The 72,089-nt window shown below is 40.6% G+C and overlaps 1 protein-coding gene across 1 annotated transcript; it reads right to left on the bottom strand.

The window, feature by feature from the left end:
* Positions 1-11,867: 11,867 nt before the first annotated feature.
* LOC136859856 (uncharacterized) lies at positions 11,868-70,579 on the bottom strand. Its single transcript, XM_068225837.1, has 3 exons — positions 69,923-70,579; positions 46,773-47,048; positions 11,868-12,026 (listed from the first exon to the last, which is right to left on the bottom strand). The coding sequence occupies exons 1-3, from the start codon at positions 70,577-70,579 to the stop codon at positions 11,868-11,870; spliced, it is 1,092 nt and encodes a 363-aa protein (XP_068081938.1).
* Between the last annotated feature and the right edge of the window lie 1,510 nt (positions 70,580-72,089).

Raw genomic sequence — 72,089 nt, 5'->3', positions numbered from 1 at the left:
AAAACTGAAGTGGGTCCACGTGAAATTGCTCAAATTTTATTCTTAAATTGACTTCCTCCCCAATTAATTTCAAAGTGTATTCTTTTGTAAGTTGCTATAGCAAGTTGCTTTACCTCGCACCGACAGAGATAGATCTTATGGCGACGGTGGGATAGAAAACGGTTAAGATTAGGAAGGAAGTGGCCGTGGCCTTAATTAAGGTACAGCGGTTCCTATGTGAAAATGGGAAACCACGGAAAACTATCTTCAGTGCTGCCGATAATAGGATTCGAACCCACTATCCCCCGAAAGCAAGCTCACAGCTGCGCATCCCTTGCCGCACGGCGAACTCGCTCGGTAATTTCAAGGTGTATTTGAAAATTTCGGTCTACCTGTAAGAATCACAAGGATCATACACACACACACTGCGTGTAAAAGTGAGGACAGATTATCGCTGGAGGTGTAATGAATTCAGCTGTGAATAAAATATAATTGGCGGTATACTGCACGCGTAAGATGGTAGGTGGATTTTGTAGAGAATGATTTCGAGTTAAGGGATGAATGCGCGGAAGAGGAACTGCAATGCAATTCAACTAATAGAGAAACGTTTTATTTCACTGTTGTTGTTGTTATCGGTGTAAGTTCGTGCGTTCTTCTGGGTTTCTTTTCAGAACCTCAGGAAGAGACGTTAGACGTAACTAGAATGAATTTAGTTCGTCTCCTGGGGGGAACAGGGTACAAGAATATTCAAAAACAGATCTGTTTCTTCAAATAACACATTAGAGTGTTTTAACTAAATGTCCCGAATCCTCTGAGAATGAACTCAGTCATCTTATTTCTCAATTTTTGTCGCAATATAAGCAGAAATTGTCCGAATCACATAGAATGTACGATGAAAGATGGCTTCAGATATCACTGTGCTTTCCTATATATGAAGACAGTGGAGAAAAGAAAAGAGGTCTCCCGTCAGTGCCTTTTTCTGAAGTTTCTGACTGCACTAAACATAAGAAGACCTAAGAACTGCGGCCGACGTATTCATCAGCAAAAATAGCATATGCCACTCAGATGAGTTTGCGAGCTATTGGTGGCATATAGGCTTCAAAGTTAGTGACGGAAATCACTGTTAATGCATCTCGCCCCAGCCCCGACCAAGGCAATATAGAAAAGATATTCGGGATTCGGAACAACATAAGATCTCTACCTTGACTGGGGAGTTTTCCTTTATTATAGAAGCCAAACTTTTAAGACATCAGTATGAAGTTGTGAGATCTAAAGACAGAAATAATAGATTTCCTTAATACAAAGTGATCCATGGTGCAAAGAAATTATGCTACCCTAAAGGGAACGCATTTCTGTAAGTGCTTGGTGTGTACATGTAATTAACCATTGATGGTTAAGATTCCCGGCCCAGCCGGGATTTGAACCCGGGGCCCCAGTGACCAAAGGCCAGCACGCTAACCATTTACCTATGGAGCTAACCTATGTTACGAAAAACAACTATCTTTTGCAAATTATTATTATTATTATTATTATTATTATTATTATTATTATTATTATTATTATTATTATTATTAATATTATTATTATTATACCCACCCCTCCACAGAAAACATGGGTAGTAACGGTGCACGGGATGCAATATATGCCTTAAAATAATTAAAGTATTTGCACATTATAATACAAGCATTGATGCACAGGTATGTACAAAACTCTACCTCACGGGATCTTCATTCTTGCGAGAGGAACGATCGCACAATGTTGCATGTTGACAGGAGGACAGAATGTTGCATAATTTTGTAGATGTTCGGTGGAAGACCCAGTTCTTGCAGACTCTTGCGAAGTGTATGTGGAATGAGGCCGTTGACTGACAGAATCACAGGGACTATCCGTACCAGTTTCTTCTTCCAGATCCTATTATTATTATTATTATTATTATTATTATTATTATTATTATTATTATTATTATTATTATTATTATTTACAATTGGCTCTGCGTCGCACCGGCACAGATCTAAAGGCGACTATGGGACAGGAAACGGCTAGGAGTTGAACGGAAGCGGCCGTGGCCTTAAAGTAGAGCCGCAGCAGTTGCCTGGTGTGGAAATAGGAAACCACGAAAAAGCATCTTCAGGGATGCCGATTGTGGTGTTCCAAGCCACTATCTCCCGAATGCAAGCTCACTGCTGCGCGCCCCTGTCCTCGCTCGATATTTCCCATTTACATTGGTAATACTAGTTTACCTTCAGCTGATATAAGCTTGATAACAGATGGCTTACCATGCACGAGTCTTAGTAGTTAGTTCTTTGAGAGAAATCAATGAAATTCCACAGCCTGTTTCCAGTCATTCGACCGGGTCAGGAATGGAATGAATTAAGCCCCCATCTAGCGGCGAGGATAGGAGTTGTGCCGGCTGCCGAAGCCTGTCGCACTCCTCTGGGGAAATGATTGCTGAATGAAAAATGAAATGAAATGATATTGGAGAGTGTTGCTGGAATGAAAGATGACAGGGATAACCCAGAGAAATATCTGTCCTGCCTCCGCTTTGTCCAGCACAAATCTCACATGGAGTGACCGGGATTTGAACCACGGAACCCAGCAGTGAGAGTCCGGCGCGCTGCCGCCTGAGCCACGGAGGTTCAGAAAGAAATCACTATCGCCCTTAATATTGAATTGCTTGCCTTCTTTTCCACACATGTTCGCTTACCGTCCTTGCCGTTGGCCTGAGCAGATCAACAGTCTATAATCAAATAATTATGGCATCCGGCATTACATTATGGCCGGCGATTACAATATTATTTCGTAACATATTAAATCCTCGCTTCCTAATAGTCCTACAGGAGGTCGGCAGATGCAGAGTGGGTCTCAGCCTACAAGTAGCCATGCCTGATCCGTGGTCCGACAGCTCTACACTCCAACCGGCCAACCGAGCAGAGGACGGGTGGCCACGGCTCTACTGTGGCTCTACGCCTCTGCATTTGAGAGACGGAGAGGGGTTGGTCCCAACCGTCCTGAGAATGGTTCTCCGTAGTTTTAAATTCTCCCGTACTAAAGCGAATGCTGGTACACTTCCTAGTATAGGCCATGACCGCCAACCCTATCACCTTCTCCGCACATTTCTTTCTCCGACACAAATCTCCCGGCCTGAGAGGCGGCGTCAACGTCTAAGATGCCCGCCTCCCCCTTTAGGGGAGAAATGAAAACAGTTAGTAGTGTTAGTAGTAGTAATCCTAAATAGAGTAACCCGTAGATACATCAAACAGACATGAAAAATGTGTGAAAGAATTTTCTCTTCCTGGCTTTTCTCACTTTCTAGGGGTTAGCATTTTGTGTGGATTTGGTCCATTTTTATGGCAGGGCGCACTTCCTGACGTCACTCCCACGAGACAGAATGTACAACTGTTACGTGTTTCTGTGGGGGTTGATAGTGTGAAAGGTTTTCCGTTGATTTCCGTTGATGGAGATGTGTATTATGATTATGACTTACACAAATACCTCGCCCCCGAGCTAGAGAAATTAACCGTACTCAGTTAAAATCCATGTCTCGATCGAGAATCGAACCTTAGGCCCTCTCAGTCGAAAGCCAATACTTTGAACACTTAGCCAAAGTGCTGGACAGTAAATTGTGAAAGTGACATGAAATGAAAATGAACCACCCCCCATGGTGCAACAGCCCCGAGGGAACATGGCCTACCAAGCGACCGCTGCTCAGCCTGAAGGCCTGCAGATTATGAGGTGCCGTGTGGTCAGCACGACCAATCCTCTCGGTCGTTATTCTCGGCTTTCTCGACTGGGTCCGCCATCTCACCGTCAGATAGCTCCTCAATTGTAATCACGTAGGCTGAATGGACCTCGAACCAGCCCTCAGATTCAGGTAAAAATCCCTGACCTGACCGGGAATCGAAACCGGGGCCTCCGGATAAGAGGCAGGCACGCTACCCCTACACCACAGGAATGGCGAGGACCGTGTTACGTAATGATATTTGGGTACTCACATAGGAGAATACTCGAAGTGAGACATGAACTCCATAGATGCACTACAGTACGTATAAACCGGCTTCGGAGGTGGGGTCATGTGACGTGAATGAGACGTTACATAGGATAATAAAGGTCTTCTTGGAAGGTAAAAGAAGTAGAGGAGGCATGGCGACGATGGTTAGATTCGACTTTTAGTTATTTAATGGCAAGAGGTGTAGTACCAAACGAGGTTGCAGAGCTAGTTACAAATGGAGAAGGTTTTTTGTTAGCTTGCATACTAACCGCTGGAGAACGTAACAGTCTATAAGGAAGATGGACTGACGGACGAATGGGCGGATGGACCCGACAATCGCCTTCTCTAATTGAATACGTCAAAATACTAAATTTTTATATATGTATACTACTTCATTCTGATATAGATTTATTTCACATTTGTATTACTTGAAGCGTCAATGCACTTTTTACGTTACAAAACGTATGATTCTCAGAGTATCCTACATCTCTGTGAAATAGGTTTCACTCTGGGAGACCAAAAGTTGTTTTCGCTTGTGTACTTATGTTGCGTTGCTTCTGAGCCGTAATTGCGATTCCTCTAGCTCGGCTCCTTCGGGATTTTAATTTTTTCTAAGGACAGTAGGGGCATCAGGTTTTCTGGTATCAAGTTCTACTGTAAATTCCTAGAATGCCTGGAATTGCCATTTAATTTACATTTGCACTATTTTTGTACGTACAATAAGTACTTTGCAACAGAACGATTTCCAGCGTATCTCCTTACCTCCTTAATAGCTCTAAAATTTCCCTCAACACTTTAGGCAATTTACACGAAAAGTACAGGCCATCAGTTTTTAGAAAGAAGTTTTTCATCGGATTAAGTAATAATTTCTGTTAAGTATTTACGTCGCGTTCATCTGAGCCCTAATTTTGAATCACCTCCCCCCCCCCCCTCCCAGATTGGACCCTATACGGTGGTTCGACATTTAAAAAAATTCTAGGGATCTTGGGAGAATTAGTTTTCTGTTCCAAGTTGTAGGTTTCTATCATATTACGCGCACGATTATCTAGGTTGTCGTATATTATTGATGTTAATTAATGCTTTTTACGTAAGTAAATATGGAGGCAATCATGAAATTAGTATGTCAAAATTAATTGCTAGTATTGTAATGTACTTATCTGGATTACTATAATTAAATTAGGCGAGTATTTATTCGTTAAAATGATATATATTAGTGGTAAGAACCAGGTAGTCTCGTCTGGGAAATTTCAACTTAGCCTACGTGTGTAATCTCTGGTAAAACCATGGACATGAATATCCAGGTAAAAACTGCTATTTTTTACAATTGGCTTTACGTTACACTGCAGGTTAAATAAACCAGCCACGTGTATGTGATGCATACAGAACGGAAAACTCGGCAGGCTAGGCTTATCCAAGCACCAGATTATGAAAACGTGGAGTGATGGAACGGAACATCGTTTTGAGGGAAGTAGAAAAGATTAATAGCGAGAATATAAGTACGTAGAAACTGTAAGTCTGGTGAGGATTGCTTATTCGGATTCAGAGTACTCTGTTAACACTCGTTCTATAGTGACTATCGGTCTATGCTCATTGCTAGTAGACCGTGACTGTTTTCAGTGTATGGTGTTACTTGTCCGATATTTATAACGCTTGAGCGAGTGTATTTGTATGCCAGTGTTGTGGACAGCCGCACACGAACTATCGTCAGTCTATCGAGCTATGTGGGAGCAGTTTGATAACTTTCACCAAGTGCATCCAGTTAGGTGGCACTTTATTTCACCGGTAACTAGGAGTATCCTGTACGAGAGAGGATAATACGGCGCGAGTTTAGTGACGGATATTCGCCGGAATCGAACTGAGGACGGCTCTGGAGTTCCGGAACATGGCGCTTCAAATCCAGGCATGGAATCAGAAAGGTATGGGAGTGAGTAACAATCTATTCTAAAGGTGGTAAGAAAGAAGAGGATTATATGTGGGATTAGGGTTTGACTGATATTTTCTGTTACAGAAATTGTCAATAGTAATTTGCAAAGTTCTTCATGATCTTATTTCATGAAACAAAGCACTTTGAATGCATTAAATTTCTTTTTCATGTTCATGGACAGGAAAACAAAGCCATACTTCATACTGCAGTACTACAATGGCCTCAATGAAAACAAAAACTGCTGACAATTCCCTTATTAAATGCGAGTGTTTGAAACAATAACCTTTTCTATTCCTATGGAATGAATTTTCGCGCATGGAAAACGTTCAGATCTCATATAACAAATACAAACACATACAATGTACATACCTCACAATCGTATACAGCTAAGTACAATAAGTCACATATTTACTACGCGTGGAGTTTATGCATGCATACTGCATAGTGCACCAGGAAATAATTTTATGCCCGACTAGTTCGTTTCGGTGAGTTCATGATATCTATCACAGGGCAAACTGGGTGTTGACTTGGAGCTAGGTACAGTAAGAGGTCCTAACTACAATGAATTCAAAAACTTAACTTTAGAATGCTTTCTAAATGTTCCAAAATTTGTAATGAAATTGAATATCTCTTGATACCTACCAAAGACACTTGTGAGGAAATATCACTAGTAATTACTGCATTCTACACGAAGCACTTGATAATAATAATAATAATAATAATAATAATAATAATAATAATAATAATAATAATAATAATAATAATAATAAAAAAAATGTCTGTTAGCAAATTAAAATTTACTTGAACATATCACTTGTAACTACTGCATTCTACACAATGTCTCAAGTGAACTATTAGAACGCTTGTAGTATGCAAATTCCACTGACAAAATATCTTAATATTTTATCATTCAATTCGCAACGATAATGTTTTAAATTTAATTCGCTTTGAAATTGTTCTGTCATATGTCACACACGTATATTTTGGTTATACTGCGTTTAACAAGTCCTGGAGTCGAACTCCTTAATATTTACGAGTTCCTCAACGAGGTTCTACTTACCGAAAACAAGTAAGTTCCCTAAAACCGGTATTATTCTATGTCGAAACGTTCACACTTCATTCGGACATGTCTCATCTTGTAGGACTTCGTAGCATGCAGCGAGCCAACATCGCTGAGCTCTACTACTACTACTACTACTACTACTAAAATGTTTTCATTCCTCCCCTGAAGGGCGAGGCGGTCCTCTTAGATGGTGACTCCGTATCTCATGCCGGGAGATTTGCTACGGCGAAGGAGATGCTCGGAGAAGGTGAGGGGGTTGGTGGACGTGGCCTATACTAGGAACTGTCCCGGCATTGACCTTTGTGCAGAAGAATTCAAAACCATGAAAACCATTCTCAGGACAATCGACGGTTGGGGTTAGTCGTGAGGTCCAGTCCCGTCCTGCCTCCCGAATGCAGACGCGTAAAGCTGTGGCCACCCCTCCTCTGCTCGGTTGGCCGGTCAGAGTGCAGAGCTGTCGGACCACGGACCAGCCGTGGCCACTTATGGGCGGTGACCCACTCTGAATCAACCGACCTACCTAGCTGTGGACCCTTCGCCTTTTATACAAATTTAGCTCTGTCGTAATATTTTCTATTACACTGAATGTCTTCGTATTCCCCGGGGTGATTTCAATGAAATGAATATGAGGAGACTTGAGAAGACCTCAACGTAATGCCGTTGTTTTCATGCCGATATCTCAATCGGTTCGAAGAATAGAACATTTTAATTTGTGGAAGCTTCCAGACTGCATGACAGAACTTCTTGTAGATCACGTGCTTGCTTCGCAATGAACATGCTGAGCTACAGTGGGTTGCCTACTCACTCTTGTGAGTCAGTCATCCTGAGCGCTGTTACTACACTGGCTGATACTTAGAAATTATTCGCAATGTATTTTACTTGATAAATATTTTATGTCCGGTCAATCCTTGTACAATAGTTACATAACTTCACATCATTCCGCACATAAAAGCACATCCATAATCTATTAATAACCGGCTATAAGATCATTACACTTAGCCTACATAAAGGAGCTTAAGGTTTATTTTATCTTTGATATTTTATTGCAGTATATGCAATACGCTATATTTTGATGTTGTAAACGAATATTTTTGATGACAAATATATGATTCTTAGAATAGAATAAATTCCCTTTAATGAAATATATGAAATAAAAATCCACAACCTCTTTCCAGTCATTTGAACGGGTCAGGAATGGAATGAATGAAGCCCCCATCTAGCGGCGAGGGTAGGAATTTTGCCGGCTGCCGAAGCCTGTCGCACTCCTCTGAGGCATTTATTATTGAATGACAGATGAAATGAAATGATATTGGAGAGAGTTGCTGGAATGAAAGATGACAGAGAAAGCTCGAGTACCTGGAGAAAATTCGAACCCACCTCCGTTTTGTCCAGCACAAATCTCAGATAGAGTGACCGGGATTTGAACCACGGAACCCAGCGGTGAAAGGCCGGCGTGCTGCCACCTGAGCCACGGAGGCTAACTATATATGAAGCAATGTTAGAATGAGTTTCTTGTCAATGGGTCATAATGACAGTGATAATGATGATGATGATGATGACTAGAGCCCGGATTTCCGTGCAAATGCATGTTTTTCAATAAGCTAGCTACACTTCTCAAACTTTCCAAATATTCGTTTTACGACTTAACAATTCCAAATAACCGTCCTTTTTCCGTGCATGTTTTGGCCATTTTAGGAGAAAATTCGTGTATAATGCATATTTGGAAGATCTTGGATTTAACGAATATTTGGACGTTTAATATTGCATAATATGACTTTTATTCTGATTTTGAAGCATACAAATTCTTAACATGCATGATAGTGCCATCTCTGAATGTTAGTGTGCAGAATGTGTGACAATTTTTCCACGTTATAGGCTATAGTATGTCTATTACTGAGAGACGGAGAGAATGTATTCCTGGCATCCTATGTGACAATCAAAGTTAGTAGCCTACATACGGCACAAGTCCTATAATCCAATTAACGAAACACTTCCTTATCTGTTGCTTGAGTACATAATGACGTTTTTCGGAAGTCCCCACGTCGATATCTAATTCTTAGGAATAAGGTGTCCCAGTTTTACAGTTGTACATTGGTATAAATTGAACCGTAAATTGTGCATTAATCATTGACGGTTCATTTTTCGTCTGTTAGACGAACAAAAGGAAACTTGTATCGCACTTCTGTGGCACCGCGTTACTGAGATAGCAGCTTACAAACTCTGGTTTTTCATTGACCCCTTTACCGCTGTTATCCTGGAATGTCCTACCCGGAACTCTCACTCGTTACACGTCTTTGTTATCGCAGCAGGCAATCGTTACCAGTTATTGAGGGCATTCAAATGTGCCTGCAATCAACGCATGGAGAAGTAGCTGCCGCAGCTAGGGATAAGTTGAACAAATTAATTAGTTCTAATCCTGATTTTGAATTCGTCAAGCTTATAGAAGAGGTATTGTGGTGAAAATGCAAAACATGTACAATTTGACCTCATTTTGTCCAAATGTCTTCATTGAAGTATGCATGTATCACTTCCTGTGATGTAAAAAGATAATTTTCTGTGCTTAAGAATGTGCTGACAGATAAATGAATGGGCTTAAATCAAGACAATTTGGAGAAATTAGGGTAGTTTCTGTACAATGTTTCGAAAGGAACTGAATTTTGATGGTGCATATTCCAGTTTATTGTGCATGTTTTGCCATATGATAGTGTATGAATGCATGCATTTTTTGAGATTTGATAATGCATGGAAATCCGGGCTCTGAAAATGACGATGATGGTGATGACGGGGTATGCGCTCCGAGATGCCTGGTGCAGGCCTTTCTAGTTTATGCCGAAAAGTGACCTGAGCGACTGGATATGAGTGATGATGATGATGATGATGATAATGGTAATGATAATGATGATCATGATGATGAGGTAGGGAAAGCGCATAACCCGGTGGCAGCACATAGCCTACCCCTGTAAATAACACTAAAGGGCCTGTTCAAGGCTTAACGTCTCCATCAGACCGATGAATCATCGTCGTCGTCATCATCATAATTATCATCAGCTACGTCATATGCCCTCTCTCCATATGAACACTGCGGATAGGTTTGTAATTGATTTCTGGTTACTGGCACGCAATACAGCAATTAGAAATTGTATACCACCACCGCTTCTACCCTGCTGGCCAACATCCCAATTTTTCCACCTACGAGACTCGAACCAGCGAACCACGGCCCCAGACCATGAGACGTGACGCATTAACGAGCAAGACCACCAGGCGAATTTGACACGGAGTAATTGAATAGGACAACACATCTTATAATTGGCCACGAATGAAAGGAGCTCAACGGTGTACAAGAAATAAAAAAAATCTAGCCAAAACCTGTTGTACATAAGGTCACTGAGGGCTTTGCCTTGCCGAAGTGACTGCTGCCTAGATGGCAAGCAGATCCTGGAGTGTCACGTAGTCATTAACCTTGGACCCTAAAACAGACATGCTGAGCTAATATTTAATAGAAATAGAGCAGTCACTTTATCCTCCCCACTTCTCTAGCCAACAGCACGCGATAAAACTATTCAAACACTTACCACGTCCAATACTGCCTTACTTTAAGTTTCTCACAGGATCCACTTTTTCAGTGCAGGTTTTGGCGAAGGAGCTAACTTATAGAGTTCGTAAGACATTAAGGAATTGAGTTTACGGAAACTGTGAATGGCACGATCCACTACATCGGGAATTAATATGCACACAGTGTTCGGTGAAACAGTTTCAAAATTTTGAAACTCATTAAGGAAATTATTATTAATCCTGTTGTTATAATTAATAATAATAATATTAATCTATATTATGGCGTGTGACCTGCAGATCTTTGAGTTGACACCGTAATAAGTGACAGGCGCTTCTGTGAGGATGGGGCCCTACCAATGATTATGAATTATAATGCTGAAGATGGCACACACACACCCAGCCCTCGAGGCACTGAAATTAGACAATGAAAGTTAAAATCTCCAACACAGTCAGAAATTGAACCCGGGATCCTCTTGACCAAAGGCCAGCACACTAACCATTTAGCCATTGAGCCGGGCATAATAATGATGTTAAACGTTTGTTCAATGTGTTAACGGTCATATCAGACTTCGCGGAATCCCACAGCAGTTCATCAATATGTCAGAAGTCAACGATCCGAAGCTGTCGCATATACATTCCATGAAATTCAACTAACCAAAGCTGTTATCGAATTCGCTGTCTTAGGAACAAGAGGATAATGACTAACCAACAGTGCAACTAAGATCGGTTAAATTTGTATCCCAGTAGAAATACTATATATGATGACAAAACTTGAAGCAATTGTTGCCTGTATAGCCTAAGATGGCCCTTAATAGGAAGGAAGGTAAACACCAAATGGGATCAAGTGGTTAGCGTTATGACCCAAAGCACCTAGTGTTCATATGCGGTGTATGTCGAGTGAACTCCAGGGCCGTGTGCCTTGCCAGAACTGTTTCTAAAGCTGCGGTTACGGAACAACTCGCTTCTACCAGCATTTTAACGGCTAGTAGCTAGTAGACGCTTTCACGCTTCTTCTCGAAGTTGCTGAATGACAGTTCGTGCGAGTTCTTTACAAGCGATAGAGTTCTCTGCAGGCGAAGAGTTTTTTTATATGAAAATATTTTAAATATAGATATTTACAGAGACGAAACTCAGTGCACACATTGTACGAAAATCGACGTAAACTCTGATTTCCATCATTTGCATAGAATGCTTAAAGACGATGAACACAAATAATCTCAAATATTATCGAATGAGGCCAGTTATATTTTACTATATCTTAGATAATATAAAGAATCTTACTACAATGCACAGAAAAAACTTTCCATCAGCAGAAGAGAAACTTGCAGTAACACTGGGGTAAGGGAACTGATGAAATAAAGCTAATTAGGAATATCTGAGTTGAGGTGGGATGGGAATGTAGACAAGTTTGAATTGAGTAAGTTAGGATATGTATAAGGTTTAGGTAGGATAGCACGAGGAATGTAGTGGACTGTAGGTTTAGGACACGAGGTAGGTAGCCGGTTCATATCACTGGATTCCTGTGGAATTATTAAAATATATATTTACACACTTAAATTCACACGTGATACACAATTCAAGAACACTCGCTACAACATATTTACATTCAATAAACTCCGAATGTGCTAGTTGCATTGACTACTATGTCATCGTCCTCACTTCACGCGACAGACTGTCCGTATCCGCTTCATCACACTGGCTCCCACCGAGTGTCGTCGCCGGATGTAGCAGGTAGTGTACCGCATCCAAGTGGCAATACAAAATAGCACTGTCCAAATCTGACCTCTGGTGTGGGCTTGCTAAATTAGGGCTAAATTAGAGTGGAAGCAAAGAGGCAAATTTAAGTCTGGTGATCAAACAATATAATATAATCATATTTTATTTTCTGTATTTTCTTTCACATAATTCTTTTAAAATGTTAAAATTTGAGTGGAAAGGAATGAAATAAAATTATTTTTTTACAAGTTGTTTTACGTCGCACCGACACAGATAGGTCTTATGGCGACGATAGGACAGGAAAGGGTTAGAAGTGGGAAGGAATCGGCCGTAGCCTTAATAAGGTACAGCCCCAGCATTTGCCTGCTGTGAAAATGGGAAACCACGGAAAACCCTCTTTAGGGCTGCCTACAATGGAGTTCGAACCCACTATCTCCCGAATTCTGGCTACTGGCTGCATATAAGCGACTGCAGCTATCGAGCTCGGTGAAATAAAATTGTCTCCGTTTATCAATTTTTCGCAATCCGTGATTATCACGCCGCTAACAAGCTTCAACTGGCGCGAAGAAACCGTCAGCGGATGTTTAATTCGCTTCACTGGCGCAAAATAGCGCAACTTACGCATGATAATACTAGAACACTGAACAATGTTTATGAAGTATACAGCGCTAGCTGGCGCTAGCTCACGCGGGATTTGCTCCGTAGCTGCAGCCTAGACCTCATCCTCCTAACGGGGAATCAAACTTAAATCCATCTAGGTGAACCGAGCACGATTATATTACCTCGGATAGGCAGCGCGCGGCTGTGAGCTTGCATCCGGGAGATAGTGTGTTCGAATCCCACTGTCGGCAGCCCTGAAATGGTTTTCCGTGTTTTCCCATTTTCACACCAGGCCAATGCTGGGGCTATACCTTAATTAAGGCCACGGCTGCTTCCTTCCAACTCCTAGCCCTTTCGTACCCCATCGTTGCCACAAGATCTGTGTCGGTGCGACGTAAAGCCACTACCAAAAAAAAAAAAAAAGATCACCGTTATATTTATACCAACTTAGCCAGACTAGATCCACACACTCTTTTCTGGTATATTTAGACATAACTAGAGACGAGAATTATAGGCACTAAAAACAGATAACATAGGCAGGCATATAGGCTCTTAAATTAGCCAAAATACGCATGTAAATAGGCACTAGCGTGTAAAATAGGCAACAAAATAGGCATGAAAAATACTTATAATTTAATAGCGTACTCAATTACTATAAAAGGAATTTACAACAAGCAACTTTTCAATGTTTTCCGGTAACAATCATATTCTCCCCTACTCTACTAAGGTATCGTTTCACGTAATTTTTAATATATTTTCACCCGGTGAACTCGACAGGAAACTGCTAGATTTTAACTGAACAATTTTGAGGACATATTTCCGTGTAAGTTACGAATTCTCTTGTCCCTACTTTAAAGTTCCTAGAAACATCACCTCTAATAGTCTATTTCTTTTTTTATGAAACAAATGCGTGTTTATACTTATACTTTAAGCTTGCCAGGGACTCACCAAGCTGCCCCTAACAGCATTCTTACTTGTATAGAATTAAAACGGAGGCACTTTAAATCTCAGATTTGTGAACATTTTATATGTTGCTATTCGCTGGCTTTGTAAGCCGGGTCAGCTGCCATGAAGACTATTTTCTGTTGCCTGCAATAGATCCTGCATCATGAGTGCTCACAAGGCTGCCATCCTCGTTGAAAATTAGAAAACCGCGTGATATGAAATTGACGTGGCATGCGCCCATAACCTTACTTTCTGTCACAGTTTAGCAAGACTCTAGATGGGATGCTAGAGCTTACGCACGCCAGATTCTTATCGCTTGCTCCTCCCCAGCACAACGGCTACTAACTGGACCTCACCAATCCAGACCAACGGTCTTTACACTGGCCTGGTCTTGTAAAGGTAGTCTTTGCAGCCTTGTAAAACACGCTGTGACATCGTCCTAGCCGTGCCATCTTGTATGTCTAGCTTTCGTGACATCGTCCTAGCTGCACCACATTGGATCTTCAACCTATGTTTCGCGAAGGCTTAGCGGAAGTGTAATAGAGTTACTCACGACTTTTAAAAATTTCAGTTGTAGTGCGCTTCTGTGGTGTGGTAGCTAGCGTAATTAACCGCCACACACGGAGGCCCAGGTTCGATTCCCGACTCTGCCGCGAAACTTGAAAATAGGCACGAGGGCTTGGAACTGGGTTCACTCAGCCTTGCGAGGTCAACTGAGTAGATTCAGGTTCGATTCCCACCTCAGCCACCGTCGAAGTGATTTTCCGTGGTTTCCCACTTCTCCTCCACGAAAATGCCGGGATGGTACCTTAAGGGCGCGGCCACTTCCTTCCCTCTTCTTTGCCTGTACCTTCCAATCTTCCCATAACTTCACGAGGTCCCTGTTCAGCATAGAAGGCTGTCTGGGCGAGATACTTGTCATCCCCCCAGTTGTATCGCCCGACCCAAAGTCTCACGCTCCAGGACGTTGCCCTTGAGACGGTAGAGGTGGGATCCTTCGCTGAGTCCGAGGGGAAAATCTATCCTGGAGTGTAAACAGATTAAGAAAGAAAGAAAGAAAATATTTCAGCTGCAAATCTCTATTTTCACAGGAAGTGAATCAGAGTTCAAAATCCCGATTTTCAATTTTCACCCACACTGTGACAAGAGGCCACCGGTGTTCTAAATGCTCGTTCAGTAATTAAATGATTATTTAAATTTTAGCAATATAAACTATTGAATGTTGACGGCTAATACAGCATTACAACAGAACAACTTTCCACAATACGTAAATTAAATGCGATCGGCGATCGCAGTCCAGTCACAAAAAAAAAAGAAAAAGAACAAACGAACTTACCTCCTTACAGCAAGCTTGGAAGAAGACTACCGTTCCATCCGTAGTGAAAATGGGATCCCCTGTGATCCACCGCTTCAGCCAGTAGGACTTAGACGATTTTTCTTTGCAATTACTTCTTTACGTCACGCCGACACAGATAGGTCTTATAGTGACGATGGGACGGGAAAGGCCTAGCAGTGGGAATGAAGCAACCGTGGCCTTAATTAAGGTACAGCCCCAGCATTTTCTTGGTGTGAAGATGGGAAACCACGGGAAACCATCTTCAGGGCTGCCGGCAGTGGGGCTCAAACTCACTATCTCCCGGATGCAAGCTCACAGCTGCGCGCCCCTGAGCGCACAGCCAACTCGCCCGGTGATATTTCTTTGGGCATTGCCACAGACACACTTCTTCTTCACACTAAATCACAACACATTCTGAAGATAAAGAGTAAGTGAACAACAGTTCACATCGAGAAGGAGGTATAAGGGATATGGGTTGTGTAACGTAGTTCGACGTTGATTGGTTTTCGCATATGTCTTAGAAGGATGGAGGGGTTGTAGGCTTTGAGGTCAAATTGTTCCTTGTTTCTCCGGACGAAATTTCTCAAGAACTATTTCTGGTGACTTCCGAGAATTCCCATTTTTTCGTGGGGTAAACAGATCTTGAGAAATGAGAAGATAATTCTGTCGAGCACATCAGTTTATAATGCACTAGAAGAAAATCGGCTTCTTTAAAATAGATTCAAAAGGCTGAACCATGCTCCTTTTGCATGTTTCTCATATGTTATGTTTACTACTCATACAAGTTTTGTTGACCTCAGTTCGAGGAAAAACCTGAGTATATCCCTTGATAGGCCACAGAGCGCAGCACTCTGCGTGGTGTGTATTGACGATCTTTTGCCGTACTAGACTACTGTTTTCATCTTTTGACGCATATCTTTGCCTTCCTCACTCGTGATTTTTTTTAACAATGGAGGCTAGACGATGTGAAATCGCCTTCCTTTGCTTTAGGTGGATTTTTACCTTATTTAAACGTGGGTTTACCACCATTCATGCCATAATTAATGTCTTGATTTAACAGGTATGTGCTTTCTGTTGTCTCTTTATTATTACTACGTTTGCATTACCTTTTTACGATCCCTGATGGGCCGGTCGATGTGCATCTTCTATTTCGGTTCGTGTAAATGGCGTGTGTGACTGTGAGAGGTTAATATTATGATTACTGCTAATTTGGGAATTTGGTCTCGAATCCATCACGTTTTTGGTGCACTTGTTCGGGTGCATTTGTTTTGTTTGTACCTGGCCGCCTTCGAAGCAACGACTTTCGTGTCGACAAAGTTTTATTTGAAGTCGTACGAAACTCAAACTTAATGTGATTTGGTGCACGATCCTGCCTGTTTTGCCCGATTATACAAAATACGTATAATCTTATATTGTGCTCCCATAGTGCACGTTATTAGTTCAATATGCGAGATCTGGAACTGTGTTAAGGTGAGTCATGTGGCGTGTATTTGTACCTCATGTGAATGTTATGAGTGAATGCTGGTGTCTGAAGCAAGTTGTTAGGTTCACCAATTAAAAATCAGAAAACACCCCGCCGAAGTCATATATTTTTACTTTTTATTCAGAAGAAAAAAACAAGCACTTCTCTATGTCAGCCATTCACATTTTTTTCAACACCCACACACACTCTCCAACCCAGACATCTCTCTCTACTGCCAACCCCATCATATTACATTTAATTTCAAATATGTTACAAACTCAACATCCTCCCACCTTGAGTTGTGGGAACAACTCAACACATCATTTATCCACATAACAATACAAAACTGAATTTACTATACACAATACAAAACAGCAAGATCACCTCTCCCCTTTTCTTGTCTCTTTTGGAACTCAAAATAAATAAAAACACTTGAGATAAATATCACATAGAATAAATGAACACTTGTGAAAAAATATCACTCAATCCTCAAATCTTTTGGGTTTAATCACCAGTCTCCCACTACTAGTTTTCAGTTTGGAGCTATCGGTCGATGATTTAATTGTCCTTCGGTCACTTTCTTTCTTTTCACACAGCTTAAATTGTCTGAAGACATGGTCTTCTGCAGATGTCACTTCGAGTGGGTATACCTTCTGCACCGGTCTCACGAGTACCCCTCTTTCAGTCTTCAGACGAACAAGTCTCACAACACCACCTTTGCCAGGGATAACTTCCATCACTCTTGCCAACGGCCAATTCAGTCTCTTGGGGTTGTCATTGTCTACTAGTACTACTTCATCCACGAAGGGTTTGTACTGACTTTTTGTATGGTGGTTCTTCTGAATTAGTTGTCCAAGATACTCATTCCTAAACCTCAACCTTAAAGTTTCTTTTATTTTCTGTCTATATCTGTATCTTTTGTCGAATCTTACATTTTCTATCATGTCGATATCGGGCATTCCAACCTCCTTGACCTCTTGCAGAAACATTGCAGGGGTTATTGCCATCAGGTCACTTCCATCATTGGACAGGTAGGTAAGCGGCCGAGAATTCATCACAGCTTCGATGTCACACAAGACTGTCATCATTTCTTGGTACGACAAGCACGAATTTCCCAGAACTTTCCTGAGCATTTGTTTGAGAACACCAATCAATCTCTCCCACCAACCTCCCCACCATGGTGCAGCGGGTGGATTAAATTTCCATTCAATTTCATTTGCAGAACTATATTCAATAATTTTATCCCACTGAATCGTCTCCAAGGCATTACAGACGCCATGAAAATTCGTGCCATTATCACTGTAGACTATCGCTGGCCTTCCACGTCTGGATACAAAGCGTCGAAAGGCTTCTAGGAATGTTGAGGTAGCCAAAGATGTCACAAGCTCCAGATGGACCGCACGAAAAACAGCACACGTGAACAAACAGACCCAGGCTTTCTCTCCTCCTCTCAAAATCAAAGGTCCTGCAAAGTCTACCCCTGATATCTCAAAAACCGAAGCCTCTCTCACTCTGTCAACGGGTAGATGAGCCTGTTCCGCTTCAAGATGTTTTCCATGGTATCTTCGGCAGACAACACATGATGCAATTGCACTCTTCACAGTTCTTCTTCCACCGAGGATCCAGTATTTCTGTCGGAGCCCGCTGAGCAGAATCTGTGTACCAGCATGACATAACTCTTTGTGTTTTTCCCTAATGAGAGCACGAACTAAAGCATGTTTTGCAGGAAGGATAATAGGACAGCGGAAAGCGTAATCATCCCGACGTGCTATTATCTTTGTTTTCAGTCTCATCACTCCCTCGTCATCAGTGAAAACACAGAGTGTGCTAAATCTCTCGTCCTTTACATCTACAAAACACTCCTTTTGTATGAACTTCATCACAATTTTCTCCGCTCTGGTCGTCTCCTCAACTGATAGTTCTGCGTATATCCTAGTTAATTTTTGTTGTCGACAATTGTGCAGAAATCTCAAGATCCACCCCATCATGCGAACTGTTTTCCGAAAACTCGAGAAATAGTCGAGGTGCCACTCTTGCGTATTTGACTTATTTTCTATTGCGGTCATAGTGTTGACTTTTCTTCTTTTTTCTTCGAACACTTCTTCATCGTTTCTTGTAACTTCGGAGCAGGGCCATTGAGTAGGGGATTGTTTCAGCCATTTCGGACCCTCCCACCATCTCTGTTCCAGTAAATGCTTTGGATCACATCCTCTTGATGCCAGGTCAGCTGGATTCATGGTTCCAGGAACATGTCGCCACTGTTCAGTTCTGGATAATCTTCGGATTTCTTGAACTCTATTCCATACGAATGTTCCCCAAGGTTCGTCTAATTTTATCCAGGATAACACTGTCGATGAGTCACTCCAATAATGAACAATAATTTCCTTTGACCTTAATGATGGTAACACTGATGTGGCAAGTCTAACACCTATGGTAGCTGCTAATAATTCCAGACGTGGTATGGTGATCTTCTTCTTGGGTGCCACTCGTGCCTTTGCTTGTACAAGCCGTAGATCCACGTTATCAATCCTCTGTACTCGCAAGAATATAACTGCTGCATATGCGGTTTGACTAGCATCGCAGAATATATGTATAGAGATATCTTCAACCGATTGCAGCCTTCCAATCAGACATCTGTGAATCTTAATCTCAGCCAGGAGAGGTAGTTCTGCCAACCATTTCAGAAACCTTTTCTTTGTCGATTCATTTACCTCAGTGTCCCAGTCCAGCTCAGAAGCCCAAAGTTCCTGCAGAATTAATTTAGGGCAGAGAGATACAGGACATGAAAAACCAATAGGATCAAATAATCTATGAGCAGCTCTTAGTATTGTCCTCTTTGTTATTACATCAGGTATGATATCAATGACATGTGCCAGATTCAACTCCATAGTATCGTTTTCTTTATTCCAAACGAGTCCCAACACTTGTGATAGGTTTTCAGTTGTTTTGTCGTGAGAATACTCCCACCCTCGCAGGTTGAAAGATGCCTTCTCCATAATTATTTTTGCCTCTTTCATGAATGAATTGAGCTCAGCTTCATTGTTAACACTTGTAGTACAATTATCTACGTAGAAACATTCTTTCAGTCTTTCTATTGTCGGAACCAAGTAGGGATTGTTATCAACTGCTTCTCTCTTCATCTTGTTCAAATGGAATTCTATTGTTGCCGACAGCAAGAAAGGAGAACATGCAAGACCGAAAACAACTCTATTATGACGAAACACTTTCATCTTTTCTGTACTTTCCTTATCCCACCAAAAAAATCTTAGAAAGTCACGGTCTCTAGGATGGACGCTTATTTGGAGAAATGCCTTTTCTATGTCTGCGATGACTCCAATATCATTTTCTCTGAACTTGAGTAATGAACTAGGAATCAACTCTATAAGGTTAGGTCCTTTTTCAATACAATCATTTAGAGAAGGAGCGTTCCTCTGTTTCGCAGAGGCGTCAAATACAGGTCTTATCTTGGTGGTGCTGTTCTCTTTCAAGACAGGTCGATGTGGTAAATAGTGTCCGCCATTCGCCAGCTCTTCTTCGGATACCATTGCAATAATTCCTTGCCCCATCCAATCTCGTAAGACACCATCGTATCCTCCATAATGTTGCTCAGTTTGTAGTTTCATTGTGACTGTCTCCAATCTGCGCTGAGCTATTTCGCTATTGTCCGGAAGAGGTGGATGTTGCTCGCTCCAAGGTAGACACACTTCATATCTGTTGTCTTCATTCAGCCTCACAGTCTCAAGGAAATTCTTCCTAACTCGTTCATTCTTCTCGACGGTAGATTCCTTTTCTGCAGGATCAGTAATTCCAAGAATTTCTAAGTCCCAGAGATCACAAATTTTTGTTTGTTTTGAAAACAATGATGTCACCAACAGTGACGCTGCATCCCTTCTAGGTTTATTACTTATAATTTTTCCCATTAGTGTCCACCCTAGAACAGTCTCTACTAGAACTAGACCACACTTTAGTTGATGTGTCTTTCCAGTAAGCAATTCACCTGCGACATCTGCCCCCAGTAGAATCTGTATGGGTCCTCGGTCTTGTACGTCTGTTAAACAAATCTTCAGATCCTTTATCTCATTACTCCAAGCACCATTTCTAACATATGGAACATCTTCACAAATTATTTCTTGGCTCAAAACTTGCAGTTCCTTGGAATAGTTTCCCTCTAATCTTCTTAAACTTATGTTGTAACAATCATGCTTTACCTCTTGGGAACGTACTCCCCCAAACAAAGAGTGTATTAGAGTTTCCTTTCCGACTGACTGGTACCCCATTTGTTCAGCTAAGCCACGCACAATGTAAGATTTAGTAGACCCGGTATCAATGATCGCTCGCGCTGTTTTTTGTTTACTCTTACCCATAACAACAACCGCCAGAGTTTGTAAATATACCTCAGGAGAACAAGAGACGTTAGCCATAGACTTATCTACATGAGTGGCATCCTCACTAATCGACTTTCTTTCTCCCTCAAAATTATTTTTTGAAACACTTTCTTTGTCTTTGTTACCAAGTTTATAACACATTAGTACCACATGCTTCCCACCACAAACAATACATCTAATAATGGATTTACAAGCTTTACTTTGATGACCTCTCTTTAAACAATTAAAACAACAGTGCTTGTTACTCAAGATTTTCCTTCTTTCCTCCACAGTCATTTGTTGAGCTTTAATGCATTCTGAACTTGAATGAAGTTTAAGACAAAATACACACTCCTGTCTTTTAGAAATATCAGTAGATAACAAGGCAGAAGCAGTGGGGATATTTGGTTCAGCAGCTTCCCTTGGTTTTTTGCCTCCCTTAATCTTGAGCCCTTGGGATGTATTAATGTTGAACCCTTTCATTGCTAATGAAATTCTTTCCTCACTAACAACTTCACTTTGGAGAAAAGCCATGAGCTGTTTTCAAACGATCTTTGGAGACAGAATCACATCTGAAAGAAGTATTCCTTTGCCAGGCCCTTAGTAAGTCTTCTGGCAAGGATGATTCAATTAAGGGGTATAGCATTGCAGTGCACTTTTCTGTAGTAACTCCTAAACTTTCCAGAGACCTGAGATGTGATTCTAATTTATCATATAAACTACTAAGTGTTGGTTTTTCTGTAGAATTTACTGCATTGTTTAAAACTAGCTTCAGTAGTTCACGAACGTAAACTTCTACCTGTAAGTCCTCCCTACCAAATCGAGCTTGAAGACTGTCTATCGCTTTATGATAATTGTCGGCTGTCGGAGGGAAACTTGTGACTAACTCGTACGCTCTAGAACCTTCTATCATAGCTTGAATGAGATACTGGAATTTATCTTCCTCCCCCATGTCCTCATCTTCGTGTATTTTACGGAACTGACTCCAAAAATATAACCAGTCAATTATTTCCCCAGAAAACTTCTTCAATTCTATTTTTGGAAGCCTGTATTTCTTTCTTTCAGCTACATTTTCATTTACTACACTTTGGGTAGAGGAAGCCGGCACAGTGGTATTCAAAAATCTTGTTGCTTTAGCCCTACAGCTCAAGAATTTACGTCTATATTCATCAGCTGATTCTTCCTCATCTGCTATTTGATCAACCTCACAATTATCATCTATCATCTGTTGAAATACCAATCCATCTAAATTAGCGATAGTATCATACCTTTCTTGAAGGATTTCTAGTTGTACCTGAATTTCTTCTGTGTCTGGTTCACCGTCTTGTAACGACGACATAACCTCGTTGTATACTCGTGTAAATAACCGCCGCTTTACGGTCCTTGCTTTCGTGAGGTTTTCCATCTTTTTTATTTTCACGGGGGTCTTCCTTTATTAATGATGTCCTGTCACGGTCGCCAATAAATGTTAGGTTCACCAATTAAAAATCAGAAAACACCCCGCCGAAGTCATATATTTTTACTTTTTATTCAGAAGAAAAAAACAAGCACTTCTCTATGTCAGCCATTCACATTTTTTTCAACACCCACACACACTCTCCAACCCAGACATCTCTCTCTACTGCCAACCCCATCATATTACATTTAATTTCAAATATGTTACAAACTCAACACAAGTAAAAGATGGGCTATCGATTGGTTCATTCATGTTTTATTTCGGTTTCATTTCGATTTTGTTTGGGTACCTCATTTCCTTATCTTGGTACAGATTTGTCATTTACTTGGCCATGTGTTGGTTGGGGCTCGGCCTAACCGCCGGTCGGCCATGTTGGTATTCTTATTTTTCGTATCTCTGCGCATGCCTGTTTTATTTTGCTGGACCAAAGATGCTGTACTCAGCGCCTTTGGCTGGTTCATTCCTTTACTCCTTGCGTCTTATGTTGATCTCTGTGGTGACGTGGGTTAAAATGTTTTTGTAGTAGGAGGCTTCTATTGTTGTCGTGCGAATGGAGAATGGAAAGATATGCGCTGTGAATAATTTAATCTGAAGTTTAAAAAAATAAAAAAATATATATTGGCTGTACTACCGTGCGCACGGGAAATTTAATTAAAATATTAATGGTAATGAGGTCATTGCTGTATCAGTGAGCTGATAACGAAATATTTGGTGTGTGTTATAATTATTTATGTTGAGCTCACCCCACGACCTCGGCAGAAACGCTTGTGAAGGTATGTTTATGTCTTGTTTTTTCTTTTCTCTGTTATGCGATTGGCTTCTTTTTTCCATGTTTGGATTCTATTATTAATTTACTAATAAACCTTGTCCTTATGTTTATTCTACGTTTCATTTATAGTAGTGTTCTATAATCGTCCTCGTTGGTTAATAACGAGGCCCATCTTGAGCTCAGGGCCGTTTTCTGCCTTCCCTAATCGCGGTCCGCACCTCATTCTCCCGTTACGTGTGTTTCATTTTCGTCATATGCTATCCGTAAGGGAGGGGTTTGGCACAAGGCATTACATAGGCAATTATACTCAAATAGGCACAAACCCATGAAATAGGCATTTATAGACACAATAAAACCAACGAAATCTTGCTTAAAGCTCCCTAAAACAGATTTATATCTCAAAAGCCTACGTTTCTGAACATAGGAATAAAATAGGCAAATGGGCAAATTCCCGTCTCTAGATATAACATTTTAAGAAGTAAAGCAAGGTGACTTTAGCCTGGTAGAAGATATAAGAAAACCCACTCATGAAAACTGAACCTACTTCCCACAATTGAATGGCAGGTTACATTTGCTCACTTTAATGTTACTTGCTCACTTAAAAGTTTATTCAATTTAGTACTTGTGTGTTGGTGGATGAAACGTTTTACAGCACACAACAGGTGTAAGCAATCCCCTGACAACACGTGGAACTCCCATCTGGAAAGTAAATTGAAATTAGCCATCTCCAACTTTACACCTAAAATATAACACCCTCGCTTTGCTCCTATAAAAGTGAAATGAAAATCCATAGCCTGTTTCCAGTCCTTCGAACGGGTCAGGAATGGAAAGAATGAAGCCCCGATCTAGCGGCGAGGGTACGAATTGTGCCGACTGCCGAAGCCAGTCGCATTCCCCTGAGGCAATGACTAATGAATGACAGATGAATTGAAATGATCTTGGAGAGTGTTGCTGGAATGAAAGATGACAGGGAAAACCGGAGTACCCGGAGAAAAACCTGCCCCGCCTCCGCTTTGTCCAGCACAAATCTCACATGGAATGACCGGGATTTGAAACATGGAACCCAGCGGTGAGAAGCCGGCGCGCTGTCGCCTGAGCCACGGAGGCTCTTCCTCTGAAAGTATTTCCGCAATATTTCAAATTTATACCCTGGTACATTTAACGGGCACAGTGTGAATCGACTTAAACCTAATGATACGTTACCAATGAAAATGAAAATCCGCTGCCTGTTTCCACACATTTGAGGGGGTCAGGAATGGAATAAATGAAGCCCCATCTAGCGGCTAGGGTAGGAATTGTGCCGGCTGCCGAAGCCTGTCGCGTTCGTCTGAGACAAAGAATAATGACTGAAAACGAAATGATATTGGAGAATGTCGCTGGAATTAAAGATGACAGGGGAAACCGGAGTACCCGGAGAAAAACCTGTCCCGCCTCCGCTTTTTCCAATACAAATCTCACATAGAGTGACCGAGATTTGAACCACGGAAACCAGCGATGAGAGGCCGGCGCTGAACCACAGAGGCTCCTCGGATGCATTACAAATATTGAGTAATATTAACTCAAATATTTAGGTAGATAGATAGATAGATAGATAGATAGATAGATAGATAGATAGATAGATAGATAGATAGATAGATAGATAGATGTCTTTATTGGCGTAGTTAAGACCAGTTTTCATAGTTCCGTGGACTGGAAGCTTTCAAATAATCAACGCTATATTTAGCAATATTTCTAATTTACGTTGTACTATTACTCGATATAACAACCAAGGTAATGATGTTATTTTCATTCATTATTAAGTAATGTCATCTATAATTATTATTCTCTTTGCAAGAAGCGAACTCTCCGGGGATTCGACGATTCAGATCTCACGTAAGTCGTCTGCGGTGACATTGCAGGAAATTAACATTCCCATTATTTTCTGTGTTGCATGTCTACAGCACAAAAAGCAGCATTCTAAAATGAGATGTAGATTTCAGATTGTTCGGATGGTTATGGTTTCTATGACTATTTAATAGTTTGTCAACTGTGTCTGCAATCTACATACAGCACACACCACTAAAGGTTATTAAATTAGGTCAGATCCTTTCTTCAGACTAATCAGATTAACAAATACGATGTTGCTACAACATATAATACTAATTGTATTACAGACACTGATATAATACTTCAGTAATAATAATAATAATAATAATAATAATAATAATAATAATAATAATAATAATAATAATAATAATAATAATAGACCTAATTATGTCCGCCTCTGTGGTGTAGTGGTTAGTGTGATTAGCAGCCAGACTCGGATGTACTAGTTCGATTTGCGGCTATGCTACGGAATTTAAAATGTGGCACAAGGATTGGAACAGGGTCCACTCAGGCTCGGGAGGTCAACTGAGTAGAGGGTATTAGATTTCCACCTCAGCCGTCCTTGAAGTGTTTTTCCGTGGATTTCCAATTCTTCTCCAGGCAAATGCCGGGATGGTATCTAACTTAAGGCTACCGCCGCTTCCCTTCCTCTTCCTAGCCTATACTTTCCAGTCTTCCCATCCCTCACGAAACCCCAGTTTAGCGCATCAGATGAAACGGCAAAATGTCTCAAGCTCCAGAAATTATTATTATTATTATTTCTTTCTTTCTTTCTTTCTTTCTTTCTTTCTTTCCTCCAGAGTTGGATATTCCCTCGAACTCAGCGAGGGATCCCACCTCTACCGCCTCAAGGGCAATGTCCTGGAGCTTCACACTCTGGTCGGGGGATACAACTGGGAAGGATGACCAGTACCTAGCCCAGGCGGCCTCACCTGCTATGCTGAAGAGGGGCCTTGCAGGGGTATGGGAAGTTTGGAAGGATTAGACAAGGATGAGGGAAGGAAGCGGCCTGGCCTTAAGTTAGGTACCATCCCGGCATTTGCCTGGAGGAGAAGTGGGAAACCACTGAAAACCACTTTCAGGATGGCTGAGGTGGGAATCGAACCTACCTCTATTCAGTTGACCTCCAGAGGCTGAGTGGACCCAGTTCCAGTCCTCGTACACGTTTTCAAATTTCGTGGCAGAGCCGAAAATCGAACCCGGAACTCCGGGGGTGGAAGCTAATCACACCAACCACTACACCACAGAGGCGGACATTATTATTATTATTATTATTATTATTATTATTATTATTATTATTATTATTATTATTATTATTATTATAAAAATGATCACAGCTACAGTGTGTGGGGATTTTGATTTGACTCCATTTAGGATGCTAAAGTGTCAACACCAACGTTTCATTTTAATCTACCAGATTCTAGAGAAAGCGAAATCTGTTCCTACTGTTGAGTACCGGTATTAATTTTGTGGAGGACCGGCCTGAGTGGCTCGAACGGAAGAGCGCTCCTCTCATGACCCCAAGGTTGCGAATGTAAACCCGGCTCAGTCCGGTGGCTTATGAAGATGCACACATACTGTACGTCAGCCTCAAATTAGTTATGGTGTGTGTTGGCGAATGGCTAGCCCTGAAGCCTTCAGTTCAGACGGTCCTGGGCTCGATTCCCAAAGTATTCGGGGAATTTAACTGCATCTGGTAAAGTCCACTGACTCTGAGAATGAGTGTTTTGTTGGTCCCAACACATTCCTCTTCATATACAAAACACACCACACACGGTTCGTCTCAGGAAGGTCATCTAGTCGTTAAACAGGGCAAGACTACAAATGCGACACGGTTCGCTTCCGCGACCACTCCAGGGTGTGGAGAAATAATAATAATAATAATAATAATAATAATAATAATAATAATAATCCGTAGTAGAACTCCCGCAGGAATAATTGTGACACCCCGGCGGCTCTGAAATCCCCAAAAAGTTATTTTGCTGGACGTAAGAACAATAACATTACTCAAGTTTCTGTTGTTTGTGTCATCAGTCCATAGACTGGTTTGATGCCATCCTATTCATGTGCTAAGCTCTTCATTTCTATATAACTGCTACATTATACATCTACCCTAACCTTTTTTGGGGGGTTGCCTGACCGAGGCGGTAAAGGCGTGCTCGGTTCGCCCGGAAGGACGCGGGTTCGAATCCCCGTCAGGAAGTCGTAAAATATAAGAAACGAGATTTCAACTTCCGGAGGTGCATATGGCCCTGAGGTTCACCAAGCCTACAACAAAAATGAGTACCGGGTTAATTTCTGGGGGCAAAGGCGGCCGGGCGTAGACTCAACCACTCTACCCCATCACGTGCGGAGGTTACGAATAGTGGAAGCCTTTACCTTCCACCATTCCAAGGGCCTTCATGACCTGTACGGAGATGACTTTGCTTTGCTTTTTCCTAACCTGTTTGTCATATTCATGCCTAGGCCTACAACTAACGTTCTTACCGCCTGCACTTCCCTCAAAAACTAATTGAACAAGTCCTAGGCGTCTTAAGATGTGTCTCGGTTCAGAGGGTCACGGCTTCGATTCCCGGCCGGGCCGGAGATTGTAACCTTCATTGGTTAATTCCAATGGCCCGTGGGTTGGGTGTTTGTGCTGTCCCCAACATCCCTTCAACTCACACACCAGATATAACACTATCCTCCACCACAAAAATACGCACTTACCTACACATGGCAGATGCCGGCCAGCATCATCGGAGGGTCTGTCTTACAAGGGCTGCACTTGGCTAGAAATAGCCACACAAAATTATTATTATTATTATTATTATTATTATTATTATTATTATTATTATTATTATTATTATTGTTGTATGTGCCTTATCATTCTATCTTTTTTCTGGTCAAATTCGGCATAATCGATAAATTATTATTATTATTATTATTATTATTATTATTATTATTATTATTATATTCTTCTATTGAGCGAGTCGCCATGCGGTTTGGATCACGTCACGCAGCTGTGAGCTTGCATTCGGGGGATAGTGGGTTCGAACCCCACTGTCGGCAGCCCTGAAGATGATTTTCGGTGATTTCCCTTTTTCACACCAGTAAATGCTGGGTCTACACCGTAAATAAGGCCACGGCCGCTTCCTTCCTACTCTTAGCCTTTTTCTATCCCATGGTCGCCATTTAACCCACCTGTGTCGGTGCGACGTAAAGCAAATAGTGAAATATATACTTTTCATTTTCGGGTAAATACCGAATGTATCACTAGAGATATATCACATGTTAATATCGTAAAACATGGACTGCTGAATGGCTTTCTCCGCCTTTCAATACTCTGACTCTCTCTCAGTTAACCCGCAATCCGGAGGGCGACAATCTGCCATTAATGCATAGAGGGAACTAGTGCAGAATTAAAATGGTAAACGCAACATCACTTTCAAGAAGGATCTCATCCCGTCTGAGCAATTTCTGTGACCAGAGGTGATTAGCAATGATTTGCTTTTCTTTTTAGGGTCGGAGGTGGGAAAAAAAGAAAACCGAATCGAACTTTTATCTGAGTATTGAGATTCTTCAGTGAGTGGCAGATTAACGAGATAACTAACCCCCTTGACCGAAAGTGACTTCAACCTGCTCTTTTGACTTAAGCATATACTGAGGAGTAGATGCACACCGCCACAGAAAATGACCATCGATTGATGATGATGATGATGATGTTTATTGTTCAAAGGGGCCTAACAGCTAGGTCATCTGCCCCTAATTGTACGAGGTGCAACGAAATGAGAAGATAATTAAAACTTCAAAATGTATCCAGTGACTAAAATATAAAACGGATTGTGATGAAAATCGACCATGATACCAAAACAATTAGTGGATACAGTTCACAATGCTTTCTTTCCTGAGATGATGCTTGTTATAAAGAGGGGTCCAAAATCAAGGTCACCGGCTCCTAATTAATAGTAGTAATCCTTGGTAAAACAGAACCATGGTGTAACTCCTATGGTGGTGCTAACTACAGGTAACGATGACTCATGGTGTTCCTCGCATGGTGGTATAAATCACTGATAATGCAGAACTATGGTATGTCATACATAATGGCACCACTCGCAGGCAACTCAGACCCATGGTGTTCCTCACATAAGGGCACTACTCGCAAGCAAGGCAGACCCATGGTGTTCCTCACGTAATGGGATTAATCACGGTCACCGGTGTTCCTGTGGTGTTTCGCACATAGTGGAACTAATCACAGGCCACGTATACTCTTGCTGCTGCCCACCTAGTGGTATTAATCATAGGCAATGCAAATCCACGACGTAGCACACATTATGGTACCACCCACAAGCAACAGGGAGTCATGGTGTTCTTCACATAATGGTATTACTCTCAGGCAACGTAGACCCGTGGTGTTCTTCATACAGTGGTACTACTCATAGGTAACGCAGACCCATTCTGAACACAGAGGAACCGTCATATTCCGGCGCAGCGTACGGCACCCTTTCACGCATGGACATTAGTGCGCGCAGCCGCGTGTTCCCCCTCTCCCCATGCACACGATGGCACTAACAACAGACAACGCCCAGAATCGTGGTATCCTCACAGAAGAGGACTACTCCTTGGTGACGTATATCCATGGTATTCCTCACATGGTAGTACAAATCGCAAGTATCGTCGACCCATGGTGTTCCTCACGTAATGGTACTCACAAGTAGTCTCATAGTTCTAATGTCATAATCCCTTATCTGCCCATTTTAGTCACCTCTTACGACAGGCAGGGGATACCGTAGGTGTATTCTTCGTCTGCGTCTGCATCTCGCAGCCACAGGGGGTAACTGGGTGACTAGTAGACCTTTTGATAATAACATATTCGTAACACCCTTTTAACTACGAACACCTTAGGAAATAAGTAACGGAACTTTGACGTATAAAAGCATTCAATGATGTGTCTTCGAATCTAGTGAATGAATGAGTCCGCCATATTTTAATAATCTTTAAAACCTACCGGCTGTAACTTGAAACGATCCCACTAAATCCAGTACAAAAAGCAAGCGCATAATTTGAACTGATCTTACGTCATATATTGAATACTTTTGCTGTAAATTATTACACAATGTTGTATATCAAGGTATTTGTAACCCTTTCTTTGATAGACCGACGATGAAGGAACAGGTTTCCGCACCTCTCTCCCAATGAAGATATTGTGAATGGATTCATCTTTCCATGACGCGTTCTTTTCCCTACTAACCTTTTAATTTTTACCAAACTACTGCATCGTAATATCTACGCTAATGTGTTTGTCATATTTATACTTTAGTCTCACTCTTACCTCCTACACTTCTCTCAACTGAAATTTATCAATATCTCAAGTTATCTCCTATCAATCTTGTCCGTCTCCTGGCCATTCTTTAAAATTATATTTTGGCTTTTGTTGTTGCTCGACCATGCACCCAGCCACTATTGGTATTTGTTTTCTTATTGTGAATGCAGCATGCAGCATTTGTATACATGTATGATATTTTACTGCTTGATGTTCCTTCTTTCTTTCTTTCTTTCTTTCTTTCTTTCTTTCTTAATCAGTTTTTCCCTCGTACTCAGCGAGGGATACCACCTCTACCGCCTCGAGAGCAATGTCCTGGAGCGTGAGGATTTGGGCGAGGGGAATACAATGCAATACAATACAACTGGGGAGAAAGACCAGTACCTCGCCCAGGTTGCCTCATCTGTTAAGCTCTACAGCGGCCTTGTGGGGGGATGGAAATATAGGAAGGGATAGACAAGAAAGAGGGAAGAGGCCGTGGCCTTGAGTTAGGTACCATCCCGTCATTTGCATGTAGGAGAAGTGGGAAACCGCGGAAAACCACTTCGGGAATGGCTGAGGAAGGAATCGAACACCCTCTACTCACTTGACTTTCCTATGCTGAGTGGATCCCGTTTCAGTCATCGTACCATTTTTCAAAGTTCGTGGCAGAGCCGGGAATCGAACCTGAGCCTCCGGGGTGGCAGCTAATCACACTAACTATCACACCACAGAGGCGGGCACTGGTAGATATAATTTCCCATATGAATTCTGAATAACGTACTGAGATGAACTTATACGTATGAGAGGGACACAAACATCCAGTTCCAGAGCAGATATATTAACCATACACTCCTTGGTCCAACCAGCAGTCGAACCGGGGGCATTCTGAACCGATGACCAGTAGGCTGACCATTCATCCAGGGAGGCGGACAAAATTATTCTCTTCTCAACAACTCGATTCTGTACTTCTTAGTTTGTGACCTGATCAACCCATCTAACGTTCAGCATTTCCCTGTAACACCACATTTCAAAAGCTTCCACCCGCTTTTTCTCTGCTTGATATTGTCCGTATCTAACTTCCATATAATGCCATAACTATACACAATTAGTCTTCAACATTCGTCTCTTCTTCTTATATGCATGCTTTAAAATTATTGAAACTCCTTTCCTTTGAAAACAAATTTTCTTGTGCTAGTCTGTATTTATGCCCGCCTTGCTTATGCCATCGTTTGTTGTTTTACAAGTATTCAATATTCATCTATCCAAATTTAATTTCCTAACGTGATATTTGTTTTATTTTCAACTTGTTTTTCTCCTAGACTGTATACGTCATACCAGTCAGCAATTCCTCCTGATCTTCTACAGACTCAGATAAAATGACAGTATCACTAATCGCAGCGTTTTGATTTCCTTTCCTTCAACTACGGCTTATTTTCCCAATTCCTCGTAAATTCCCTTTATTGCATGTTCGACATAAACACTTTGGAGGAAGGGTCAAGCTGCAGCCCCGCCTCACAAGTTCTGGACAGTTCCATTCGTATTCCGCGATTCGTATCGCTGAAATAATTGATTAATAAAGCGAAAATCTGATGATGATACCGCAAACATATTACCAATAGGCTTGATAAAGATATCTAATGAAAGATGTACACGAACTACGACAGGAGGAAATGCTTAAGTAGTAGATATAATGCCAGACTCAGCGAGGACGCCACAGTAGCCGCAATTTGTCTTATAAGATATGAACTCAGGGGAATGGGAGGTATTAAGAGTAAAATGCAATTTTTTCATCATGTACCGTATGTCAATAACACGACGATTCTGAGACACCCACGATAATATTTAGTAATAAATAATTGTATAAGTGTACGTCAAAATGAAAATATGAATAGCAAGTATTACGTAATTCATTACATTACCTCATAATAGCTGCCCCAGAAAATTTCCTGGGATCATACATTTCGTCTTAATACTCGTAAGTAGTACCGAGTCCTGTTTCTTGGATCAATGGTCTGCGAATGGCCTTCAATCCAGACGAACCCGGATTCGATTCCTGGCCAGGTCAAGGATTTTATCTGATAATCCCTCTATCACGGGGACTGGGTGTTTGTATTCATCATTGAAATTTCAGAACATGAATTCAAAGCAGAAAAAAGGTAAACTCGTGATGACAATTTATATTATTATTAATACAACATCCCCCATGTGGAGGCTGCCGCAAGGACAAAGTATGTCGACTACATAGTATTTTGTCTTCTAAATTACTGGTGAGTTCGCTAGTTTTACAGATAGAAATCACCATCACAAGGCTCAGGAATACATTTACTAATGTGTTTCTCGTTTGTAGGGTATAAGAGCCTTGAGCGATGTTATTAGATCCTGCCAATCATTTTCGCAGCCACAGACAATTCACAGTGGATGCTGTCGTCAAGGGAGTACGTAAGTTGTGTTTTTCGGCCAACATTCTGTAGTGACAAGGCCCCAGACGCCCATTTGTGTCCTACTAGAAATAAACAGACCTCTTAAAGTTCCCTTTTGTTTTTAAAGTGTTTATTCATTTCTATCTCAAAAAGTATTCTCTCTCGTTAGTTACAGCCTGGATTTACTTGAATACTTTTCTCATAAAAGATTGCTGAACAACGGCCATACTAGTGCAGTTTCTTACAGCTTGCCTCTTGTACAATAACTTACATAGTCGGATCCTGGCTCAGACAATAAACATTAATTTAACTGCGAGAAACTTCATTAGACTTCCTGACACGTTTAATGAATCCTAACGGAGCAAACGTCCGGCATCGGCAATATGTGCGGGGAACATTAGCAGTTAAATAAATGTATTTTTCCGAGTTATTAGTTAAATAATTAAAATAATTAAAAATCACATATCCGTCACGGAAAAGGAATGCACATGGCACTTTATTAAAACGTTACCGTTTTAAAATTATGCAATGATAAAAGAACGATAATAATAATAATAATAATAATAATAATAATAATAATAACAATAGTAATAATAATAATAATGAAAAACTACAACCTGTTTTCCAGTCATTGACCGGGTCAGGGATGTAATGAATGAAACATATATAGGCCGTTATTACAATGGGGTCGCCACTCCCAAGGTGATTTATTAATGAGTGATAAATGCTATGAAATGATAATGGAGAGTGTTGCTGGAATGAAATATGACAGGGAAAACCGGAGTACCCGGAGAAAACCTGTCCCGCCTCCGCGTTGTCCAGCACAAATCTCACATGGAGTCACCGGGATTTGAACCACGGTATCCAGCGGTGAGAGGCCGACGCGCTGCCGTCTGAGCCACGGAGGCTCCAATAATAATAATAATAATAATAATAATAATAATAATAATAATAATAATAATAATAATAATAATAATAATCATAATAATAATTTCGTGTGGCTATTTCTAGCCGGGTGCTGCCCTTGTAAGGCAGATCCTCCGATGAGGGTGGGTGGCATCTGCCATGTGTAGGTAACTGCGTGTTGTTGTGGTGGAGGATAGTATTATGTGTGGTGTGTGAATTGCAGGGATGTTGGGGACAGCACAAACACCTCGCTCCAGAGCCACTGGAATTAACCTATGAAGGTTAAAATCCCCGACCCGGCCGGGAATCGAACTCGAAAACGTCTGAACCGAAGGCCAGTATGCTGACCATTCAGCCAAGGAGTTGGACAATAATAATAATAATAATAATAATAATAATAATAATAATAATAATAATAATAATAATAATAATAATAATAATAATATTTAAGCATCTTGGAAGACCAGCTGTTAGAAAGGAATACGTTTAGGAACACACTGAAGAATTTGGAAGGTGTTCAAGCCGCAGGAAGAACTAGGAAAACCGGAAGAGCCTGGACAGATGAACAACGGAAGCAGGCCAGCGAACGCATGAAGGAGTAGGCTATTGGACACAGAGAAAACTCCGCACGAAGAGAAAGAAATTAAATTGTAGCGTGCTCCTTAGTGGTCCATTTGTTTGTAAAATAATAATAATAATAATAATAATAATAATAATAATAATAATAATAATAATGGTACATATGCTATGACTAGAAACATGCATTTTCCTTTCGAAATACATTTGGAACCTACAAGCTTCAGGTAGTGGTTTAACTGAAATTCGAGTAAGTTTCCGAAATTGCCTTTTGCGATTCCTAATGTACTTTGGGTCAGTCTGCATACATATAATTTGTTTGACTCCTCAGTTAGACGTTTCAGTAAAAGGTAGAAAATACGACAAATGCAACTTTGGTCGTATCGCATTTGAGCATTACTGACTGCAAATGGCCTGTATCAGTATTGGAGCTCTTAGCCTTGAACATAGGAGGCAAGTCCCTATTCAAATATATTTCGTTGACAGTCCCAAGTTACTGAGCAAAGAAAGGTCGCAATATAACCTATGAGTAACAATACCTAGATCTAATGATGGACAAAATTGTACTGTAAGTTCCATCATAAACTAGACTACAGTTTAATTTACGAATTTACACCAATCTGCTTTCAGACCAACTATGAGGCACGGGAGTAAACGATGGATTGACTCAGAATATTTCATTTATAAGTTACAAGTAACATACATGAAAGTCGCAAGAATGATCGCCAGTACAAAGACGTGTGAATAATGGCTGGAGGATACTTGGAATGAGGAGAGAGAGGCAAAGTTATGAATGAACTTGTTGGATGAAGCGGTACACATAAACTGGCTTCAGTGTTGGCGGGCCATATGAGGAGAATGGCGGAAGATAGATTACGTAGAAGAATACTGTATTTGATTAGGTCATTTAGGGTAAGAGGTAGAGGGAGATTTTCTTTTCCTTTTATTGTAATTTACTTTACGTCGCAGCAACACAGATAGGTCTTATGGCGACGATGGGATAGGGAAGGGCTAGGAGTGGGAGGGAAGCGGCCGTGGCCTTAATGAAGGTACAGTCCCAGCATTTGACTGGTGTGAAAATGGGAAAATAAGGAAAACCATTCTCAGAGCTGCCGACAGTGGGATTCGAACCCGCTATCTCCCGGATGCAAGCCCATATTTGCGCGCCCCTAAGGGCACGGCTAACTCGCCCGGTAGTAGAGGGAGACCAAGACGACGGAGGTTAGACTCAGTTTCTGATGAATTAAAGATGGGAGGTATAGAACTACGTGAGGCCACAGAGCTAGTTACAAATAGAACTTTGTGGAATTGTTTAGTAAATTCACTGACATTTGCAAATGATCGCTCAAAGGCACGACAGTCTATAATGAATATGTATGTCTCTGATGTTTTCCTCATACGCTGATGGGTGTACCCCACATGTGCGCTTGGCCCACTTGTCCTTCCCGACAACCCTGTGTGGGTTTTCCCTTTTGCTAGTGCTTTAACTTCCTACAAGCTCAGGCAGTTTTTTGGCAACGATGGGATTGCAAAAGATTAGGAATGGGATGGAAGCGGCCGTGGCCTAAATTACGTTTGAAAATAGGTGACCACTTAAAACCATATTAACGGCTGCCAATAGTAAGGTTCGAACCCACCATCTCCTGAAGCAAGCGGGCTCGTATTGCGCAGCCAAATCGCTCCGTCCTGTGTGGTTTAACCCTTTATAGCTTGGTGGGACATATGTGGAACACTTCCGAATTTCTTTCATAGACTCTTTGGGATCTATCTGGAACACATGAAGCTGGTGCTGCTATCTACTGGAAGACTTGTATAATGATGACGCATGGAAGTTATATACGAACATTCACTGTAGATCGTGGTGGCAGCGCCTGACCTCAGTGGAACAGCTGATTTACCATAGTATGGAGGCTACACAAGTCTGTTTTGGCACAAATTGGTTATTATCTGGCGTTCATCATGGATGAAGTGAGTATATTCAATATCACTGTGTTGAATAATGTTTCTGAAGTAAAATGAACCAGAGTTTGATAATCAAGTCTTATATAAATAATTTCAATGGCAGTTTCTTCAAGTGTTCCTTATGTGGAACACTAACCTCAGTGTGAGTGGACATCTTTCCCTAACCTCAAAATTCGTACTATAATTGAGCAAAATATTATCGCAAAACTTCTTCATTTAGTAAACATATGTTAATTTTGTTGATATATTTATGCATATAAATCAAGTAGTATTTATACTCATTCATAAATGTAAGAAATAAGTACTATGTGAATTGGTAGACGAAAACAGGTGCTAACTTGATGGTGTTTACTTTCTGAACTTGCGATATTTCCTAATGTATTTTCTCTTAAAAATGCCATTGACGTATTGTTAATTAATTAAGAATAGTATTCAGGCGAGTATATTTCAAGAAATTTATACAAATTGCTTGCCTTCCAGAGATTGCGGGAGGAAGACATTTTGCGCTACCTGCATGGCTTACCAGACGATCCAACTTCTTCTGATGTCGAAGGAGATGATTGGGACGTTTCTGAAGATAATGAAACCCTATCAAGTGGCAATTCTTCCCTGTTGCATGCAAGTGGTTCCGTTGTGTCATTGATTTCTATTCACCCAGCAAGAAAAGGGGAGTCAAATCTCAGTTTATGGTACGAAAAAAGATTGGTCATGTAGGGGTTCCTGATGAAGTTCGACTCCAAAATGTGGGCAACCATGTTCCCAAGCAATATGAGACAAGAAGGAGGTGCAGAATGTGCAGCACAAAAGAGAAACAGAAGAAAACTAAAATATTATGCAAAGCCTGCAATGTAACCGTGTGTGCCAGCCCATGCTTTGCATATTTTCATAATCTGTAAGACGCCTCACTATCAAGGACCAGGTGTATTTTCAACTTTGCTACCCTCCTACTAAGAAGAAAAGTGATTTGTAACATTGCAATTGTAGACTCTGTATTTCTAGTATAAGGGTATTTTATAGCAATGTTCCATTTGCTAGAATAATTTTGCTTCACATCCTTGTTTGCAAATTGAAGTCAGTTTTATTTGATGATACTTAGTATTTTGTGATTTTCTTTCTTATTTCTCAGCCTTTTTTACTGGTAATAAATTCATTTTGAAAGTATGATATGTTACATTGTTTATTTGAAAACCATTCCCAAAATATTTAGAACTCGTAAACTACAAGCATGCCTATGTCACGTTTGGTGGGACATATGTGTCCCACTTCAAATATTTGTTGGAATTGACCATCCAAAATTTTGAAAACCATGTTTTGTCAAAAAAGGACCTTCTAAGGAGCTAAAAACTGCAAAAAATATTTAATTACACCTATCACAGAATTTTGAACTTTAAAGGGTAAGGTCTGCATAATAATGCAGACTTTCAGAAGCCGTCGCGTATTCGTTTTTGCTTTGTGTCTGACCTACGAGAATATGAAAGATGTTAAATCATACAGTTTATTACAGCACATTTCCGGACACAGTATAACGAAAGCGTAGCTGTCAGAAGGTGAAGGAATACTGTGCGCATACGTAAACAGCTTATGTGTCATACGCAGCGCAACTTTGGCTTGCTACAGTAGTTCATGATTCAATCGAAGAGGACAGCCTACTGCTGGCAAATGAAGCACGTTTGAGCACATTCCATTTTTTAAGTACTTGTCTGATTTTCAAAGTGAATTCGTTTTAACCGGGTTACGGTTAAAAAGCGGACCATCGCCAGTTCACTTGTAGGGTGCGAGGAAAGAGATAAGGTGCGTCCTTATACTACTTCCCCCTGTGCGTGGGGATCGTAGAATAAAACCCACGGTATCCCCTGCCTGTCGTAAAAGGCGACTAAAAGTGTTCTCAACTTGGGAGCGTGGGTTGGCGACTACCGGACCCTTAGCTGAGTCCTGGCATTGCTTCCACTTACTTGTGCCAAGCTCCTCACTTTCATCTATCCTATCCGAACTCCATTGGTCAACTCTTGTTCCTTTCCGACCCCGATGCTATTACGTTTCCGAGGGCTAGGGAGTCTTTCATTTTCAAGCCCTTCGTGGCCCTTGTCTTTCTTTGGCCGATACCTTCATTTTTCGACGTGTCGGTCCCTTCCATTTTTTCTCTCTGATTAGTGTTATATAATGGATAGTTGCCTAGTTGAACATCCTCTTAAAACAATAACCACCACCACCACCGCTCTGTTCTATTCTTTTTATTATTCTCCCACTCTTTCCCCGTAAATGTGAGGTCGCGAGTGCGAATTGTCGCACATAAGAATTTGGCCCTGTTTTACGGCTGGATGCCCTTCCTGATGCCAATTATTGCGGTTTTTCTGAGGCGTTTGGTAGTGAGGTGTGCTGTCTGAATATGAAGAGGTGAGTGTTGGGAAAAACACAAATGTCCAGTCCCCGAGCCAAAAGAATTAATCAGGTGTGATTATAATACCCGACCTAGCTGGTAATCGAACCCGGGACCTTCCAAACTGAAGGACTCAATGCTGACTCTTCAGTCAAGGAGTTGGACACTTGTGCTATTACTCAAGAAAAACCATTGAATAGTGCACTATATAGACCTATGACGACGAGAACTTGTCTTTTTTTTTTTTTCTACATAGTTGCTTTACGTCGCACCGACACAGATAGGTCTTATGGCGACGATGGGCAGGAAAGGGCTAGGAATGGGAAGGAAGCGTCCGTGGCCTTAACTAAGGTACAGCCCCAGCATTCGCCTAGTGTGAAAATGGGAAACCACGGAAGACCATCTTCAGGGCTGCCGATAGTGGGGTTCGAACCTACTATCTCCCGAATACTGGATACTGGCCGCACTAAAGCGACTGCAGCTATAGAGCTCGGTAGAACTTATGTCAACCAGGGTTATGGGGCAATGGAGGAGCGATGACGTCATGCCTGCCGACACACATTACTATACAGGGACAGGAAATTAATATCCAAAATCTAAGTACGAATTTTCGCTGTTGCACATGCGCGGCGAATTTGGCAATTCACTAGGAAAAATGGAGCTTTCGTGATGTTATAATTATGATGTCACAAGCGGCTTTATAACTTGGCGCAGGACAGGCAACAGTGGAAGAGGTTCATCCCATGACAAGACCTGCCATAAGGCAGAACACCTAGATAGATAGATATATGTCATAAAGAGGGTTGCCAACATGCATTATATTAAAATGAATGACATGCCACGAAAACATGTAGTGTATTGTTGAATACTGTTGGTACTACTGTCGGTACAGTTTTACTCACGCCTGTTTGTTATTTCTTTCAAATTTCGAAGCTTTGACTGTTCAAACACGTGGCACGTGGATAGCCGATTTGCGGTGTTGGAAGCGATATTTTCAACAAGAACTATACAAGGAACCAAACGTGCAATGCATTGTGGGTATTATATTACACGTGTATTCATTTCATCAAGAGGTTTAGAAGTGCTGTTCTTGATCTGGAATCGTTTTTGATAGTGTTATGCACAAATGTCGTACTAGCAATGTTTCAACTTTCCAGTATTAAACACTGTACTGTTCTGCATATATGAATATTAGTATTTCTCCAAGACTATAGTCATCATTTATAACTTTCATTTCCGTGTTGACGTTTGACATTTGATACATGCTATATACATAAAGTGTTGAATGGTGGAACATCCCTCGATTGATTCATATTATATAAGACTTTATACTGTCACGATATTATTTAAAAATGATATGTGAGATTAACTGCTTTAAAACGCCTTTACCCTGGTTTATATTCCGTCCCCGGGGTGTAGGGGTAGTGTGCTTGCCTCTTTCCCGGAGGCCCCGGGTTCGATTCCCGGCCAGATCAGGGACTTTTACCTGGACCTGAGGGCTGGTTCGAGGTCCACTAAGCGTACGTGATTAGAATTGAGGAGCTATCTGACGGTGAGATAGCGGCCACGCTCTAGAAAGCCAAGGAGAACGGCCGAGAGGATTTATCGTGCTGACCACACGACGCCTCGTAATCTGCAGGCCTCCGGGCTGAGCAGCGGTCGCCAGGTAGGCCAAGGCCCTTCAAGGGCTGTAGTGCTATGGGGTTTGGTTTGGTCTAGTTCGACATTTTGCTATTTGTGTTTGACGTCATAGAACAATATGGCTGCCTTGATTTCATGTACACATATTAACACTGATGGCAACATACCATTCAGTAACCAAACTTTAAAAATATTATGAATTGCTTATTCCACAGAAATTGACAAAATTAATGATTTTGGCATCTAAGTTTGTTTAATGTGTGTCTCTCTTCTTCCTTCCTTCCTTGGTTCCTTCCTTTTTTCTTTCTTTCTTTCTTAATCCGTTTACCCTCCCGGGTTGGTTTTTCCCTCGGACTCGGCGAGAGATCCCACCTATACCACCTCAAGGGCAGTGTCCTGGAGCATGAGGCTTTGGGTGGGGGTATACAATACAATACAATACAATTGCGAAGGACGACTAGTACCTCGCCCAGACGGCCTCACCTGCTAAGCTCAACAGGGATCTTGTGGGGGGATGGAACGATTGGAAGGAAGAGGCAAGGAAGAGGAAAGGAAGCGGCATCGCGGCATTTGCCTGGAGGAGAAGTGGGAAACCAAGAAAAACACTTCCAGGTTGGCTGAGATGGGAATCGAACCCACCTATACTCAGTTGACCTCCCGAGGCTGAGCTGAACCCGTTCCAGCTCTCGTACCACTTTTCAAATCTCGTAGAAGACCCGGGAAACGAACTCGGGCCTCCGGGGGTGGCAGCTAATCACACTAACCACTACACCACAAGGCGGATGGTTTGTTTAATGTACATGGTAAAATTCACTCCATATGTTAAAAAATCTAGCCCCAGATTTGATGGTCCGATTTTTTACCGAACTCACCATCCCCTTGCAACATTAATCAGAAGGGAAGAGGAAAGAGGATCGGTTCTTTGAGGAATTAACACAAAAAGAGAACGACTATGAAGAGCGTGGAAACTTTATATCGCCTGAGTTGATAAAGAACAATTTTTTTCAAGGGAAGTAGGATCCGTTTTCCGTGTTACCAACAGAGATATTAAAGATGTTAAATCGTACAATTGATCATAGCAGGTGAGGAATTCTGTACGTATAGAGCTCACGTGCCAAACATAGCGCGTCCTTTGGCCGGCTGGTATGTGATTCAATAAAACAGGACAACCTAGAACTGTCAAATGTAGCAGAATTCAATTCAATTTTCTGGAGAAGTAATTGTCCGATTTTCAACATAAATACAAACCTGACCGAACTCGATAGCTGCAGTCGCTTAAGTGCGGCCAGTATCCAGTATTCGGGAGATAGTTGGTTCGAACCCCACTGTCGGCAGCCCTGAAGATGGTTTTCAGTGGTTTCCCATTTTCACACCAGGCGAATGCTGGGGCTGTACCTTAATTAGGACCACGGCCGCTTCCTTCCCACTCCTAGCCCTTTCCTGTCCCATCGTCGCCATAAGACCTATCTGTGTCGGTGCGACGTAAAGCAACTAGCAAAAAAAGAAAAAATAATACAAACCTGAATTTGTCATGGCCGTTAGTGAAAAGCTAGGTGTAAAAAATAGGGCAGTTCAATTTGCAAATCAAATTTTGTACCGTAATCCCAGAAGTTATTGACACCTTTAATACGTTCTTTAAGTGTAATTATGATCCCGTTGATATCATTAATGAAAGTGAAAACAGAATGTCAATATCTTTAACAGTTCACGAGTTGTTTAATGTGGTCATTTTAGCTAAATAACCCGGTATTTATTGCTTCTGAGGAAAGTGTACCTGCGAGAAGCGTGCACGACTCTATGTGTTCATTCCTTTTTGAGCGACAATACATTTGACTTCCAATCAAAATATAATTCACATGGTTATTTTTAATATATTAAACATTGAGTGTTGCAAATCACTTACAAATGACTCTGATGCGCATCGATACTTCTGAATTTTAGCACGGCATTTCCTTAATACCACGATGTACCGTAAATCCACGGTGAAACGTAGCCTAAACAACACACCACACCACACTACTTTTTCTTTCTTGATATTTGGTTGGGCTCTGTATGTAACTAACACCCAGTTCCAATACTTTGTAAATGAAACACCGTCGAACACTCAGAAACATTTAGTTATGGTGACTAAGAAATACTTCATCTCACAGTACAAGGATCACTGGTATGGGTGAACATCTACATCTTGTGGGTGTAAGTGTAATAGACATAGGAGTAAGCACGGGGACACAAGGTACTATATCTTCACGCCGAAGTGGCTCATCTTGGCGTCTTCTACTTTGACATACGGAACGAGCCGACAATTGGGAAGTACAAAGGATAGCACACAACAACTAAAGGATCTAGTATTAAGGATGGAATAACACAAATGGAGGGGTAGAATGTATATATCGCGCAAAGTGTAATGAAAGCTTACCAAGGACATGTGATATAACTAACGTCTTGTTACCCTAAACCGTTTCTACCAAAGAGTATCTGACTTACCAAAGAGAATTTACCTACTGAATCTGGATCTTTCTAACAAATGAACAACGTATTAACATGTGTGCTAGGGGCGACAAAAGACAATAGTAACGCGAACTTTGTGCACATTGTCTGCTAGAGTTATATAATAACAAAAATTAAACAAAACCTAAGTAGGCATAGTCGGGAGTGTTATGAAGACTATGTAAGTGACACAACTATTAAAGAAACGTGAATCTTATGGTATGTTTACAATATGATGCCCGTGTCATCGAAATACCTGTTTAATATGGATATGATGTCCGGTGACGGATTGTAAACAAGACAAGCCACACTTGTTGGAAGCGGTATTCGTAAACGGGTGAGACTTGCAATTAATCGTGTACGAGCCTGAGGATATAACTGACATTGGAGAATGAGGTGGTTTGCATCCGCCTCATTTGAACCACACTGACATGTCGGTTGGCTGACAATATTGAAACGATACTTTAACATGGGCGTAAGCGAATGATTGAAACGTAGCCTAATAATAGTTATGATATGACGCCGTGTGTAATTTGATCGTTGATACCAGTGTTTGATTGGCAGAGAGGGTTGGAGACTGTAATAGAATTTCCCTTTTATTCTTGCAGTGTCATTCCAGAACTGTTGCCATGTTGCTTTTTGATGTTGCTTTAGTAGTGGAATTAGATCAGTAACTGGAGTCATAAATGTCATTGGAGGGGTGTTGAGGAGTGATGCTTGTTTGGCAGCTTTATCCGCTGTTTCATTACCGGGAATATTTTTATGAGCTGGAATCCATATAATTGTAATCTGAGTTCCAGTAGTATGTAGGTCATATAATAGTTGCTTAACATTATAAACATACCAGTTCATCGTGAATTTAGAAGACTGGATCGATTGTAATGCTGATAGAGAATCTGTGAAGATATTAGCGTTCGGGAGTGCTGCGTTTTTTATATACAGGAGCGTTTGTCTGATCGCTATAAGTTCTGCAGTGAATATAGAGAAATCCGGGTGGAGTTTATATAGTTCAATGTGTTGTATTCGTTCATAATAAAATGCTGCTCCTACCCCGCATGAATTCCGAGATCCATCGGTATAGAAATTATGTCCAATGTTAGAGTATGATAAGCGGATTTTTTTCGAGGGTGGTAAAAACATAGAGGTTCGATACTGTAGGAATGCAAAAGTAGTAGTTGTAGCTTGGAGCGTATCTGTGTGGTATTGTACTACCTCATACGGTACTGTATAATGGGGAAGTTTGGCGCACCTTATGATATTGTTTGTTAATGTCGATACATATTGGAAGACTGTTATTAGAGCAGGGGTTCTTTTGTCCCTGATATTATATGAGTTATATCGTTCATGTAGTAGGTGGAGTTTCGGTACAATAGGATGAGAAACTGTTATGAAACGTCGTATTAGGTACTTGGAAGTAAGGAACTGCCGACGTATGTGGAGTGGTGGTTCTCCCGTTTCCACTTGTAGAGCATTCGTTGGTGTAGATGTGAGTGCACCAAAACAAATACGTAATGCGTGGTGTTGTATGATATTTAGCTTATTCAGTGTTGCGGGATTAGCAATATCAATGATATGAGCGCAATAATCTAATCTGGAGCGAATTGTAGCACAGTATACTGTCTTGGCTGTTGTAGGGTCTGCCCCCCAAGATCGTCGTGTTATAGCTTTGAGGAGTTTTGTATAATTGTCTGCTATATTTCGGAGGTACTGGATATGTCTAGTAAAGTTTAGTTTATTATCTAGGATGATGCCGAGATATTTATGATATGTATGTATCGGTATCTCATAGGAAGCCACTTTTAATGGTTCAGTGTTGTAGACCCGTTTCTGCGTAAAAATGAGTGCTGAACACTTAGTTGGAGATATTGATAAACCATGGTCATTTAACCAGTTCTGTACTTCAAGCATGACTTTAGTAATAGTATTACGGGCACCATTAATATCCTTACCTGATGTATATATGACTATATCATCAGCATAGAGTAAGATACGTGCATGTTGGAGTACAAGTTGTTCGAGGTTTGAGAGATACAAGGCAAATAATATGCCACTAAAAATATCGCCCTGTGGAAGGCCATCTGTAGCTTGACGTGAAATCGGTGGTGCATCAGGGTGTTTGATTATGAGCTGTCTATATGTATGGAGGTTTCGGAGTAGTGTGATAAACGGAGTAGGAAGCCCTTTGGATGATAATGCGGCCCATAACATATGTAATGGGACTGAGTCAAACGCTCCCCGTATGTCCAGAAAGATGGCTATTGTGTGATATTTTCTTGTTTTAGCAAGTAATATGTCAGTTATGAGTATATTAATGGCATCTTGTGAACTGCGACCTTTAAAATAGGCATATTGGCATTTGGGAACCAATTCATAGTATTCTAGGTACCATAAAAAACGTTGTAGGAGTATTTTTAAAAATGCTTTGCGTATGCAAGAGGCTAATACAATGCCTCGAATATGTTTATGATTATTCAACGGTAGCCGAGGTTTTGGAATAGGTACTAAGAAAAATGTATTCCAGTCGTTTGGAGGGGTAGAGGTTTGTAGTACGTGATTGTAGTGATTAACAAGTGCTTGTAATGCCGGGGTGGGGAGTGCTTTTAGCATTGTATAAGTAATGTAGTCCGGACCAGGTGTGGAGGTGGTACATTTTTTTAGCGTTGCTGTGAGTTCACGTAGGGTGATGTTCTGTAGCAAAACTGAAGACGATAGTGGAGAATCGCTACAATTAGGGACGAACTTTGGGACCACCGTATTGGGAGTTAATGAATAAAGGAATTGTTCCAAAATATCTGTCTGAATTAAAGGTCTAGTAATTTGTGTGGAGACACGCGCTAGTGCTCTAACCCCGTTCCATAATCTTGTGACGGATATATATTTATGGAAAGAATTGATAAAGGCTTTCCAAGCTGTGCGCCTTTTTTGATGAAATATGCGACGTATTGTAGCAGTATGGCGTTTCAGGCGAATATAATTCACTAAGGTTAGTGTTTTCCGATAGATTTTAAAAAGGCGTTTCCTTTTAAGAACGAGGTGGTGACATTCATCATCCCACCATCTGAGGCCACCAATATTGTGGGAGTGTGCATTAGGTGTTCGGTTAAATGGGTGATAACAGTCGAGATATTGATATATAATGTGGTAGACCTTATTGTAAGTAAAGTCATCGACGGGACATTTGTCAACCTGTTTTAGTATAAATACCTTGAACGTCTCGGGATCAAACTTATGTAAAGAGCGTGTTGTACTCATTACTTGATTGGACCAGGGGGGTTGCATTATAGATCCGGAACCATGAGTTATAAATATTGGATAATGATCACTGCTATGTGTATCACACAATGTACGCCAAGTAGTTGTGGATGCTATAGTATAACTGCATAATGAAATATCCACTGCACTTGGAGGTGCTCCAGGGGGAGTGAGTCTGGTCGGTGACCCATCATTGAGAATTACTAGATTACTTCGTTGTATTGCGTTTAAGAAGTTAGTTCCCCTAGGTGTGTCCACTTGGGAACCCCAATGGGTATGGTGAATATTCATGTCCCCTAAAATAAGTAGCTGGTTTTGGGCATGGAATTGTTGGAAAAATTGTTGCCATTGTCTATATGATATATATTGGTCAGGTGGGCAATATATATTTATGACATGTATATTATTAATTATTATACCAAGTACATATACGTTAGGTATTTGACATTGGGGATGAAATAGCTGATATGTGAATGATTGATGTATTAAAAACGCTACTCCATTATACCCCGGGCCATCTATGCGTTCAATTTGATAATAAGGTATAGAAAAAACTCTATCGGGCGCAAGCCATGTTTCTTGTAAGAGTACTATATCCGGTGATGTTTCGTTTATTAAGATTCGTAGTTCATGGTATTTATTCCGAATACTTCTAGCATTCCATTGAATTATCTTCATTGTCTTTAGAGAATAGGGACTGTAGGCTGTCGCAGAATTGTCCAATCATGGATAACATATTCGGTTGGTCCTTAAGTAATGGGGGTAATAGCAACATGAGCGTACGTAAGCATTGTATGACTTGGTCTTTTTGCATATCATGTTGAGATGTCAAAGCTGCTTCGTTTACCGTTTGCTGCGTTAAGGGTTGTCGTGATGTAGTTGGGTTCTGCTGGGGATGGGAAGCGGGGTGTGGCTGAGCTGGCATCGCTGCGGGGCGAGGAATTTGATAGTTCTGCAGAATTTGCATGTGCCCCATACGATCATATCCGGGAGTCGGCTTGGGTGGCAAATCTTTAACAATAACCTGTGTAAACTTCCGCTTACGCGGAGCTTCAACAACCGGTGTAGGCGCAGGAGTATGCAAGGGGGGAAAATTTTGAAGAGTGTCTTGTGGGGCTATAGGCTGTGGGTATAGACGTGAAGCAGCCTCAGAATAAGATACATTCTCGAGGCACATTAGTTTTTTGATTTCAATTTGGCGTTTGTGTACCTCACAGTCAGTCGCTCCTGATGCGTGTTGCTTATTACAGTGCAAACATTGTATTATATTAGATAGGCAATCAGCTGTCGCATGATTTAAGGCACAATTTTTGCATCTAAAAGTGGACGACTGACAATTTCTGAGAGTGTGACCATATCTTTGGCATTTCCCACAAAGAATGGGAGAAAAAATAAATGGAGTCACTTCTAACACAACTTGAAAAATAGATACATATTTGGGAAGATGTTTCGCCCAAAAGACTACTTTGACTGATCCAGTCGGCACGTATACGACCTTCCCATCTTCGACCGTCTTACGATTTAACCGCTGCACAGAATGGACCTTAATATCACTTTTGATTAGAGCTAATATGTCAGGTTCAGTTAGATTTTTGTCAACTCCTCTAATGATACCTATGCGAAATAGGTTTGAGTGCGGAATAAATGCATGTAAGTTATGTGAGGTAAGAAATTTGCTTTGTAAAAATGAGTTAGCATGTAATGCAGATAGAAAAACGACCTGAATCCTGTTTCTCCCTTTGGGTTGAATGGAGTGAACATGGAAATTATTTTCATGTAGAAGTCTTCCAAGTGCCATTGGGTGTAGGTTGCCAATGTTATTCGTACTCTTACCTGACACAAATACAATATATGGTCCCGGATGGTTAGTAGGGTAGCTATATGCAGCAAGATTATGGTTAGTGGGTATAGTAGTCGGATTAGGAGAATTAGAGGGTTTATGATTATTAGTCACCGAGGAATTCTTAGAGATAGTTGTAGAATGTTGATTCGTCTTCACTGTTTCTTCATGATCGACATTATCATTAGCTAAAGGATCAGGGTCTTCACCTCCGCCACTGTCACTAGCCATGTCGACCTACGTGTAGCACGCTATCACTCGGCAAGCACTAAGTAGAACACTCTAGAACCGACTCGATACAAGCGCACGCGCTGTACAACCGCACCGCACGACAGAGCGAACGAGACTGCACACCACACTACACTACAACATGATAACAAAGTAACCAAGAGCTGATAGCAGACGCGCTGACCCTAAGTTTAATAAGGCAGGAACAAATGACTGTGTACTAACGGAAGGAACATAGTACGCAAGCCAATGAATAAAAGAATTGAATATAACTTCTATCACTTAGTGTTAACCACTACTACTCTGTCAAAGAATAAACGGAAGTGAGTCTGGCCAAGACTCAGAAAAACATAACTTTGGCCCTGGCTTCTACCGACCTCATACTCCCATGCGTGGAGTTGAGCACACTTGATGACAAATTTAGCGATTTCGGGTAGTTATTTACTCAGTACCATTCGGAGTACTGTAAGCAATCCGTCACTGTGGGATTTTTTGCTAGGGGCTTTACGTCGCGCCGACACAGATAGGTCTTATGGCGACGATGGGATAGGAAAGGCCTAGGAGTTGGAAGGAAGCGGCCGTGGCCTTGATTAAGGTACAGCCCCAGCATTTGCCTGGTGTGAAAATGGGAAACCACGGAAAACCATTTTCAGGGCTGCCGATATTGGGATTCGAACTACTATCTCCCGGATGCAAGCTTACAGCCGCGCGCCTCTACGCGCACGGCCAACTCGCCCGGTACTGTGGGATTTAATCTGTAGTTCTCATCCGGGAGATGCGAGAGCGATTCCCTATTCCACTTCATCTGAGGGACTAAAGGGGGTGTAAACCTAGTTAAAATATTAGTGATTTTTTTTCCGAAAATCTTATATGCACAGTTTAGGATTTAAACAGCGGCCGCCTTGTTAAGAAGTCAGGAACTATGCCTATACTGTAGGATATAACACCACCAGCTATCGACGGAGCAGTTCCCAAGCCCTCTTACAAGAAACAGTAAAGAAATACAGAATCTACACCGTGGCTCAAGGGTTTTGTGCTAGATTCTCAACCATTTTGTGGGATTTTAATCGTAGGTTATTGATATCTACGGTTCTGAAACTGAATGCTTGTATTTTTCTCCTCTGCTGCTCACACACACAGCACACAACACGTTCGTTACATAGTCATAAGTCACTTAAGTCACTCTATGCTTCTTTTATTTCACATTTAAAACAAATATCGTTTGCTTTATATCGTAACATACAGTATATCTTACATTATGTTTTCAGCAAAACATTTTTTTTTCTTTTCACCATTGGTTTTACGTCGCACTGACACAGGTAGGTCTTATAGCGACGATGCGATAGGAAAGGGCTAGGAGTGGAAAGGAAGCTGTCGTGGCCTTAATTAAGGTACAGCCCCAGAATTTGCCTGGTTTGAAACTGCGGAAAACCTCTTCAGGGCTGCCGACAGTGGATTGGAACTCACTATCTCCCGAATGCAAGCTCACAGCTGCGCGTCTCTAACCACACAGACAACTCGGTTCAGCATATTTTCCACTCTTGGGATGACTGATCTGATCAGCGTAGAGGCCTTCAGTTCAGATGGTCCCTCATTCGATTCCCGGCCGTGCTGTGGACTTTTAACTGCGTATGGTTAATTCTTATTCCACAGGGACTGGATATTTGTGTTCTCCTTAACACACTTCAACTACATGCAACAAACGACACCAAACCACAGTACGTTGCCTAGCGACAGTGAATTATGAATTTAGTACTGGTGACATCACGTTAGATTGTCATATCCTGACATACATTTCCCGCCGGTTTTCGTTCATAACTCACGAATGAACGCGAAAATTAAAAATCCGGCTTCGAGGTGCATTTGGACTCTCTTCCACCTAATTCTGTTAAAAAATTAAGATCTCTGCTGCTAAGATTTGGTTGGGCATCGCGCACACACACAGACAGACAGACAGACAGACAGACAGACAGACAGACAGACAGACAGACAGACAGACAGACAGACAGACAGACAGACAGACAGACAGACAGACTTCCTTTTATTATTATAGATGTGCAGTAACTTATTTGATCGTGTTATATTTTGGACTGGTCAGCAATTGATAACATATATTAAAGAAATCTTTAGCACACACATAAGTAGATTTTGCCCTTAAACTTTGATGGTACCTCCTTTTAAATTTACCCGCTTTATTATTGCAGCTGTTAATGTCTACATCTACCGTCCCAAGTATCTTACGGGATATAGAAACAAAATTCTTAAGGGGAATTGAAACACGTGATCGAAAATTCGGAATATTTTAGTGTAATTTTAAATACGAATCGACTGTCGCGTACGTTCGGAGTTCGTAAGGAGGTTCTCCGGGTTATTTTCCAGAACGTACAGTCTAAACCAGAGGAAAATTAGACGAAATCGGTTCCAAACTTCAACGTTCGTCACGAAGGTCACTACCGAACTTACTGTAGTATAGCAAGCTGAGGTTTCAGTGATTTCTGCGCATATACGTACACCAACAACATTATTAGAACACGTGTTCATAATTTAAAACCAGCTGATGACCGAGATCGATAGCTGCAGTAGCTTAAGTGTGGCCGTATCCAGTATTCGGGAGATAGTGGGTCCGAATCACACTGTCGGCAGCCCTGAAGATGGTTTTCCGTGGTTTCCCATTTTCACGCCACGCAAATGCTGGGGCTGTACCTTAATTAAGGTCACGTCTGCTTCCTTCCCACTCCTAGCCCTTTCATGTCCCATCGACACCATAAGACCTATCTGTGTCGGCGCGACGTAAGGAAACCCCTGATCCGCGGCACTTGTGTGGTATTGAGAGTGACTCCTCTCATCGGTGATTGAAGGTTCAATCGACCTTCACCTTGTGTTTTTTATACACGAGGCATGGTTCCACCTAAGTGGACAAATCAACACTCACAACACATGCTATTAGTGTTCTGCAAAATCCACACTGTACAGAGAAAATTCCCATTTACGATAGGAAATTCGGACTTTCCTGTGCGATTAGCGCATCACGCGTAATCTGTTCGATATCTTTATGAGGATATAATAAATGGAGTGTGGTATCGAAATCCCTTTCTCAATTCAGTGTTCAGTCTGCTAACGGAAGATGAAAATTCACATTCTTATTTCCAACAAGATTCCGCAACTGCTCATACAGCAAAGGAGTCCATGTATATAATTACGGAAGTGTAGTGTTTAGTGCTATTGTATGGCCCTCTCTTTCCCCAGATGTAAGAGTTTGAGAATTATTATTTGTGGTGAATCCTGAAGGATAAAGTATACCAAACAAATCCACGCACATTGGAGGAACTTAAGGAAACTGAAATAGGAAACATGAAAGTGCCACCGAGCTCGATAGCTGCAGTCGCTTAAGTGCGGCCAGTATCCAGTATTCGGGAGATAGTAGGTTCCAACCCCACTGTCGGCAGCCCTGTAAATGGTTTTCCGTGGTTTTCCATTTTCACACCAGGAAAATGCTGGGGCTGTACTTTAATTAAGGCCACGGCCGTTTCCTTCCCACTCCTAGCCCTTCCCTGTCCCATCCGTCGCCATAAGACCTATCTGTGTCGGTGCGACGTAAAGCAACTAGCAAAAAAAAAAAATTTAAAAAAATAAACAAGCATGAAAGTGCCCGAGCCTACATCGTGTCAATCGAAATGTTTGTTTACTCGGTGCATTGCCTGTTTAGCTGCAGAAGGACAACATTTCCATCATTTGATATGTAGTAAGAGTTTACTATAGTTTCTTATGCTGTATATGCAATTTAAGAAGTGAAAACAGAATAGAGACCGGGTGTAGCCAGGTGGACCGCGGGTGTAGAAGCTGGCCGGCCTTGTCCCAGCCGCTTATCCGGAAAAGCGAGTAGTTACTCATGCAGTAGTACACTGGTCTGTTCAATCAATCAATCAATCAATCAATCAATCAATCAATCAATCAATCAATCAATCAATCAATCAATCAATCAATCAATCAATCAATCAATCAATCAATCAATCAATCAATCACTACTGATCTGCATTTAGGGCAGTCGCCCAGGTGGCAGATTCCCTATCTGTTGTTTTCCTAGCCTTTTCTTAAATGAATGCAAAGAAATTGGAAATTTATTGAACATCTCCCTTGGTAAGTTATTCCAATCCCTAACTCCCCTTCCTATAAACGAATATTTGCCCCAATTTGTCCTCTTGAATTCCAACTTTATCTTCATATTCTGATCTTTCCTACTTTTAAAGACACCATCCAAACTTATTCGTCTACTGATGTCCTCCCACGCCATCTCTCCACTGACAGCTCGGAACGTACCACTTAGTCGAGCAGCTCGTCTCCTTTCTCCCAAGTCTTCCCAGCCCAAACCTTACAACATTTTTGTAACGATACTCTTTTGTCGGAAATCACCCAGAACAAATCCAGCTGCTTTTCTTTGGATTTTTTCCAGTTCCTGAATCAAGTAATCCTGTTAAGGGTCCCATACACTGGCACCATACTCTAGTTGGGGTCTCACCAGAGACAAATATGCTCTCTCCTTTACATCCTTACTACAACCCGTAAATACTCTCATAACCATGTGCAGAGATCTGTACCCTTTATTTACAATCATATTTATGTGATTACCCCAATGAAGATCTTTTCTTATATTTATACCTAGGTATTTACAATGATCCCCAAAGGGAACTTTCACCCCATCAACGCAGTAATTAAAACTGAGAGGACTTTTCCTATTTGTGAAACTCACAACCTGACTTTTATCCCCGTTTATCATCGTACCATTGCCTACGGTCCATCTCACAACATTATCGACCTCATTTTGCAGTTGCTCACAATCTTGTAACTTACTTATTACTCTGTACAGAATAACATCATCTGCGAAAAGCCTTATCTCTGATTCCACTTCTGTTCGCCACCGCAGTGATATTTCAACGGCAGTTTGCTGCGTATAGTATGGAAAAACTCTCAGTATTCTTTGACTGGTGATTAGAACTACTATCCTAACAGCAGGTCCACTAAAATACGACTAGAAACAACAGGCCGAAAGGATTTATATTTTATTAAATGAAATGAAATGAAATTATTACATTTTTGTAATCCTACTTACGAATATATCATTCATTAAGAGAAAGGCGCTCGGATAGCTCAATTGCACCAACAAATAATCAAATAATTTCTACACATGGTCTACGAATTATACAAGTGTCAGATTAACAAATACATATTTGCAGTATCTGCCATGAATCAGTGAAACAGAGAAAACATTATTACTGGATTAACAGTAAAAATTATTCTTTGGAGTATTTTAAAGCGTCCGCCTCTGTGGCGTAGTGGTTAGTGTGATGAGCTGCCACCCCCGGAGACCCGGGTTCGATTCCCAGCTCCGCCACGAAATTTGAAAAGTGGTGCGAGGGCTGGAACGGGGTTCACTCAGCCTCGGGAGGTCAACTGCGTAGAGGGGGGTTCGATTCCCTCCTCAGCCATCCTGGAAGTGGTTTTCTGTGGTTTCCCACTTCTCCTCCAGGTAAATGCCGGGATGGTACCTAACTTAAGGCCACGGCCGCTTCTTTCCCTCTTCCTTGTCTATCTTTTCCAATCTTCCCCCCCCCCACCCAACAAGGCCCCTATTCAGCATAGCAGGTGATGCCCCAGCTGTATCACCTTACCCAGAGTCTGAAGATCCAGGACACTGCCCTTGAGGTGGTAGAGGTGGGATCCCTCGCTGAGTCCGAGGAAAAAACCGACCCTGCAGGGTAAACAGATTAAGAAGGAGAAGTATTTTCAAGCAAATACGATTTTTTCAGGAATCAATTTTTGATTTTAAACTCTGCCAAGTTTCAATATTTACATTCCTAGAAATTTGAGGCCGTTAATCTCCGGTTTATAATAATAATAATAATAATAATAATAATAATAATAATAATAATAATAATAATAATAGTAATAATAATAATAATAATAATAATAATAATAATAATAATAATAATAATAATAATATGACTAGAAAGGATATTCATATTTACAAAACAAATTTGGAAGGAAAGAACATAAATATAGAAAACTATACGGTATAGGCCTATGCATTTGGGAAGATCGACTGGAAAAATTAAAGGTGCAAGTTCAAACGTCCTCGGTGATGTAATGATATATTGCCGGGCTGAATGGTTCTGACGGTTGAGGCCCTGGCCTCCTGACCCCAACTTGGAAGGTTCAATTCTGGCTCAGACCAGTGGTATTTGAAGGTCCTCAAATATGTCAGCTTCGTGTTGGTTGATTTACTGGCACGTAAAAGAACTCCTTTGGGACAAAATTCCGGCATCTCTGCATCTCCAAAAAATCAAAAATAGTTAGTGGGTCGTAAAGAAAACAAGTACATTATTATTATTAATATGTAATGATAGACGTCGTAAGGGACGTCGCGATGCTGACCGCCTGGATATGGCACTGCTGGACACAGACACATCACCAGCTGCCGTGACATGTCTCTGGATGGTGCGCAGCGTCGTCCATTGAGTGGTTAAAGCCCGTGGCATGATCTTCTCCGTTGGTGGTCCTCCTCGACGAATGCGTGCAGATTCACGTACCCACTGCGCCTACGGCGTAGTCAGATCATTTCGAGTTGTGAGCAATGCACCTAAACGTAAAACTTACCTCTCTTAGACAGACTATGCGACTCGGGAAATAGTGGGTTCGAACCCCATTGTCGGCATCCGTGAATATAGTTTTCCATGGTTTCCCATTTTCACACTAGGTTGTACTCATTAAGGCCACGGCCACTTCCTTCTCACTCTTAGCGCTAATAATAATAATAATGTTATTTGCTTTACGTCCCACTAACTACTTTTTAAGGTATTCGGAGAAGCCGAGGTGCCGGAATTTAGTCCCGCAGGAGTTGTTTTACGTGCCAGTAAATCTACCGACACGGGGCTGTCGTATTTGAGCACCTTCAAATACCACCGGACTGAGCCAGGATCAAACATGCCAAGTTGGGGTTAGTAGGCCAGCGCCTTAACCGTCCGAGCCACTCAGTCCGGCACTCTTAGCCCTTTCCTGTACTATCGTCACTGTAAGATCTATATGTGTCGGTGCGACGTAAAACAACTTGTAAACAAACAACCTCACGTAGGTTAGTAAAAGCTTGCCGATGTGCCTGGGAATACTGCGTGTTCGCTCATCTTAGTTCTGCGGCTCACACTGCTGCAGATGCCTTATTTGATGTCTTGCATTTACTGTATGAATGGTGAGGAACTTGTAGTTTCACTCTTCCGTGTAAGCATTCCGCATCACTCCCGGCACTGACGGCCCTACGACAAGTAACCAGTAAGTATTAAACGCAAACGGGACACATGGTAGCCTATAATTTTACTAAATTTTATAGGAACCCCAATAAAACCGAATTGGAACCGTTCATTCACTGGAACAAAATATGGCAGTCGGTAAGGTGAACCATCATGGAGGATACAAGTGAAACTGCCATCCATGAATTGTATTATATGAAATACATTTCGTGACATACCTATGACGAGTCATTAGGCCTAGATGGTTATTAATGTCAAGAATACGGAGTTGAAAATAATATCTGAATAATCACTCGTATGATTTTGGTAGAGAAGGACGCGGACGTAAAACTGCGCTTATGGAAATATTTAACATTTTAGTGAGTAGAGATTGTTATGATTATTATTATTTTTTTTTTTGCTACTTGCTTTACGTCGCACCGACACAGATGACACAGATAGGTCTTATGGCGGCGATGGGACAGAAAAGGGCTAGGACTGGGAAGGAAGCGGCTGCGGCCTTAATTAAGGTACAGCCGCAGCATTTGCCTGGTGTGAAAATGGGAAACCACGGAAAACCATCTTCAGGGCTGCCGACAGTGGTGTTCTAACCCACTATCTCCCCAATACTAGATAATGGCCGCAATTAAGCGACTGCGGCTATCGAGCTCGGTATGAAAATAATTAGTCCGATACGGAATAACTCTAAGACATATAAATCACTGACAAAATAATCTCTATATATAAAGCAATATGTCTGTCTGCATGTCTGCATGTCCGTCCGTTCCATCAATCTGAACCAAATTTTGAATACTTACCTAATAGGACACTGCGGGTAACCTCAACTACAAGAAATTTTAACAGTCCTCTCCATTCCCTTTGGTACATTATCATACGCTAATATAAGAATAAAATCCAATTTGTCGTATAAGGACGAGTCAAAGCTCATTTTAAGCCTCACGACGCGAAGAACAAAACTCGGTAAGGCCTTACGGGCCCCTAAAAACCATGTTTTAAGGGCCTAAAATCAACCGTTTTGGACATAATATTGGCATCAGACTACTCCGCTCTAGAAACTGGATGAAGAAATGACCTGCCGTAACCATGGCAACGTCAACTCAAGGATTCTGCTGAAGAATACAGGCCTGATGTTCGAAATAGGCACATGCGTAAATGTAGGCTAAACCAAGGAGTGATTCTGCCAAACATGTGACTGTCTCGAAAAAAAGCACTGTAGGGGTAAGCCACCCCTAGGGATTTTGGTCAGGAAGGGTTGGCATAAAACATAATGAAAAATAGTGTCGAATCCATAGGTTTCGGGGTCGCTGAGATAAACAGTGACACTCCACATGTCGTTCAAGTCCATGTTCAGCCCCCATCGGCATGGGGGTGAAAAAAGTCCAAAATGGCCCATTTTATCGATTTAAGTGTGTGTAGACCTAACCCTCTAAAGGGAATTGTAAAGTATAAAAGTAATAGAAGATGACCAATATTAAAGTAGAATCCGCAGTTTTCGGGGTCGCCGAAATGAATGGTGACACTCCAGATGTCGTTTAAGTCCAAGTCCACCCGCATCGGCACAGGAGTTAGAAGGGGTTAAAAAGAAAGTATCCAAAATGACAGAGATTATGAATGAATGTATGTTCCAGCATAACTTTCAAACAAACATAGTACATGCATGGCTTACTGTCTGAAAAAGTGACTGTGGCGGCTAGACTCCCCTAACACCGCGACACACTGGATGCCGTTTAAGTCATAGCTCAAGCCCAGTCGGAATGGAGGTTGAGAAGGGGTGATAAAGAATGTCCAAAATGACCGAGATTATGGATGTATGTGTCATATTCCAGCATAGCTATCAACTAAAATTGGTGCACACACGACTTGTGAAAAATATTACGTTTGGTAAGACACCCCTGGCGGAGGGGATGATACTAAAACAAGAATCGAAAACGACGAATATTACTGTCAAATTCATAGTTTTTGGAGTCACTTACATGAATGCTGACACTCTGGATGCCTTTAAGTTGAAGGTCATCTCCCATCGGCAAGGGGGTGGAGAAGTGAGGAGGTGTAATAAAGAAAATGTCCAAAATATCCGAGGTTGTGGATGTATGTATATGAGTATGTTCCAGAACAGCTCTCAACGAAACTCGGTATGGATATGAGTTATTGTCTCGAAAAGATACTGTAGAGATTAGACGTCCGTGGGGGAGGGAGTGCATGTAAAATAATCGAATACAGCCGCTATTAGTGACGATTCCATAGTTTTTGGGATTACTGAGATGAATAGTGACACACCGCATGTCGTTGAAGTCCAAGTGATCAGAAGGGGTGATAAATAAAATATCCAAATTCACCAAGATTTATGTTGATTACACATTTTTCGGGGTCCTTCGGCTCATTGGTGACAGTCCCAGTGACATCGTGTACATCATCTATAATGAGAGGCGTAAATACGTTACGTTATAACTTACAATCATTATTTGTTTGAAAGGATCAGCTACTTCCCAGACAGTCTGGGCTTCCACAAGGAAATAATTTAAAGCCAAAACGTAAAATTATACACATAACAATATATCTAAATTTACAAAAGAGTTCATAAACAATCAATCAACGTCACAATTAAGAAGACTTAAAGAAAAAACTATTGAAACACTTAATACAAATCCTAGAAGTAAAAGGTATGAAAGATAAAATGACCAGAATTGTAGATGTACGTGTTCAGAGTATCTTCCAGAATAGCTCTCATCCAAACTTCGTATAAATACGAATTACTATCTCGAAGATATACTGGAGGAGTAAGACACCTTCCAGCAGACCTAAGGGATGGAATGGCAAGATGATTGAAAACGACCAGTATTAGCGTCGAATTCATACTTTCTGCGGTCGCTGAATTGTATTGTAACACTTTGGATGCCGTTTAAGTACGAGTTCAGTTGCGCAGGCATGGCGATAAGTGGTGATGAAGAAGATGTCCAAGCGTACCGAGATTAGTTTAATTAATGAGAAAAAATAATGTATAAGACTTGAAATTAAACATATAAAAATAACTCTTAAAGTGCTAAATAGTTCGTAATCAGTAAACGTCACCGTAACGAAATCTACAAAATTTCGCCTCACGCATAAAAATGAAATGGCGTATGGCTTTTAGTGCCGGGAGTGTCCGAGGACAAGTTCGGCTCGCCAGATAGAGGTCTTTTGATTTGACGCCGTAGGACCTGCGCGTCGTGATGAGGATGAAATGATGATGAAGACGACACATACAAGGAGCCCTCGTGTCAGCGAAATTAACCAATTGTGGTTAAAATTCCCGACCCTAACGGGAATCGAACACGGGACCCCTATGACCAAAGGCCAGCACGCTAACCATTTAGCCATGGAGCCGGACACTTCACGCATAATTAACAGGTAATAAAATACCTAAAAGTAAACAATTAATAAAATGCTCGGTCAGTGCCGGGTAATAGGCCTATAGTTAGTATTATTTAAAGTAGGTAGAAGCCAAACATTTAATGGAAGACACCTGTATGTTGAATATCTTTTAATGTTGTTTCTGTGAGTTTCAGAGTCCTCAACTTAGAACAAGAAATATTGACACTGTATAAAGAAATGTTGGCCATGGAGAGTTATTAAATAAATTAGTGGTCGTCAGAAATGGAGGAGATGGTGACATAAACCGGCTTTCCAGAGATCAAAATATAATCCAGATGGCCAGATAAGTTTATCAACTCTATTAGCACTGTTCTTAGTTATTTACTATTGTAAAACTCCCTTCTCGTGGTATATTTCCTGTGTTTTGTTTTTTAGTAGTTGTTTGATACTGCAGATTCATGTTTTATTATTTTCAGTTACCATTTAAAAGGGAACAATTTAAAATTAGTGGATTCATTTCTGTGTTCTATAATATCATGGCTAGAGAAATTGTGTATCGAGGAATAAATCTCATCACAAACTGTAATAGCAATATGCATGATCAGATTAAATCCATTTAGATGTCACTTTGTCGATCATACGTTGCTGCAGTCACGGAATAAACGTCATAATAGAATCTTCAAAGCATTATTAAAGATTTCAAATTTATATTTTGAGATCTAAACCAAAATGGTATATTTACTGAGAGAGAAAGTACTACGAATAAATTAATGCCATGGAAGTTATGAATACACTTTAGTAATGAATTAAAGAAACTTACCTAGGTTATTAAACTGATTTGAATAAGGTTTACACAGTCGTCGGGAATATTTAATATTGCAATGGATATATGGAGAAGGAATATCAAACGCGTGATAACATTGTAATTATGAGTTAGAAAGGCAAATAGGGTCATCAAGTGGATTTGTTGATGAAGAGTTAAATAATGATAAGATTATAAGGTGTTAAGGAAGTCTTCGAATTTCAGTTGATAATCATAGCTGAGTAATGTAAAATACATCAGCTGGTGAAATTAACCAAGATAGGATGTATATTCCAACATGTGTTGAGAGCTACGTCATCATCTTTGAAGTCCAGTAATTAAACCATGCTTATTTTGTCAAGATGATAGAGATGATTCCTTCTTTATGTCCTGATTGATACAAGATAATGAGAATATGGCCTTTCTCTTAGTAATAAACTCCTCTAATGAATCTAACCAAACCCCATGGCACTACGGCCCTTGGCCTACCAAGCGACCGCTGCTCAGCCCGAAGGCCTGCAGATTACGAGGTGTCGTGTCGTCACCACGACGAATCCTCTCGGCCGTTATTCTCGGCTTTCTAGACCGGGGCCGCCAACTCACCGTGAGATAGCTCCTCAATTCTAATCACGTAGGCTGAGTGGACCTCGAACCATCCCTCAGGTGCAGGTAAAAATCCTTGACCTGCCCGGGAATCGAACCCGGGGTTTACAGGTAAGGGGCAGGCACGTTACCTCTACACCACGGGGCCGGCCTCTTATGAATCTACTGGTTGTAAGAACGTGATGAGTAATTATTTCCAAATGTATGCTTCTTCGTAGAGTAGATAAGTAGTCAATTGCACTTATTGTAGTTGTTTTATGTTTTCACTGAATGTGATTTACATATGGGGCCTACGACGTGTCTTCTTAATTCTTAGTTGACGCATAAGTCAGGTTATGTCAGTATGAATATTCATGCCCAGCGTTGAGAATATTCATGTCAGTTGCCTACTGTAATACATGGTTTTGGACTCGTTTCACATAATGCTTCTGAGTTATGAATTGTTTCCTTTTAAATATCAACCTTAGTAATTAATGATTTAAACTAGGGATAAAATGGATTCCCTGATTTGAGTTTTTAAATTATTTTATCGTATTAGATGGAATTATTTAGTTTCACGGACGATGCGAAGAGAAAATTTAGGGATGCTACGCCAAAACCTCACACTATAAAAACATTATATTGCCAAAGCATGATGTTATCATTTTCAAGAGTAACATATTTTCAATTCGAATTTATTTAAACAAGAATATTATGAGATGAGTATTAAGTAATGCGAATGTCCACACAATTTAACATATCTCGTTATGTCATGAAGATCATAAATATGATATTATACCCAGAAAAGGGAAACTCTGTAAATAATAAATGTGGTAGTTTAGGGACATTTTAAATAAATTCAGTTATTTTGTATAATAATTATTGATTTCATTATTTACTTAGAGACATGTAGTTTTATCTTATGATCTCGATAATTAGACACGGCAAGGACGAAATAATGTTGAGATTACCTTATTACCTGTCACAAAAATATATGAAGTGCTTGTTACCTTCACGCCCGGCACAGATCAAGCCCATGCTAATTTGAGCAGCCGCGGAATCCCATTCGTTTCAGTACCAAATATTTTTCTAGGTGTAATTCTTCGGAAAGCACCTATACGGGTAGAGTAAAAATATATTGAATGAAACTGTATAGTACTTGGTATATGAGTTTCTTGTAAGACATAATCTCCTTAATGATTAAATATTTATTTCCTCCATTAAATTTACTCTGTCAACTTCAAAGGGCTATAGCCCTGAAGGGTTTTGGCCTACCAAGCGACTGCTATTCAGCTCTTAGGCCGGCTGATTGTGAAGGAACATGTAAGGAACGTCGTGAATATTTGTATATTCGTAAGCAAGCGCAGGAGCAAGTAGAGTATATTTATATTTGACAGAAAACATGTAGTCCGCCTCTGTGGTGTAGTGGTTAGTGTGATTAGCTGCCACCCCCGGAGGTCCGGGTTCGATTCCCGGCTCTGCCACGAAATTTGAAAAGTGGTACCTACGAGGGCTGGAACGGGAGGTCAACTGAGTAGAGGTGGGTTCGATTCCCACCTCAGCCATCCTGGAAGTGGTTTTCCGTGGTTTCCCACTTCTCCTCCAGGCAAATGCCGGAATGGTACCTAACTTAAGGCCATGGCCGCTTCCTTCCCTCTTCCTTGTCTATCCCTTCCAATCTTCCCATCCCCCACCAGTGCCCCTGTTCAGCATAGCAGGTGAGGCCGCCTGGGCGAGGTACTGGCCATTCTCCCCAGTTGTATCCCCGACCCAATGTCTCACGCTCCAGGACACTGCCCTTGAGGCGGTGGATGTGAGATCCCTCGCTGAGTCCGAGGGAAAAGCCATCCCTGGAAGGTAAGCAGATTAAGAAGAAGAAGAAGAAGAAATGTGTGTTTTTGTAGAGGATTGTCAATGTGTTATTGCCGTTATGGATCTTTCAGTATTCACTAATTCACAGAATAACGTATGGTTGAATGATATTTTGTTCTCGTTTCTAATCGATCTTCTTAAACTCTCATTAATTCTAGGGTCAGATCATCTTATAGAATTTGAGAAGTCGAGAAATGATGTAAGTCAACGACTCAAGACATCTCACAAGTCAAGAAATTATTCTCACCGCCACACAGTGCGCCAGAATGGAATTCTAGCGGGATAAAATTACTTAGCATAAAACACAGTTTGAAAAGGTACTATAATGATTTAATATTGTATGGTGTGATTAAATAAAGCAAGTTAACACAAAGGTCACAAATAAAAGAGAAAGAAAGGCAACAAAAACCCTGACCACAATGGTCAGCCATCACAAATGTTTCATTTTAGAAGCAACCGAACTTACCTCTTTGGAACTGTGGTATAGACATCTTTTACACTAGTCATTTACAGAAAGATCAATTTCCTCAACATCGTTCTCGTCACTTACTTCTTCATAACCACCACCATCATCATCATCATCATCACCGTCATTATATTCATCGTCACTGTGCATGTCACCTTCCTACTCAGTTGCGCTACTCAAAATTCTTCGTTCCTTCAGCAAATAACGGACGCCCAGCGGCAATGATCTCTTCTTGTTCCTTGATACTACAATTAGATGTCAACTTAGGGGTCAGAACTTACTAGTAATACCGTAGATTGAAACATCCTACATAGTAGAACTTCACGAGAACTTTCTCGCAAGTGCTTATTTCTAGCTTCTAAGTCTTTTTTGATAGCATTCCAGTCGACATGATAGCGGTCTGTATTACTTTTGCACCATGAATTAAATTTTTTGGACAGAAGGACGCATGTAAAACACTGAGTGCAATAGAATTTTTAAGTTTTCAGGGAATAACATACTTGTTGAAAGTTTCTACGTTTACTTAGCAGCCAATTGATCTGGTCCGTAATACTATGAAAAGAATGTTTGATGATTTCTTCACTGATACCTCTAATTTCGACTTATAACGCCTAGTTCTCATGTGAAAAAGGTGAGACGTGTTTCCGTCGTTTGAATAATAATAATAATAATAATAATAATAATAATAATAATAATAATAATAATAATAATAATCATAATAATAATAATTATTATTATTATTATTATTTCGTGTGGCTATTTCTAGCCGAGTGCAGCCCTTGTAAGGCAGACCCTCCGATGAGGGTGGGCGGCATCTGCCATTTGTAGGTAACTACGTGTTATTGTGGTGGAGGATAGTGTTATGTGTGGTGTGTGAGTTGCAGGGATGTTGGGGACAGCACAAACATCCAGCCCCCGGGCCATTGGAATTAACCACTTAAGGTTAAAATCCCCGACTCGGCCAGTAATCGAACCCGGGACCCTCTGAACCGAAGGCCAGAACGCTGACCATTCAGCCAACGAGTCGGACTGAATAGCCACTGCCTCCTGCTCTTGGTTCATCAGTTATAATTCCCATTTAGGATAGGAATCTCTGTTGAATTATGCGCAGTTTCTCTCCAAGCATTGCGTTTTATTCAGTTTTCCTTCATTGCTACTTTCGAATATCACTCCTATAAGCAATTTGTAAAATGCCCTCAAATAATCGGATCCAGGCATGTAAAGGTGAAAGTCCAAAATATTAATTCATAGTGTCAATTATATTGCAGCCAGCTACATTAATTGCATTAATAGTTTTTGGAGTCCTACTGCAATATTTTGCGAACCTGCGAAGAAGCTTTTGCCATCTACCTTGGTAATTATTAAACTATGACCTATTAAAATATATAACCTTCTCCGTTTAGTCCTCAATCCTCTATCTTCGAAGAGTTTTCTAGGACTTACAGCTCTGTATATGGATGTAACTGAACTATTCCTTTGAATATTAGACAGTGAAGCTTTATGCACTTCTTCAGAAATATGTAAATCCTTTGCTAGCCAATTGGAATTTTCTTCTTATTAAAAATCTCCCTTTCATCCTATAACTTTGCTTCCATTGCTCCTGAAATTTGTATTTGAAAACACTCACTGTGAATTTGAGGTACTGTAAAACATCTGAAGAGTAATTCTGAATGTTCATCTTTGATAATAGGCCTATATAATTCATTTGTTCGTTTCCAATCTGTTTCTTGTCCCACAACACTTTACACAGCTCATGGTGTGTTATTACGGGTCGCGGTGGAGCACGCGCCACTGCAAGGAAGTGCACGTTCTGAGACTTTAGCGTTAATATGCATGAATTTCTCTATATTATGATACCAGAATGTAGGCAGGAATGTTCGGATAAATCTCTATAACTCTACGTAAATGTTGTAAAGTTAGAATTTCACACGCTATTCACATTACATAGTATAAGTGGCGTGCAACAGTGATGGAAATAGTCATATTTCAATTAATTTAGTATGAAGTTGCATACTTGTAGTTTTCTTTTCAATACTTCAGATATTCTCTATCGTCCACTAATATTACGTTAGGCACCGGCGAACTTCACTGTTTAAACACAACTAGCAGTAAAAAAAAAAAAAAATATGAAATGGCGTATGGCTTTTAGTGCCGGGAGTGTCCGATGACAAGTTCGGATCTCCAGATGCAGGTCTTTTGACTTGACTCCCCTAGGCGACCTGCGCGTCGTGATGAGGATGAAATGATGATGAAGACGACACATACACCCAGTCCCCGTGCCAGCGAAATTAACCAATTATGGTTAAAATTACCGACGTGACCAAAGGCCAGCACGTTAAGCTTTTAGCCATGGAGCTGGATACAACTAGCAGTAATCCAGACAGTCTCTTCCAGAAAGGAGAGGTGAAGAGAGTTATTTCTAGTCATATATGTTTATATGTCGTCACCAGGGTTGAAACTCATTTTCCCTGGTTATTTGCATACAGTTTGGAAATTAAGAAATGGAGTGAAAAATATGTTATTTTTTTTTTAATTTTGTCCCGCTACATTACACTTGTGGCCCACTGTGCACCATTTTAACTGGATTAGTTCGGTGGCGACATCTATCAACATTGATGAGTCTATCTTCCAAGAATCAAATACAACATAAAAGCTTTATTTAAAAAGTTCTGACTTATGACGTTCCTCAGATTAGCGATTCAATTATATTTAAATGTTTGGGGTATCAATATATACAGCCCCATGCACCTAAATCGTAGGTGAATATTTCCTGATAACATGCCGGTACCAGTCTGTGTATTTGAAATGTATTTAGGCTACAGATGGGAAAGAAACAAACTTAGCGATAAGACTACGAGATTCTCAACATTCATCTGGGTTAAAGTAAGAAACCAGAGGACTCCTTCACAAGAATTATTGTATCTGTCTGTGCTCCAAATCCATGGAGAAAGATTCCACTGTCTAGCGCCTACATATGACTAGTATGGAAATCAAAAGCACAGTTATAACACATTTTGATCTCTGGGAAATAAAGTTATATTATATTCCCCACCCGTCCCAAACTAATGTCGTGCGAGAAAAAGGTGGAAAATTCGTGATTAATTAGGAAATAATGAAAATATTCTTGAACAACCATCAGTTAGCGTTTACGGCGTAGAAATTTCAGCTAAACTATCATGTTTTCTAAGTTTTGCCCAGAGCTATAATCTTTTCCTGAGGCATGTACCGCAAATTCTTAGTCGTCACAATTTATCACACATGTCAGTCCTTGGTTAGTGGCCAGTAACCTCGATGTTATACTGTTACAAATACCAATCACCATCGTCATAGATCGCTAAGGTTATTAAGTGCCTGACAGAAGTTTGTTAAAATTTTAAACTAATAATCCACCACTCAATACTTAGAGTAATTGTTGTTTCAATATACAGTATTTCATAGGCCTACATGTTTCACTCTGTTTAAGGTCTTCCTCTGTGTGGGTTTTGTATATCAATGCAACATTTAATCAGTTAATTAATAACATCAATTCTGTGTCTTTGTTGATTTGTTTGTAGCACATGCGTCCAGTTCTTTGACCGTCGTGGCTTACGGTACAGAGAGCGCCGGTTTGGATTCGGGCTAGAGATTATAGCTGCATCTGGTTGATTCATTTAGGTCGGGAGTTGGATGTTGTGGTTGTCTTCACTTGCATACACCACACTTCACTAGCATTTAAAACAAAAACACGTAATACTGAATATGTCCCTCGCTTTGGTTTGGTGCCAGGAAGCGCATCCTGCCGTAAAAATGGGCTTTCGCCATAAGACCTATCTGTGCCGGTGCGACGTAAAACCCCTAGCAAAAAAATGGGCTTAATCCACGTTAGTATCGGCCAGAGATTATTGGAAAAATGCCAGAAAGGCTATATAATTCAGCTTTACAGACCAAAACGGAACAAGTAAAATGAATAACCGGTTTACAGTGTTTCTAATACTGTCCAACTCGTTGGCTGAATGGTCAGCGTACTGGCCTTCGGTTCAGAAGGTCCCAGGTTCGATTCCCGGCCGCGCCAGGGATTTTAATCGCTTCTGACTAACTCTTCTGGCTCGGGGACTGGGTGTTTGTCTCCGTCCTAACACTTTCCTCTTCTTATTCAGACAATATACCACACTACCAACCACCACAGAAACACGCAATAGTGATTATATGCCTCCATATACGGTTGGCATCAGGAAGGGCATCCGGCCGTAAAACAGGCCAAATCCACATGTGTGACGCAGTTCGCACCCGCGACCCCACAAGTATGGGAAAGGCGGTTGTAAATGAAGAATGAAGAAGACAGTGTTTTTTATACTGCGGTTGTGAAGAGACATTAAAATCATGAAGGAGTTCCTTACTATTCTATCTTAAATTCATGTATTTCTCCAATGTAAGTTTTAATTTTAACAGATTTAATTTTAATTATTAAAATATAATTCACTTCGCCGATACAAACCCCATGAATGCCAACAACAAACATACTTAGGCCTATATATATTTATGTATGTTCACAATTGTTTCTGAGAAGAGTGTGCCTGGAGGAAATTATGTAAATACCATGCCCTCATTATTTTTCTTTGTGTGGCGGACTATACGTTAATTGAAATGCTTGTATACTAATAATGTTTATGAACTGATTTATATTGTTAATTAATTTTTATAATATGACATAGATGTAAAGAACTCCACTAAAGAGGAAGTCAAGGAGGGTGAAGCATGTATGCGATGTATAGAACTGGAAATTACTAATTTCTCTATTGATTGGCGGGTTAACAGATTAACTGTATTAATATTACTCGTTCAGTGCGGATTAATGTGTATTTTTCTTTCTTTTGTGATAAACGTTTACTCATATAATGAAATTTTATATTCCCGTTTGCAGTATTCCTCTCTAGTTACTTAGCTGTAGTTCACGGTCATTTTTAAAGTTATTTTAACTGTAGCAAATAGAAAGGGATATCGTCAGAAGAACCTCTAAAGCACAGTAAATTGGGAATTATTTTACAGAAATACGTTCAAATTAATTAATCCAAATTGTTCATTTTCGTTTATTGAAATTTGAAACATAATTTATAATGTTACGTACCATTCATCATCCCTAGTGAATAGCAAACAAACTAGTAAAATATTTATCGAATTTTCTTTCTGCTTGCCACTCTATTAAGAATATTTACGACCAACCTATGCATTTATTCGGATTAAGCATATTTAAAAATTATCTTTAAAAACCTTTCCACTTCTTCATTTATCACTATTCTTCTTCTTCTTCTTCTTCTTCTTCTTAATCCATTTACCCTCCAAGGTTGGTTTTCCTCTCGGACTCAGCAAGGGATTCCACCTGTACCGCCTCTCACGGCAGTATCCTGGAGCATGAGACATTAGGTCGGGAGATACAACTGGGGAGGATGACCAGTACCTCGCCCAGGCGGCCTCACCTGCTGTGCTGATCAGGGACCTAGCAGGGGGGTGGGAAGATTGGAAGGTATAGCCAAGGAAAAGGGAAGGAAACGGCCATGGTCTTAAGTTAGGTACCATCCGGGCATTTGCCTGGAGGAGAAGTGAGAAACCACGGAAAAACACTTTCAGGATGGCTGAGGTGGAAATCGAACCCACCTCTACTCATTTGACCTCCCGAGGCTGAGTGGACCCCGTTCCAGCCCTCGTACCACTTTTCAAATTTCGTGGCAGAGCTGGGAATCGCTAATCACACTAACCACTACACCACAGAGGCGGACTATCACTAAGTTACTAAATTAATTAGGAAATTGGGAACTATTTTACAGACAAACGTTCAAATTAATTATGTAAATTGCTCACTTTCATTTCTGGAAATTTGAAGCCATATTATACCTACTAGCCAAGGAGTAGTCACCACTGTCCTCAGTTCTCAATGAGCACTACAATATTGACAGCACGCAGAGAAAGCTCCAACAGACGATATTTAGTCTTTGGAGTTTATAAATTTTTCCCAGATAGGAATGCTCCTACCGGAGCTATCTATATGAACATTTGTTGAAACTAAATAAGGTTTTTTGTTAAGTTTATAAAAAGATCAGTTAAGTATAAGTTCTGAAATGCAGTGGACTTAGACAAACCTGCACTTCTCTGAAAAATAATGGAACTTGAATTTTCAACTTTTTCTGTTTCTGATGTATGAAGTAGAAGCTACCTGACCGAGGTGGGAAAGGCGTGCTCGGTTCATCCGGAAGGACGTGTGCTCAATTCCCCTTCAGGAAGTCGTAACATTTAAGAAACGAGATTTCCACTTACGGAGGTGCACATGGCGCTGAGGTTCACTCAGCCTACACCAAAAATGAGTATCAGGTTAATTCCTGGGGGAAAAGGCGGCCAGGCGTAGAGCTAACCACTCTACCTCACCATGTGCCGGGGTTACTGATGGTGGAAGCCTTTAACTTCCACTCCTCCGGGGCCTTCATGGCCTATACGGAGATGAGTGCTTTTTCTTTTTGATGTATGAAGTACTGTTCAAACTAGTTTCATCATGCTATATTGAACAACTATTTAATGAAATACAAGAATGTCCCAATAACGTCGGAACGAATACCACAATATTACATACAGCTCTAGGGTGGTTCAGAGTTTACCAATACGTGTCTCAATATGGAAAAAAAAGTACGCGAACTTAGTATCAAATCTGAAAAATTTCATAAATAAAGTCTCTCCTCTCCTTAACTGAGAGATGAATGTCCGTTTATACTCACAATTGGAACATTTTAGACAACGCCAATTAATAAGTTGAAATAAATCAGTAAAACCCTTAATCCCCAAGTGACAATATCGAAACTGTCGTTGTTGCGCATATTTCTACGTGTGCCATCTGAAGTTTTCGCCTTAATGAGTTAAAAAACTTTGTGCAAAAGCAAAAATGATTAAGTGTTTCAGATTGAACGAAATGTGAATAATTACAAAATTCTTCGTGACCAGTTATCCAAGCTGTTGTATTTATTTATTTATCTACCTACAAATGTCACAACAGAACAAGTATGCATTTAACTATTTCGTAGATATGGAAAACAGACTTGGAAAGTTCAGCAACCACACTTCCAGTGAAAAGGAAAATGATATTTCTTGCTGGTTTTCTGGACAAGTATGAAATATGCAAGGTATGTAGTACATTTTACTTTTAGAACACGGAATGAAAGTAAGAATATTCGATACCATCTTATACAGATCTTCAAAAAAGCAAAATATAGTTTCTCAGACCTGAGATTACTATGCGCTTCTATCAAATAACTACGGTATTGAATAATACAGTCGTGATTCCATTACATATATCAAAACGTTTGAACGTTGTACATTCCTCAGTTTATATGGAGTGAGGGAAAAAAAATTTCAAGAATTTTCTGTCTTAGTTTCGTATTTCTTCATGAAATAATTTCCGCATGAATATTTTTGATATCATTAATATTTGTGGTATTTGTGTGTTAATGCAAGTACATAAATTCAACTGAAGTGTTATTTTGCATTAATTTGCATACTCCTATGAGGAATTCATTTCTGATAACGAAATTAAACTTACCTGGCACTTGGGGAATTCCTCGACGGCTGGCCGTTCTGGTTTCCATCCGAGGAGTGGTGGGATGCAGATGAGGCCACTGAGGATCCAAACCAAGGTGATCATGACAGCCGCTCGAAGTGGGGTTCGTTTCTTGAGATAGTCGACGGCTTGTGTAATGGACCAATAGCGATCGAGGGAGATGAGGCACAGGTTCATAATGGAGGCCGTGCATAAGAGGACATCCATTGCACTATGAATGTCACACCACCAGTTACCAAAAATCCAATAGCCCATTATTTCATTGGCTAACGAGAACGGCATTATAACGAGACCAAGAAAGAAGTCCGCCACAGCCAACGAAGCTATGAACCAATTCTGAATATTCTTCAATGCCTTCTCTGTCGCTATTGCGATAATCACCAGCATATTTCCGACCACTACCACGATCATTAAGAGAGTTACCACAATGGACGCGATGATGATATGAGCCATCGAGTATCCACTTGGATACAGGGAATCACCATGCAGAATATAATAAGTATTGCTCGAGTTAGAACTATTTGTTGCATTATTGCCTTCGTCATCGAAAAATAGCACATAATTTTCATCATCCAGTCTAAAAACTAAGTCTGACGTTCCATTCATCACATCTTCACCTTGAAGCGAATAAAACTCCATTATTATCGATTGCTTCTGTTCCTTACTACGTGGTTGTTATTTATCTCGTTATCTTTTAGAATACAGTAGGAAATTATTATAAACGACTATTATATGAAAGACAAGATGAGTTCTCCTTGGAGTCTTTTTACAACTTCAGAAGTATTGCTAATAAAGAATGTTTATTTTTTTTCTATTAATTCAGTCACTTAGTTTAAGAGGCACAGTATGATTGGAAGAATATAATTAGAATGATTGTAGTGAAAGATGAGCTCTTTCTATATTATCTGGAAAATTCAATGTTCATTCGCTACCTGTTAAAAGTACTTGCGCACACAGGCTCTTCAGCGACGAAAATAGTAACATAATAATATAAACCCCAAAAAATTAAATTTCATTAACTTGATTTTGGTCCCTTTTCTGAAATAGAATTTGAATCACGCTGTATCTCATTAGTTACCAATCCTTATACCTGACAAGAAACGGCTGAAATGCGTCCTACCGATGGAAATGGGTGAATTAAAAATAATATACTATCAGAAATAACTGCAATCAACTCTTGACGAGACTGGGATTTGTTGGTGGAATAATTTCAATCCAATATATTAAACCACAAAATATTATGCCAGGAACTTTTGTCTTTCCTTTCAAGTATAATAATGGACGACGATGAGCTATGTCCGCACAGAACCGATTTTATGTATTAGACGAAATTTGTTAAACTTCTCTTTGGGATTCAGTAAAACGTAGCTTCATATATTAAGCAAATACAAAATGTGTTACACTTGTGCGTTGACGTTAAAATAACACGCTGAGAAGATCTCTTACTGAAAGGAGAGAGTGTGTTACTTGTTATTACATCAAACGACACAAAGCTAGAGAAAATGTTTTCCTGAAAATTTTACAAATAGCAACATGGATGAAAACCGTACTAAATAATATCTTCTCGTAAGAAGATGGACGACATGTAACTATATTTCAAACTACTGAAATCAACATTAAACTATTTGTACAGTAAGCGTACTGGGTTTATGTTAGCTACGTTATCTACTTGTAGCGGAAGCACAGAGAAGTTTAAGCGTGAAACGTTCAACAAGTTCGTGTTAAGAGGAAGGAAATTATAACGAGAAATAGAAACACTTCTTAGAAATGAAGATGCGAGTTATTGGATTACGAGGTAACTGCTAGTCTGAGTGAAGTTATGGGCAATATTTATTTCAGTTAAAGTTATAACAAAACTACAATTTATTCCTGAATGAAGTCGTGTATCAAGAAATTAGTAATTTAAACTCTGCGTAGATATAACGAAACTTGAGATGTTATTATACATGTGAAAATAAACAGAAAATATCTCGTATTTAGTAACTTGACTAAAATAAGCCCTCGAATACCAGGCTATTATTTTTAGAGTTGTAGGCTTGCTTGAAGTATAATATTAACAGTCACCTAGAGATGAATCCTTTAATGTGTTATCAATAGTATAATTAATACATTTGCCCAAAACAATGCTCTTATTTTTTGTATAAATAAC

The sequence above is a fragment of the Anabrus simplex genome, chromosome 1 (genome assembly GCF_040414725.1).
Source record: "Anabrus simplex isolate iqAnaSimp1 chromosome 1, ASM4041472v1, whole genome shotgun sequence".
In the NCBI taxonomy this organism is placed as follows: Eukaryota; Metazoa; Arthropoda; class Insecta; order Orthoptera; family Tettigoniidae; genus Anabrus; species Anabrus simplex.
This window is presented reverse-complemented; position numbering and strand designations above follow the sequence as displayed.

Coding starts and splice junctions, on each gene's coding strand:
- LOC136859856 (XM_068225837.1), bottom strand. CDS start 70,579: ATGGAGTTTTATTCGCTTCAAGGTGAAGATGTGATGAATGGAACGTCA. Junction 47,049..69,922: donor AGGAATTCCCCAAGTGCCAG/GTAAGTTTAATT, acceptor CTATACCCACAG/CCTATAGCCCCACAAGACAC. Junction 12,027..46,772: donor AACCCTTAACGCAGCAAACG/GTAAACGAAGCA, acceptor ATAATTCCACAG/GAATCCAGTGATATGAACCG.